The sequence below is a fragment of the Nelumbo nucifera genome, chromosome 6, assembly GCF_055504915.1.
Source record: "Nelumbo nucifera cultivar China Antique chromosome 6, China Antique-T2T, whole genome shotgun sequence".
In the NCBI taxonomy this organism is placed as follows: domain Eukaryota; kingdom Viridiplantae; phylum Streptophyta; class Magnoliopsida; order Proteales; family Nelumbonaceae; genus Nelumbo; species Nelumbo nucifera.
The window spans coordinates 61,526,746-61,598,834 of record NC_142654.1 but is presented as its reverse complement, the minus strand read 5'-3'; the positions used below and the strand labels follow the sequence as shown (position 1 = coordinate 61,598,834).

Sequence of the window (72,089 nt, the reverse complement as noted above, 5' to 3'; positions counted from 1 at the left end):
CTTAACCATCTGATCCACTTTAGTAATCCGAGTTTTGCCTGAAGATTTAATAATTGGCTCAGTTTTGGCCCCCTATTATAGAAGATTAGCCATTGCTAGACCTACTGTTTGACCATCAAACTGATTGGACCTTGTTGGTTCTGGAACCGTTTCAGATCCCAACTAGTAATATAATGGAGTTGAGATGCATTGATCTGACACCAACTAAAACCTACTATTTGACTATCAGAGAGACTGGACCTAGTTGATTGGATCTGGAACCATTTCAGATCCCAACCAGTAATATAATGGGTTCTGGATACATTGGGTCTAGCCTTGTTAGTAGGTGCCCTATTTTATCTATTTTGCATGGATAGTTCGAAATGGATGACTGTGTCCATGAGAGACACTTCTATTTTCAGAGTCAATTCCTACTCTGAACCTTGTCCAGTGTTCTTGTGGTGTTCATGTTGCATGGTTTTATATGCCTGTCTGCCAGAAATAAATGTTTTGAACACAATGGATACGTTTCTCTTTGTTGTGACAAGTGACAATCTATGAGCATATCAGTATTGTTGCAACTTGGGCGGGCTCAGGTTGGGATTTTGTTAAAATTTGAATAGGCCTGGCCCAGAAGCCCAGGCCTGATGTAATGTAAATTTTTCAAATCAGGTAATCTTATTTATTGGTAAAACTTCAAAAAATTTTCTGGTTTTATTCAACTCTTTTTTCTTTTTCTTTTGTCTTCAATGGTGTATATATATGACTGGAAAAGGTTGGTGGATATTAGTGATGGGGAAGAACACTTGCATGGATATTTACTCCTTCCTGTTTCCCTTTATTCACTTGCATAGATTTTAACACCTGGAGAAGGATCATTTTGGTTGGCAGTTGCATAAGAGGGACAAGGTTGCAGTGTTAGGAAGTTTGGATGTTTCAAGCAAGGTAATCATATGTATAGACTTAAGTGATCAGAAAATATAGCATTGAAAGAAGATTCGATGACATCATACCTCAGGTTCTCAGTAAAAAGACTGATTCTGGAGAGATGTATGATGGCTTTAGATAGTTATTTTTTGTTAATGAAAATTCTAAAAGAATAGAAAAAAGAGAAAGGTAAATTGAAGGAAAGCCTCAATATATTCATTGTATCCTTTGTTGGCTTTAGGATTAGACAGGTCCATGATGGTGTCCTACACCAGACAATGTTAATGGCTTTACATTTGTGCACTAATGAATTGTTTTTAATAGATAATTGGTGACTTTGCTCCATGCCTTTCTTTTCTAAGCCTCGGATCCACTGCTCACCCCACTGTTAAGTGCCCACATAACCAATTCCGAGTGAAGACACCACGACCCTTGAGTCACCTTCCATCATAATGCTCCAACCTCTAAATACATGAGCCAATTCATAGAGTTTACATTTGCGCCCCACAAAGCGTTCCTCACAATCGCCTCACATGCATATCTCAGTGTGCATTGGAAACATCTCCCCTAGTTGTCATTGGGAGATGTTCTCAATACACGGTTGGGATGTACTGTGAGGTGCCAATGTGATCTCCAATTCATGATCATGGAAAGCAGCTCCACGTAGGGGTGTCAATTGGACTGGATTTGATCCGATCCAGTCCAATGTAAGTCCATTATAAATGGATCAGGTCTAATCCAGTCCAATGAATGTTTTGGACCAACTTAGACTGGTCCAATTTAATGTCTGAACCGTTCAATCTGTTCAAATTTATTTTGATTTAGATTGGTTTCAATCCAAACCTGGTCACCAGATATTGGCTTAATCCAATCCAATATAAATTTATTATAGACAGACCAGGTCCAGTCCAATCTAATAAATATTTTGAACCGGATTGGTCGAATCCAAAATGATTTTGGATTGGACTCGGTTCATTGACATCCTTAACTACATGCTTCGGCTTTAGGGGGTGTTTGACGATATGGTTTCATTTTTAAAAATGAAAATAATTGTCATATAATAAAAACAAAATCATTTTGCTGATGTGGCACATAAACAAAATCAACCATGCCGCCTAAACAACCCATTATCGACTGTGGCGTACCCAATGTCCTCGGACAAAATGTTAAGCACTCTCCCGGTCTCCCTTGCTCATTTCTAGCAATACATTCAATTGTCTGCATCTACCAACATTGTTCATGGAAGCATCAGAATTCATTTTAACCTCAACGTCTCGGGGGCCTCCAGCTGACCTTAATCCATTGCTTACCACCACAGCGCATATTAACTTTTAAAGAATTCGATAAAAACCTCCCTTCCGTCATTAAATTAGACAGAAAACATTAGATTGATATATCAATTTTTTGCAAATACCCATTTTATCTTTTTATAAATTACTTTACATACAATTCAACTGAAATAACCCAATACAGATAAGCTTTCTCTTCCTTCTGAAGTAAAATGCTAACAGTGATTTCCACACTCAGGATTTCCTACCCACTCTCTACTCGCCATGAATTGAAGCCACACATCTCTATTATGAATTGAGTAGAAAATCTGGACTCTGATTTCCATGCAAAATCTACCACAAGTTGAATTGATAAATCATACTAAACACTCAATATCTAAAATTGGGTTTTCTGTTTGTTTTTTTTTTTTTTCATTTTCCCCCAAAAACAATCAAATAAAACAATTATATTCTAGATGATTCGGTGGTATCTCATTGATCTTCCATGCCCAATTGCCCATGCCCTACCATTTTTAAAGGGCATTGAATGGAACTATCCTTTGATGATTTGGGGATAATGATTTAATAAAACTCGAAGTGTTGATAAACTAACCATCTGATTCGCACAATTTGATGAAAGATCATTCTATTTACTTTTGTTGATTTCTCTCTTTTCCTGTCTTGTACGTCTGTAGTAGAATGGGGTTCTTTCCTTCTAGTTTCTCCGGCAACATGATTCTGAGCCCGGGAAGTGTTGTCGTACTGATGGGAAGAAATGGTGGTGCTCAAGAGTGCTTCCAACAGCCTTGCCATCACACAATACCAGATGAAGAGCTTGAATACTGGTGGTACAACTACTCACATCGACATGTGAGAAATAACACCTCTTAGATTTGGGTTTTGTTTCCCATCTACTTTGCTTTCCACCAGGGGCGGATATGCCTTCAAAATTCCCACAAAATCCATTTAAATTCCACTTATATTTTGACCCCCTTATCCATGTTTCTTAACTTTTAGTCCCCCTATCCATATTTTCTAGGTTTTGACCCTCCTCAAGAAAAAATTATAGTTCCGCACCTGCTTTCCACGGTAACTAATTAAATATAATGCAGTATTAGAGAATCTGAAGAGTTGTATACATTCCTTCTCTATTCTTTTGAGTTTTTTAAGTTTAGGTAGAGGGATTTGTGTTAATAGATGGAATTCCTTTATAGCCTTGTGATGAGGGGTGATTTGGCCCGACCTACTAATGAGCAAACACGTGGGTGTGACCTGCTGATTGGACATTGATTTGGCATTTCCTGCCACCTTAGCAGGTCAGGTCACCTTGGTTACCTCGGCCAGGACCGAGGTCCTAGTAGCTTGCGATGGCCCAACCTGCCAAAGTGATGTGTAGCCTACTTCTAGAAGCTAGCCAGTTGTCTCTGAGCTCTCTGGGATCATGCCACACGTCTATAGGTCTTATCCTCATCCCACCTGAATCGAACGGACTCGATAAGTCTTATTGGCTAGCATGAAGTGCACCCTCCAGTGCGGAACAGACTCCTAACAGCGCGGGCCGAAGATCTCAAAGGTGTTTCATGAGGACCACGACAACTCACCTATATAAAGGCACCTACCTTGATGACATAAGGTACACACGATTATTTGTTCACTAGCTTAATAGCATACAAACTTTCTGTTCACACTACAGATCACTAACTTAAGCATTGGAGTGCCCATGCCGGGTAAGCCACCTCGGGTCCTCTAAGCATCCCTTTCTTGCAGTTCGACTGGCCAGCAAAGTAGTCCGACATCCGAGCTGCCCTCTAGCTAGGAGCTTCCAAATAGCGCACCATCAATTGGCGCCATCTATGGGAACCACAACAAAAAACTAAGTTCTCACCATTTTTTTTTTGCAAAAAAAAATCACTAGTGGCCTCTTCAAGCATCAACAAGAGCGTCGCCATGCCCATTACTGGGAGGCAAGATCAGCCTACACTAAACCCTAAGACCCCCTCAGGTACCATTGGTCAGTTTACCATTCCCCTCACCATTCCAGGGGTATCAACGGTCCCAAGCCAGACATTTGCTACTCAGTCAATCAACGCACCTATGCCTCATGGGAGCGCCACTCTCCCAGCTGCCAAGCCCTCAATGGTTCTTGTTGGGGTAGAAGCACGGTAGCTCCATGAGCTGGTGCAAACATCCGGATCATGCAACTCTAGTTCTAGTAGTTCCAACAATTCCAACAATATCAATAGTACCAGTACCAATAGTAGCTCCCTCCACTTCACCAGAACCAGTAGAGCATGAACTAGCAACATGAGCGCCAGTCACCTCCTCGGGGACCGGTGCCGTCTCAGGTCCCAACTCCTCCTTGGAACTAGACTCCACCTCGGGACCCAGAACTAGGTCAGCGTTCATCACCACCCCAGCAAGTAGTCAACCAGAGGAACCAGTCGCAGCACAGCCATCAAAGCGATCAGTTGCAACGATCACGCAATGATCAACAACACCGATGTTAGCTTGAAAGAGAAGTAAGTAACCGACAACTAGAAAGGGTGACGATCCGGTCCGGGACCTGTCCAATCACCCCAGCCAGCAAGATTCAGCTCGCGTTCATGAGAACATCAGTAACAAAGATCAGCTCCCTCCTCGTGACAGTGTCCGGGATCGGAAGCATACTAGAGTTGAGGTTTCGGCCAGTACCGAGGTGAACAACACCAACCACGAAGCAGCAAAGAAGCAACGTTGTCGCCGAGCACGCCGCAACTCGGGTAAGAGCAGCGCTCCTTCTACAACAGCAAAGAAAAGGTGGGAAGAAGTGAGCTCGATAGCTGCACAGCCGGCTCCTATCTCACTGAGCTAGCCTTCCCCCTAAAACCCGAGATCCTTTTGGCCCCAAGACCGAAGGGCTTCAAGACACCCGCCCTGGAGACCTATGACAGAAACACAAATCCAAATGATCATGTAGATAGTTTCCAGTCTTTGATGCTACTCGCCGGGGCAGACAACGTCGGCCTCTGTATGGCCTTCTCGACGACCTTCAGAGAGACCGCCAAATCGTGGTATAGGATTTTACCTCCAGGATCGATCAGGACATGGAAAAAGTTCATCGACTTATTCACGACCCACTTCGTCACAAGTAAGAAGTGCCTGAAGTTCGTGACGAGCCTTCTGAACGTGGTCTAGCGGGAGAATGAGTCGCTAAGAGACTACACCAAGCGATTCAACTTGGAGAGGTTACAAGTACCAAACCTTGACCGCGTCGTGTAGCTCACTATGGCCCAAAAGGGAGTCTACCAGCCAAACTTCCATTGGCATCTCAAGTTGAACCCACCTAAAAAATGGAGGCACTCCTCGATGAGGCCGACAAGTTCATCAAAGCAGAAAAGGTTCATGGGTCTCGATTATAGCTGCACCAGGCCAGGAAAAGGAAGAGAGCAGAAAAAGAACCAAGTAGTAGCAAGCACCAGTGGCAAAAGAGCAAGTCCCCGCGCAACAAGCAAAGCAAGTCACAGAGAAAGAGCCGGTCACCACCTCGGGGTTCTAGGTCAGGTCGGTGATATAGGACCCCCCTCCCCCCAATCTAGAGATCTAGCTACACCGCCCTGAATGCCAAGCGGGGCGAAATCCTGATGGCCATCAAAGATACCGACTACGTCAAGTGGCCACCCAGGATAAGAGGAGACCCAGCAAACAGGAAACCCAACATGAATTTCCATTTCCATCGAGACATTGTCCATAATATTGAAAGTTGTCACAACCTAAAGAATGAAAATGAAGAGTTGTTCCATCGCGGTTGTCTAAGGAAGTTTATCAAGTATGAAGATAGAGAAGGGGAGCACCGACCTGCCGAGCAACGGAGAGACATGCCAAAACTGAGCAGGCAGAATGACCGTGATCAACAGCCACCTTGGCAACCGCCAGCAAAAGACAGACCGATCCGTGGGGTGATCAACATGATTATCGACGGGTCCATTATAGCGGGTCACAGCATAGCAACGGGGCAGCTATCAGTTCGGGAGCTCGAGCATGAAGACAAGAACCCGCCAAAGCGCCCTCGGGTAGAGGAGGTGATCTACTTCACCAAGGATGATGCTCGCGGGATCCAGTACCCGCACGATGATGACATCGTCGTCAAAATGATAATAAATGACTTCGAGGAGAAGCGGATACTAGTAGACTCAGGCAGTTCTGTGGACATAATATTCCTGGAAGCATTCGATAAGTTGAAGTTGAAGTGAAAGGACCTTCATCCGGAAGACACACCCTTGGCTAGGATTAGTGGAGACGTGGTGAAGCCCCTTGGCAGAATTACGGTAACAGTAGTAGCAGGAGCGAGGCCCAACATAGTCCGGTTCGAGCACACGTTCCTGGTGATCGCCACCCCGTCCCCCTACAACGTGATCCTAGGCCAGCCCATCCTGCATGCACTACGTGCGATAGTGTCAACCTACTACCTTATGATGAAATTCCCAACAAGCTACGGTGTGGGGGTAGTACGGCGCGACCAGCTAGAGTCGCAAAAGTGCTACATCACGGTGCTGAAGGGCAAGGTGAAGCTTGTCAATGACATCGAGCTGGAACCTCCCCCCAAGCACACTGATGAGTGAGCTGCACTGATGGAGGACATAATCTAGGTCCCGATTTCTGATATTGAGCCCACGAAGACTCTCCAGATCGGCGCTCACCTAAACGAACCACTCCGCTCACAACTGGTAAGTTTTTTATTAAGTAATTTAGATGTTTTTGCTTTGTCGGCAGTAGACATGGTCGACATTGAACCTAGTATTATAACTCACAAACTTAACGTGGATCCTTTAGTAGATGAGGACGTTGGGAAGCTCCTTATAGCAGACTTTGTTAAGGAGGTCCAGTACCTGATCTAGGAAGTCAATCATGTGCTCGTGAAGAAAGCCAATAGCAAGTGGCGCATGTGCGTCGACTACATCGACCTCAACAGAACCTGCCCAAAGGAGAGCTTTCCTTTCCAAGGATAGATCGCCTGGTAGACGCGGCCTTGGGGCACGAGTTGCTGAGCTTCATGAACGCCTACTCCGGCTATAACCAAATCAAAATGGACTTAGCCGACCAGGAAAAGACTGCCTTTGTAACCGATCTAGGCCTATACTGTTATAAACTAATGCCCTTCGGACTAAAAAACGTTGGAGCAACCTTCCATTGACTTGTAAATAAAGTTTTTGAGCCTTTGATAGGCAATAAAATAGAATGTTATGTTGATGACATGGTCATGAAGACCCAGTTTTCCCCTTCTTTGATTAATGATTTAGATTGTGTTTTTCAAATTTTAAGAAAATTTAACATGAACCTCAACCCGAACAAATGTGTCTTCGGGGTCACATTGAGTAATTTCCTCGGGTATATAGTGAACTAGTGTGGCATCGAAGCCAACTCAGAAAAAATAAAGGTCATTTTAGATATAAGACCACCCCATAACATAAAAGAAGTACAAAGGCTAACTGGCCAAATAGTTGCCCTGAACCGGTTTATGTCTAAATCGGGTGGCCGATGTCTACCTTTCTTTCAGGCTATTAAAAAGAACGAGGACTTCGAATGGTCCGAGGAGTGCCAGCTTACGTTCGATGAGCTCAAAAAATACCTTAGTACCCCACCAGTTTTAACCCAACCTGAACCTAGAGACGAGCTTAGACTATACCACTCCACGAATGACGAGGTGGTCAGCTTGGTACTAATCAGAGAAGTAGAACGAGTCTAGAGGCTCATCTACTACATAAGTAAAGTTTTATAGGCAGTTGACACAAGGTACCCCAACATCGAAAAGTTGGCCTACGCCCTATTTATTGCTGCTCGGAAGCTATGCCCATACCATCGTCATCATCAGCGAAAAACCACTAATGCACGTTCTTCAAAAGCCTAAGATCTCAGTCAGATTGATAAAGTGGGCCATTGAGCTGAGCGAGTATGACATCCAGTTCGAGTCCAACTATTAAAACTCAAGTCCTGACAGATTTTGTCACATAATGTACGTTCAGCACGCCCACCCCTGAGGTGGCTAAACTGACTAGCACTTCGGAGGCATCAACCAACACGACACCGGTTTTGGTCAGGGATGCCCCAACCTGGGACGAGGAGCCCTAGATCCTCCATGTCGACGGTTCATCTAATCAGCGAGGAAGTGGAGCTAGACTCATAATGTACGGCCAAGCGGAGTGAAGTTGGAGTATGCTCTCCGATTCGGATTTGAAGCGGCGAACAATGAAGCGAAGTACAAGGCTCTGATAGTCAGGCTGACATTTCCGAAAGAGGTCGGAGTGAAGCACGTCGTGGTATGCAACAACTCTCAGTTGGCGTGAACCAGGTGCATGGCGAGTATGAGGCTCGAGAACCTGTCATGATGGCCTACTTGGCCAAAGTGAGGGAACTCCTACCTAGCTTCCACTCTTGGTTCATCCGGAAAGTACTGAGGTCCGAGAGTGTTGAGGCCGACACATTCTCAAAGTTGGCTAGAGCTAGCAACAACACAATGAAGACAGTATACATCGAAGACCTGCCTTAACCTAGCATTGTCAGGGTGGCAGAATAGGTCACTCCCGTGTTACAAGCAGAACCGAGATGGGTCAACCCGCTTGTTGACTATCTGCTCCACGAGACCCTACCAGCAGAGCATAATGCATCTCACGAGGTAGAGCGTCAGTCAGCTCGGTATGTTCTTATTGATGGGCGACTATATAGGAGATCCTTTGCGCTCCCTTACCTGCGCTGCTTATGACCTTTAAAATCCAATCGGGTGCAACACCTGGGGGGCAGGGCACTTGCCCAAAAAGTGATAAGGCAAGGATATTACTGGCCTACCATGAAAGCGAATGCAATCGAGCTTGTTCGGAAGTGTGACAACTGCTAGAGGCATGCTAACATCCTTCATCAACCTGCCGCCGACCTGAAGTATCTGACTAGCATGTGGCCTTTGGCCCAATGGGGAATAAACATCCTTGATCCGTTCCTACCTACAACTGGGTAGAGAAGATTCTTGGTCGTGGCAGTTGACTATTTTATGAAGTGGGTGGAAGCCAAGCCCTTGGTAACAATCACATCCAGGAATGTGTAGAATTTCTTCTGGAGGAACATAGTATGTCGATTCGGACTACCTAAGGTGCTGATCTCTGACAATGGGAAGCATTTCGAAAACATCAAGTTCCAGAACCGGTGCATCGAGATGGGGATCCAGCCGGTGGTGCATCCCCAAGCGAATGGACAGGCTGAGGTGATGAGCAGGATGATTCTCCACGGAGTGAAAGCTCTCCTAGCGTGAGCTAAGAGTTTGTGGGTCAACAAGCTGCCCAACATCCTATGAACCTACATGGCCACCATCAAGACCGTGACCGGCGAGACACCGTTTAACCTGACCTACGGTACGGTAGTCGTCATCCCAATTGAGATCAAAGTACCAACTTTGCAGCTAGCGGCGTACAACGAGGCCAGCGACGATGAGCTACGAACAAACCTCGACTTGATTGAAGAGGTACACAACCTGGCCTACCAATAGTGAGTAGCTCGATACTACAATGCTCGAATCAAGCGATGCTAATTCCGCATTGGCGACCTCATACTCCAGAAAGTGATGGTACTTGAGCCCGGTGTGGGTAAGCTTGGACCGAACTGGGAGGACCCGTACAGAGTAAGATGAATATTTGGTGAAGGAATGTATGAACTCGAGACGTTGGAAGGGAGGCAGATGCCCCATGCCTAGAACGTCGACAACCTAAGAAGATACTACCTGTGAGCTTGGGAACCAAGCATTTGCCAAAATCTTTTAAGTCTAGATGACCACCCGCTTAGGCGAATTGGTCAGGTCATACATCGGCTAAATGATACAACAAAGAGTGGACCACTAGTTGCTCCCAAATCCTAAGGGCCACAGTACCGAGCCAATAGTGACCTTAGCGCTAAAGATGAATAAGACCTAGTCGCTTTCTAAGCACATGGGCAGCACGGGCGATCCTCACTTATGCCTCATTGGTGTACAGGCAATTCAGGTCACATACCCTATAATGCTTGTTCACTTCAGTTTATAGTTACTTTGGGTTACTCCTTGTTGTGCCTAGTTGTGCTAAAAGCTTGGCACCTACGGGCAACCTACACTTAGAAAATTTTTCAAGTACAAAACATTGTATGTAGGGTGACAAAAAGAGCATTTCATTTCTTCCAAAAAAGGATGATTTGTACATTCAGCAAAAAAAGGGGGGAAAATTACTAAACCGAGCACGGAGGCTCGACAAAGATTGTGTTTATAAGGGGTCCAAAGAAAAGAGGCAAAAAGTTCAGTCTTCACGGGGCTCAACTTCTATGACCATCTTAGTGGTGACTTGGACCATGGTGATAGCTTCGAGGTCGAGCTCGAGGAACTTGCGCTTGGTCAACCAACGGCAAAGTTTGAAGCCCTTCCGAAAGGCATCTAAACCGACCTCCTCCCTCATCTGATTGTACTCCGGTGAGGCTTTGTCGGCAGCAACAGCGGCGACCCCGATGTCCTTAATACATTGGATAAGAGTGGCCTCACACTCGGCAGAAGCAACTTTCAACTCCTCGGCTTCCTTCATCAGTTTCTCGTTCTGTTCCTTCTTCACTAGCCCCTCAGCCTCCAGTTTCTAGATTGCATCAACAACCTTCAACATTCGACTCTAGCACTCTGCGAGTGCTCCCTTGGCGTGTTCAATTTTCACCTCGGCGTCCAGTGCCCTTTTTAGGTGCTGCTCAGTCTACTGCATAAGGGAGTGGATCATGGAGTTCACCTGCAAAAGTAAACGAATTTACTTTGTATGAAAGATAGAGCAAGCAGAAGCAAGGTACCGAGATCGGAGACATACCACCATAACATGACTTATAGCATTAGTGTCGAGTTGAGCGCCAGGCAACCTGACAAACTTAGAGACCTCCTTGGGAAAAACCACATCCTTACTCTTCAAGAGGCTAGTCTGGGTATTCAAGACGCTTCAGACCATCTCGGGGCCGTCACTAGAAGAACTGGCCTCGAAATTAACGGTCTGAGGTTCAGATGCTGGAACTGCCTTAGGTTGGGGAGGCGGAGACTCCTTCTCTTGGTCCTCCTCGACCAAGTTGATGACTGGAGGGTCCTCATTTGGAACAGGGGTGGCGGGCTCGACTGTAGGCTCCTGGGAACTTTCACCTCAGGATGTCTTTCTCTTCTTCCTCTTCTTCATACCTACGAAGAGGTTGGTTATCAAGACACCCGTCATAACGCCAATGGAAAGCAAGCACCCTATTAGCCGAAGTGATAAAAAAGATAACACAAAAAAAGAAAAGTGTGTGCGTGCCGAGGTGGCGAACTACCCGAAGAACTCAACCTAATTTAACAAGCTTGTCCTCAGCCAAATAGTCTCCCAATTCCAGACCAAACTCAACTAAGGACCGCATCTTCTTTTTCATCTTCCTACTCAAGCAGTCTCCGGGGTTACTAATGGTGGTTCTCCATTGAGTTGTTAAGGGCCACCCCCTTAAATGATCACTATAAAATACCTAGTCTTCCATGCCGACACCTTAGAAGGGTACCCATGGAGCAGCTTAAACCCAGGTCGGTAAGCAATGTAGTAACTAAACTTGTCTACCCCCTTCAGGCCAATAGGGTTCTTTTTGATTGAGCATAGCGAGGTGAAGGTATCAATATCTAGGGGAAGGCCACGGTCATAAAACAAGGAGATGGTGCTAACCACGGTTGACCATGGTACGAACCAAGTTCGAATGAAGCTGGTCGATGGTGACACCGAAGAAGTTTAACACTTCAATAATAAAAGGGTGAAGAGGGAACCAAAGCTCAACAATCAACTACTCCTCGAAGACGATGATTTCATCGTCATCATGTTCCTAGGGAAAACTCTTCAAAGGAAGGTTATAGCCTTAGTGATTGGGGAACTTATAATGGACAGCCAGAGCACTAATCCGCTTGGGCATCAAAATAGAAGGACCGAAGCAATCTGGCCCCCGAGGAGGACGGACGCGATGAGAAGATGATGTCTTGGACCAAGGTGCCCTCTTCGGCCTGATCCAAATCACTACTCATATTAAACAGGCTACCAGTACTACCACTTGACATATTGGAAGCAAGAAAACTAAGGCATGGGAAGGTGACTTACCTAAGACAATAGAAGGGAGAACGACCTCGGAGACATGACAAAGACCACCGACCGAGAAGCTAGCGCACGACCTCTAGAGCGTGAGAAACCGAAATGAGACAAGACGAATGGGACCCCCAAGGCCCCTATTTATAGCCGTTGTAGCCGGTCATAGATGGCTCAGATCGTCTTGATCCAATGACTCCTATAAAACCAGTCGCACGACTTCTGATGGTGAAATCAGTTGAGCGTGCATTTTGACATTCGCGGAGTTTGTAATCCGAGTGACGTCCGCACGTCTCTGATACAGGACCTGGTTTATGGTTCAGCCTATTGGATCATTAAGTCTAACCTCTATATCGGACCTCGGTTAGGGAAAAGACCGGGCCAAATCCGCCTAAGCTCGTCATGAACTCCCCGCACCGGATCAGGACCCCTAGCACGAGGAGTGAGGACAATTGATGAGGGGTGATTTAGCCCGATCTACTAATGAGCAGACACATGGACATGACCTGCTAATTGGACATTGACTCGGCATTTCCTACCACCTCAGTAGGTTAGGTCACCTTGGGCACCTCGGGCACCTCGGCCAGGACCGAGGTCCAAGTAACTTGCGATGGCCCAACTTGCTGAAGTGACATGTAGCCTATTTCTAGAAGCTAGACAGGTGTCTCCAAGCTCTCTGGGATCATGCCACATGTATGTAGGTCTTATCCTCATCCTGCCCGAATCAGATGGACTCGATAAGCCTTATCAGCTAGCACGAAGTCCACCCTTTGGTGCAGAATGGACTCTTAACAACACGGGCAGAAGATCTCGGACGTATTTCGTGAGGACCACGACAGCTCACCTATATAAAGGCACCTATCTCAACAACATAAGGTACACGCGATTATTTGCTCACTAGCTTAATAGCATACAAACTTTTAGTTCGCACTACAGAACACTAACTAAAGCATCGGAGCGCCCACACCGAGTAAGCCACCCCGGGTCCTCTGAGCATCCCTTTCTTGCAGTTCAACCGGCTAGCAAAGCAAACCAACATCCAAACTACCCTCCAGATAGGAGCTTCCAAATCGTGCACCATCACCTTGGATTTCAAAAGGTTCTACTTTTGGATTCAATGCGTATGGTTACATGTAGAAAAAATATCCTATCCACAGTCATCTTTTTCCTTCTTTCATTTTTTTTTTCTTTGTTCCTTTGCTCTCTATAGAAGGACTCTATTGAACAAAGAGAAGTTTGATGATCAAGCCCAAGATTCCCAAGGCATATCTATGCTCTCTCCCTCGATGAACCTAAAAGCTAAGGATTTCTCCGTTCGCAAAACACCAAATCCCATTTAAGGATTCCTTTCATATGGAGTTGAACTTGTCTACTCTAATTCCCTTCTCAACCCTTCACACCGAAGCTCTTACATGAATTGCATAAACTTTAGTTCATCTCCTGAACTCAATTAGAACAAGTGAACAACAACAACCACAATATCCCCTTCGCCATTTTATTGATGATTGGCCCAAGAACCGCTCTGATTGCCCTGGCATTGCCTTGCCTGAGGTGGAAGAAATCCAATAACATCAGACAGCTCTCTATTTTAATCCTTGTGGCTTCCTAAGAGTTCTCATCATCCTCATCTTCACTCTCTTGCATGGGAAATCAATGTTCACGTTTTAGTTCAGAAGGAAGAGAAAGCTTAGTGTATGACGGAAGGAAGGTTTTTGTCGAATTCTTTAAAAGATTTGGTGAGGTTTTGTTAAACTAAAACTAAAGGGGAGCCTTTTATGATTGTCAGAAACTTTAGGAAAAATTTTTGTATTATACCTTTTTTATATATTTTTTAGGACTAAAAATGATTGAGATATTCATAACCTGAATTACACTTACGCCTTTTTATCTACATTTACCATAACGCAGGATTGCTATCTTGATGTCTACCTAACTGCCAGTTCTGGTAGAACTACTTGTTTTCAAACATTATGTTGCAAAATCGAGTTGTGCTACCGTTTAAATTTCAAGTACCAGCTCGGGTTTTGTTCAGGCACTTTGGTCTGAGTGGAGTTGAGTAGGAATGAACATGAAGGGAGTTTTTCACAAGCTATTTAAGCTTAGGCTCATAAAAAGGTTGATTCGGTTCAGTCTAAACTGAGTTCTAACTTTTGAGTCAAGTTCGAACCCAACATATAGACTCGTTTATTAATCAAGCCAAGTTCCAAACCAATGAAATTCACAAGCCTAATCAAGTTTATATTTATATACTATTTCTAATTTTTTATAATATAATAATAAATAATTATTTATATGTGTAACTTCTTATATTTAGTCGCTGTTGAACTTGACCCAAGCCGAATTATAGGATTTCATTTTTGAGGGGCAGGGAATGGCCATTCCCTCAAATGGGAGAATGCCATTTCAGTAAAAATGGGAATGGGATTCCAATTCCATCCAACCAAACGGTTGGAATCGGAATAGCCCATTCCGATTCCGATTCCAGACCCCTATCCCACAAATCAAATGGGGCCTTAATTATTTTATTTTCTAAGGGTCCGTTTGGTTCGTAGTCAGAATTGGAATCGAAATCGAAATCCCCCGAAATCAGAATGGGAATGAAATTCCAATTCCACACAACCAAACAGTTAGAATCGGCATAATCCATTCCATTCCGATTCCAGACCCCTATTCCTGCAAATCAAACGGACCTAAAGGCTATGTTTGGTTTGAAGGAAAAGATATGGAAAAAAAGGGAAATGTAGGGAAACCTATACAAGATTTGTAAAGGTTTCCCTATATTTCCCTTCCTTTCCCTATTCTTTCCTTCAAACCAAACACAGCCTAAGTGTTTTGCCTATTTGAATCATGCAATGCGCCATGTTTTTTATTTTTTATTTTTTGTTGTATTAAACATATAGATATTTTGAAATTCAGATCTCCTACCCACATGGCTTACAGCTATGCATCGAAAACATTTCCCTATAAATGACAACATGGGAGATGTTCTGAATGTACAACTCTACTGAGGATGGGTGGGAGATCCAAACTCAATATTTAGTCATTGACCAAAGGTAATTTTAAGAAATGTGATGCATGAATATGCGAGCACATCTTCACATCATTCTCACAGCCACTTGCAGCCCAATCGACTAAAATATGCATATCGCTGGTACAAATTAATATATTAAATAATCCAAAATTAAATAATATTATATACATTTGAATGACAGTTATTTTAAATTCATATTATCTCCATATCTATACAATTTATACAGAGGAACAAAGATCCACAAATATCCACAAGTCAACTTTTTATAATTCTTGCACTTCTTCACATGCAACAATATATCATTTTTATTATATTTATTAAAATTTAAAAATTAAGCTTGATATAAAATTGTGTATAGGCTTGCCTCAATCTCTGCTGGCCTATATCAATCTATATTAGTCTTTATCGCTTTGAATTGGTCCAATAAGAAACTGGTAACTGTTTATTGCGCTTTTCTGCATATGGATATTTATCCAATAAAATATTATCAGATTCCTGTTGCATTTTCAATAAAAATAGGACACAGGTAACTAGTAACGCACCAGACTTCGATCTGCAACATAAACTGCAACTCAGGAAATGTGTGTTGGGAGGGGGATGAATATCTCATCTCTGCATAGTATTATGTAGGGGGAGATGTTCCCAATTCACGGGGTGTTGTATTGTGGGTAGGCGTGGGCAGGGTTCTCATGGGAAGGAGATCCGGAGTTCTATTAAGATTCTATTTGAGATCACTTTTTTCGGCTTTTGTTTATAACTGACTTTGGATCTCCTATCCACGCCTACCTATAATGCACTACCCCCCGTGAATTAAGAAAATCTCCCCCACATAATATTATTCAGAGGATGAAATATTCTCCATGTGTGATTACGATTAACGTGGATAAAATTCTTGTGGGCAGGAGATCCAAACTCTATAGCCATATCTCATTTTATCGTAAATCAACTAGACAGTGAAGAATTCATATCACCTCCCAACAAAATACGTTCCAACACCTTACCACTAACATTTGACACCACACATCTTATACATAACAATGGCCCCAATGATATGGTGAGATGTACAATGTCAGATTAAATTGGTAGGGTTCTAGAACTTGTTTCAGAGGTCACATCAAGCCCCACATGCACATCTCAGCATGCATTGGGAACATTTCTTATAATTGTTATTGGGAGATGTTCCCAATGCACAGTTGGGATGTGCTGTGGGTTGCCCCTGTTGAGTGCCAACGTGAACTCTGTAATTCGTGGGTGAATAGAAATTTGGTTAGATTTGGCTTGGCAAATTTAGGTTTTGATGTCAATTTGGGTTCAGGCTAAATTTTATGTTTAGTGTTGGTCTCTGTTAGCTCATAATCTAACCCAATTCATGTAATTTCTACCCTTATGTTATTGGAGAGGATCAAAAGGGATTCAAAGAAATTTAAGAGAAAATGAGGGGTTTTAAGGGTGAGGGAAGATGTGCAAGAAATGAGAGGAAGAGAATTCAGTGTGAGCATTAAATTGAAAGCAATGTTTCTAAAACCGATCCAGAGGCTGAACTGTTTTTGCCTGTGTGTGTGTTTAAATATACATTTTTGCATTAATGTAGAAATGTGTTTTAGATATGTTATATGTATTATTTTATATTTAATTTATGTTTTTAATTCAGTTTTTAATTTTTTTATTTATAAAAACATTAAAAATTGCAATTACAAGCTGATGGTGCACGATCTGGATGCTCCTAATTGGAGGATGACCTAGAACTTGGCTGCATGGCAAACTGGTTCGATCTACAAAACAATGAAACTCAGAAAACCCGGGGTGGCTAACCCGGCGGGGTCGTTCCGATACTTAACTTAGTATTGCAAGCTGAAAGTTGAATGATAAATATATTAGTGAGCAAATAATCGTGCATACCTGAGCCCTGGAGGAATTGTTACCTTTTATATAACTAAGTTGTTATGTGTCTCACAAAACAATTCGAAGACTTTGGGGCAGTTCTATCTGCGATGTAGACTAGGAGTTAGGACCCGCCACTGGCACTGAATCGCATCATATTAACTTATTTTTTATTTCAAACACTGCTGTGTCCGTTTTCCATTGGAATCGCATCCCATCACAGTTGCAGCAGATGTACTCTGATCAACTGCTGCCTGTGTTGGGTCATTGTTAATATAAACTCAAATGGTCCATATGCAAGGACTCTTGGTCTTATAATTATTGCACACCGCATATCTAGTCAGTTAAAAGTGAATATTGACGGAGGTTTAAAAGAAGTTAGTTTTGCATCTTTTGGAACACTACTCATACTAGGTTGGATTTGGGATTTTATTGAATTCAAATTAGCTAAAGCTATATCTCTGTAGAGCCAGGCTTGTCGGTGAGAGAATGAGTGATTGTGGACAACTCATCTTGTGATAGAAGTTTTTGTGACTGCCTCGCAATTAATCCCTTTCAAAGTTTGAAAGGGACAACTCATTTTGCCTATCAAGTGGGAGTGCAATCAACGTAGTTGAGCACGAAAATTCTTATCCTCTTTTATTTTGAAATCTAGTTTCAAAGACTTTATGTTTATATTGAGTAAGATTTAGTTGATCGTTTTAGTTGTTCAATGGCCGAATCAATGATAAGATTTGATGTCAGTATTAAATACATGAGGTCTATGAATTTATCATTAATGTGAAACTTTATCATTAGTTCCACACCCACTGAATAGCTAAAGCGTTCATTTAATCCAAATTCGTTTATTTTGCATTACATTAGCCAAAAGCCTGCAATACAATCATCCCTGAACTCTGATCACCATAATTTGATCCCAAGTCTCCACTACAACAAATCGAACAACTTACCAACTGAACCCATCAATTTGTCTGTTGTAGTGGTTGTTAGTTTAGTTTGGTCTTGTATTGTGCTTTTTGTTCTTATCGTTGTAGTGGTTGACTGGTTGTTTCCTTGCGAAAAAAAAAATAGATTTTCATTAATTCCTAAAATAGTTATTATTTGTAAGGGTATTTTTGTACTTTGAGTATTTTAAAATAAATATTTCTAAATAATACCCATTATTTTGCTTAGCATTATATGAAATACCTCTGTAAAAAGGGTTCTTTAAACGTATCTATACTATATGCCAAAATGCAGTTCTCCATGTCAGACTTGACATTGTTTTTCAAATCCTTTAAAACTTTGTATTTTTTTTAATTTTAAAAATTAATAATTAAATACGGGGCTCTTTAAACTCACCAACAACCAGTTCAGTTAAGACATTGACTGTAATACGGGTAGATTTTTAATACCCATGCATTGCACGGGTCTCTTCAAGTCTAAAACTAAAATCAAAAGTCATAAACATATCATTGTGAGAGTTCCTCATAAATTAATCGAAAAAGTACGAATAGGCCTAATGCAGATTTCTGATTTTCACTGCAAAGTTATAAATATTCAGAAGGTCACACTCTTTGCATCCATATCAGCCCGTGAATTGACATCAATTTGTATCTGGCACCTACCCCAAATGTACTTTGAGCCTTCAAATTCTGACCTTGGAATTATCGGTCATTCTCCCTAAATTAATAAATTACTCGTCGATATTCATCAAAATTCACGAAGGTGTAGGAGTGGATGGTTTGATTGATCAAGCTCCCATAGGCTAGATGAGCTGCGTTTGATGGCTGTATTAGGGCCGTTTTAACCAATAAGTGCGCCTTTCATGTAGCAGCTTATGACGTTTCATGAGCTGAGAAACCTAGAATGGCATGAAGTTGTATTTGTTAAAAATCTGGAAAGCTGCAATTAGAAGCCATAAAATCATATATATATATATATATATATATATAATAAAAAATTACAAAAATGTAATATAAACATATTCATAAATAAATATATTTATACATATATTAATTTAAACATATCCTTTTATATATATCAGACCGGATCTTTTCTATCTTCTAATTCTACAATCCAAGAAGGTTATCTGACTCCGACAAAAATAACATCAGATTTGACCCGATCCATTTGCACCCTGATATAAGTACGGTCTAAATGGTTGTGGGCCATAAATATCTCTGGCTGGGGGCATTGTCCCTTATTAATCTACGGCCCATAATACAGAGGTCAACCTCGATTGTAAGCAAGGAAAACGAGGGAACGTTATATATAAAGTTCAACGGAAAATCCGATATCTCTGCCCACGAGAAATCCGCTCCCGGTGAACCTCCCACGAGCTTCCTGTCTAGGCTGCTGCAATAACTATCGGACTATTATAAGATCGTGCTCTTCTCCACTTCCACTGAGACAAGAGAGAAGAAGAAGAAGAAGATGAAGAGCGACACCGTGAACGGCGACGAACTGAATGAGCGGCTTTTGGAACGAGAAGCAGACATCGAGGAGATAGGGAGTTGTGTGCATTTCGTCAAGGAAGCGATAAACGAGAACAAGAAGCTCTGGTATTTGGCTGCTCCCGCCATTTTCACTTCCATCGCTCAGTATTCTCTTGGAGCCATCACTCAAGTGTTCGCTGGCCATCTCACCACTCTCGAGCTCGATGCCGTCTCCACTGAGAACATGGTCATCGCTGGCCTCGCTTTCGGCATCATGGTAATCTGCTCTCCTCGTCTTCTCCCCTTAATTTCTCTCACATATCTGTATGTAGAGCTAGAAGAATTAATAAATCTTACATCCGAGGACGGACTTTAGTTTAGGTTTTGACAATCGAAAATTTCGAATGGAATGCTTCGATTTTACATTTTCTATTTTTCTTTTCTTTTGGACTTTCTTTAAGTTCTTGTTGGTAGTGGTCGTCACGGCATCAAGAGATCACATTTAACCAGTAGTCTTACAAGTATCATGATCCACCATTTAATTGGTCCTACTGAAGAGATCGAGTCGTGCCAAATATCAGCATGATTAAATTGAAGAATTCATTTGATCTTCACATACAAACATAGAAAATTTTTATGTTTAGTGAGAATCGAATCCTCATTATGAGCCATTTGGAAGGGCTTAGGGCTTATGCTTTGATTAAGAGCCCTTTTGGTAGGGATTCTGCGTCAGAGGTGAGTTTGGATGGTGGTTGAGCATCTGTGTTTCCATGCAGCTATTTCATATTGGGTGGGGCCTACCTCATTTAATGTTGGGTCAAGATCGACTATTTCATTTTCATATATGATATTCGTGCGAGTGCGACTGTTCATCTAAGAAACCCTCGTTGAATAGAAAAAAAAAATCTTTGAGTGAAGTACTTGACGAAGCTGTAAGATGACGTTTATCATATTATAGCCTTCCCCTCTTTTCAAATTATGTCCTATTTGTCATTATTGCCACTCATATTCTTTGTATTTATCCCCAATACTTCAATATGAACCCCTATTCTTAGTTTGACCAAATTATCACAATATTAATGTGATTTTCCAAAGAAATCTTTTGGCCGCCCAATTCATCCAATTTCTTCCTTCATTGATTTTTGTTGTCATTCCAATTCAGATTCGATCCTTACAAAACCGTCTTCACAGCCCCTTTAATAAAAAATTATGGGATATTCCCATGCAAAAAGTTGTGAGTATCATGGTTTTGAAAATAGGATCGGACCAATTAACCCAGAAATTGGCATGATTTCGAGTCTGATTTTAGACCATAAAACCATCAGATGGTCAAAACTGTTTCATTTTCGGTCAAGTTTTCAAAACCCAAATCCGAGTTTGTCTGATTCAATCTGTCAACCCTTTCTTCAGCCACTTTTAATTTTTCTCACCGACTATAGTGAACCCAAGACAAAAGCCAGAAAGTGGATTTTGTTCCGGTTGGTTATTAGTGTGCAACAATTTTTCAATTCTATGTTGTTGTAAATTTTGACAGCAACAATTAGCAAGCATATACCTTTCTGTATTCATCCTTCTTGTAATTTCAACAGTTGGGAATGGGGAGTGCACTGGAGACACTGTGCGGGCAAGCATTCGGAGCAAAGAAGCTACACATGCTGGGTGTCTACATGCAGCGTTCCTGGGTCATACTCAACGTAACGTGCGTCTGTCTACTCCCCATTTATATCTTTGCCACACCGATCCTGAAGCTCTTCGGCCAGAACGACCAGATCGCTGAGCTTGCTGGAAAGTTCTCGCTCTACATGATCCCACAGTTGTTCGCCTACGGCTTCAATTTCCCCATACAGAAGTTCTTACAGGCACAAAGCAAAGTAATGACGATGGCATGGGTATCTGGGGTAGCCCTTTTGTTCCATATATTGTTGAGCTGGTTATTCATAGTTCAGTTCAAGCTCGGCTTGGCCGGTGCAGCGGCCGCGCTCAATATATCATGGTGGGTGGTGGTGTTGGGCCAGTTTGCTTACATAGCCATGGGCTATTGCCCTGGTGCCTGGACCGGCTTCAGTTGGAGCGCCTTCCGTGACTTGGGAGCTTTCGCCCGCCTCTCAGTTGCTTCGGCCATCATGATGTGGTAAGAGCCAATTAATTTGGCCAAACCCCATTTTGGGACCCTTCTCTCATTGGCTCACTCTGTTCAATTCAATGTAGGAAACCGCTGCTGAATAATGGGTCCCATTCCCAGCAACATTTGGTGGTGCTTGTACTTAGGGCCCACATTTGAACAATTTAGGGTCCGTTTGGTTCACAGTCAGAATTGGAATCAGAAACAAAATTTTTCGAAATCTGAAAGGTCCATTCTCTGTTTGGTTCAAACAGGAATGGAATTGAGAATTGGAATCAGCAGGAATGAAATTCCATTCCCAAGTGAAGGGCAGGGAATGGCTATTCCCTCAAATGGGGGAATGCCATTCCATTGTAATGATAATGGGATTTCGATTCTTCCAACCAAACAGTTGGTATCAGAATACCCCATTCCAATTCCAATTCTGGACCCCTATTCCTACAAACCAAACAGGGCCTTATTTGGGTTGGCAGGAATAGGGGTCTGGAATCAGCCATTCCAATTCCAACTATTTGATCAAATGGAGTTGAAATCCCATTTTCATTCTTGGTAGAATGAAATTTCCTCATTAATCTCCCTTCCTTGCCAATGAAATCTCATTCCAGCTTATTCCAATTTCCCTATGAACCAAACAGATGGAATAGACCATTCGGATTCCCGGTGCAAACCGAACTGACCCTGAGTTGTTTTGCAGTTCTATATATTATTATTAGCTAGCACTCTCATATTTGTGATTAACGGCTCCTCTCTCATGATCATGTAGCCTTGAATTCTGGTACTACATGGTACTGATCGTGCTGGCCGGCCGCTTGCAGAATGCCGAAATAGCAGTAGCTGCCATATCAATATGGTAAGGCTCTAGTCTGCTAGCTATACATATAAATTAAACGGCAGACCAATTTTCAGTGACTAAAGCTTCAATATTGACATTATTGTTCTGTTTTATCTATGCAGTAACAACTTGAATGGGTGGGAGATCATGATATTCTTCGGCTTCAATGCAGCTATCAGGTAAGCATGTATTTGTACCTGTCATTCACTGTACTAGGGACAAAATGCCCCACATATGTTGGCTATGATCTGTAGATTCAGATGCTTGGCTAAAATGTGAGGACACTTTCGACCATAAATTGAGTATATTTGAAAGGGTTGATAGATCACCCATTACAGATTTACTGTTAAGAACTGTACTGTCAGTAACTTGTTTCCATGTGCTGCTGCAGTGTGAGGATCTCAAATGAACTAGGAGCTGGTCGGCCAAATGCAGCCAAATTCTCAATACTAGTGGTGGTGCTTTCTTCAGCACTGATGGGGATGGTATTCTTCGTCCTCGTGCTAGCTCTGAGAAATGTGTATGCTCTCCCCTTCACAAACAGCTCCGAGGTTGCTGATGTTGTCTCTCATCTCGCCGTCATCTTTGCCTTCACATTGTTACTTAACAGTGTTCAGCCTGTTCTAACAGGTAAGTAAGAAAAATATAAAACAGGCTGCTGCATCTTCTCATTGCCACCATGGCTACAACAAGTGCCCCCCTCTTTCCAACATGACCCAGAAGTATCATTCAAATCTGGAAAGTCTTAAATCTTAAAGCTGCACATCTTCTGATTGCAGGAGTGGCCGTAGGAGCAGGATGGCAGTGGTTAGTGGCTTATGTCAATGTGGGATGTTATTACATTGTTGGCATTCCTCTTGGGTTCTGCCTCGGCTCTCTATTGAACATGGGAGTAAAGGTACACTAAATCAAACTCGTCCCCTGGGCCATCTATTGATCAGTAATCCTTGAAAATTTATAGGACCATTCTACTGGTCCTGTGATCCTAGTCCATTAACTGGATTTTGATGTATTACCTGGCATAACACTTGTCTTTGAATCATTTATTGCAAGTTCTGATCAATTTGAATGTTTTCGACATCTAATTGACAGGGAATATGGACTGGAATGATCACTGGAGTGGGCTTGCAAACCTTGATCCTTACAGGAATTACTCTTGCCACAAATTGGAACAAAGAGGTCTCTCTCTCTCTCTCTCTCTCTCTCTCTCTCTCTCTCTCTCTCTCTCTCTCGTTTAAAAGTCTCTCTTGCTCTTCGTTGCAGGCTATGCAAGCAGAATCTAGGATAAAGAAATGGGGTGGCTCTATAGACTCTCCAGTGAAAAACATAAAGGTAGTAAATCTACTTTGAAGACTGGGAGTACATACTCTTATCCTACTCGGGGAAATAAGATCAGCATTTCTCATCTATCTCTATCCTAAAGCTGTTCTTGTTTGTGGTTGGCAGGATTCCGAGAGCAAAAAGGTTTACAATGTTTAGTTTGATAAAACTACAAGTCACCAAACGAGGGGATCTAGCCAATCTCGCATGCCTATGAGCTTTCCTACTTCTCAAAATCGCCTGATGATTCACGGTTCACCGGTTCATAGTGATATTGATATATCTTTTTTTACCCGGTTACAATTAAGTGACCAATCGTACCATTTGCTTTGAAAAACAGAGACATTTTCACGGGCAAAAGAAAGCAGAGTGTAAAAGCTGTACTGTACTGTTTACTTCCTTAGAGGTAAACATTTTCCAAAGATAAACAAATGTCATCATTCGGTACTTTCAGTTCTGAAGATTTTGAGCTAGAGAAGAGAGAGAGAGAGAGGGGGTTCCGATTCCTCTGAACCATGACTACCTGGTTTCACGTAAACCCAGCCTTAATCCTATCTACTTGTGGTTGTGGTGGGCTACACGAATCCTGTTTTCCCAATCTGTTTTATCAAAAATAGGAAACAGCACAAAAATTCAATTGTAGGATCAAAAAAGTTATCATGTCGGTTACCAACCTAACACACAATAAAAGAATAAAAACAAAAACAACATGACGATACCGGAATTGTAGGACTAAATATCTGATTTCATATTAAAACTTTAAGGGTTAATTGTTGAAACCTTTCCTAAAGTTTATGACCGCCTTTGAAGTTTAGTAATTGCAATTACCTCCTTAGGCTTTCTAATAAGATTGGACGGATTTGGGCAGTGATTCATATGAATAAAAAATTTGAAAAACAAACATTTTTGTTAAAACTAATTGTATGGGTATTTTAAATATTTTAATGCCTTTTTAGAAAATTCTACTAGAGGGGTCTACTTGCAAATATATCAAAACATTCAGGGTGGTAATTGCAATTACCAAATTTCATGGAAAGTTTCAGTAGCAACCAGAAATTCAGGGTTGATTTCAGCAATTTACCCAAACTTTAAAAAACATACGCATATTTGGTGAATTATGTACACATAGATATTTAGTCAAATTTGATTACATCTCAATGGCACTAGTAGGGATATCAATTGGATTGGATTTGGTTCGATCCGATCCAATCCAATGTGAATCCATTACAAATGGATTAGGTCCAATCCAAGCCAATGAATAATTTGTACCATTTTGGACCAGTCCAATTCAATGTCTGGACCGTCCAATTTGTTCAAATTTGTTTTAATTTGGATTTGTATCAACTCAAACCCGGTCCATTGACACTTATATTCATATCTTATATCAATGGACCGGATATTGGCTTAATCCAACCGAATCCAATATAAATTTATTATGGACGGACCAGGTCTAGTCCAATCTAATATATATTTTGGACCAAATTGGTCCAATCTGATATGTCTTGTTGATCCGTCCAATCCATTCAAATTGATTTTGGACTGGACCCCATCCAGTCGAAGACCGGTCCATTGTCACCCTTAAGCACTAGCCCTTATTTATTTGCACTAATTATAAATAAGTTCAATACTAATGAAGAATTAAATGCACTTAAGCTTATGAAGTATGAACAAATGCCTTAGAAATAAAGGGTTTTAAGAGTGTAAATCAAAATGCACTTAGACTTCACTTAGAAATACTGCAAACAAATTATGTTAAATGCAAATACAAATGCACGGTTTCATGACAAATGATGGGATTTGTATTGCATTGTACATATTTATATTTACACACTCAAGGTTCAAAATTTTGATATGAATCATCTCGTATCAGAGCCTTCCCGATATGCCCCTTCAAGGGGTGTTTTGGGTCAATGAGTGGTTCAGGGGGTAGACCGGCCTTAAACCAGCCTCTCTGAACCAAATTCGAAAAAAATAAAAAAAAAAATAGTACCCATACAGGCTGATACGCCCTACCAGTGTATCGCCCTGTATCGATATTTTGAACCTTGTTTACGCTCCTCCCAAACAGAGAATTTAGGATTGGGGACCAAGAGACAACTCAATGTGAACTTACTTGGTTCAATAATTTATAACAAATGAGAGATTGAGGTAGGGGTGCAAATGACCGATCCTATTTTGTCGGATTCGAATATCCCTATTTCGGATCTTTGGATCGGATTATGATCACCCCCTATCCAATCCGATATAATATATATGTTATATCTATATATAATATGTCATATATATTTTATTTATAAATATGTTATTTATATTGCATATTTGTACATTTTTATATTATTTATTTTTTATGAAAAACATGTATATATATGATAAAAATGGTTGAAAAAAACTTGTATTTTTTTCTTTATTTTAGCTGTTATATTTTCTCTTCCTTTTAATAATTTATTAATTTTTTAAAAAATGAAATCGGATCGGATTGGATTAGATTCAAATATTCAACATTCTGATTGGATTCAAATTCGAATCAGTATGAGATCCAATCGGATCAGATCTATAGTGTATCAGATCACATTCAAATCCGATCCAATCAGATCTTCGAATCAGACCAGATCTATAGTGTATCAAATTGAATTCGAATATACCCTAATTTGAATACGATCTGATCTGTTTGCATCCCTAGATTGACAATGATGTTGCTCATAGAATTAGATTAGGATGGGTAAAATATACAAGTGCATTCGCAAGTTTTGTGGTAGGCATAAACAAGTTAGATTAGAAGGAATATATATACCTTTATATATTTTCATAATATATGTTATAAATATAAAAAACTGAAAAACCAAAAGAACCAAACCAATCACCCAATTGGTTTTGGTTTGGTTTCAATTCACGATTTTTCGAAACCAGTGATACTGGTCTTGTTTCAAAAAATAGCTCATGGTTTAGCTAAATATACTGTGAGAACCCCTACCTAACTCTAATAGATGATAAAATGAGATAATGTATACTAACCTATAAAAGGTGATTTGCTGCAAGTTGAAGAGGCTAAAAATGCTAGAGGTAGACAAAAGAGGGCATGAGTAAAAATAGCAAAAAATGATTTAAGCGCTAATAATTTATCTACAGATATGACATTAAAAATATGAAGTGGCAAAATAGGATTCATGTAGCAGAAACCATATAGTTGGAAAAAGGTTTGGTTGATGATGATGATTATCTTCGTGGACTCATAAGGCTTAAAACGATTTCAAGCTTCCAAACGTAATTCTATGTTTTGTATAATTTGCTAAATCATGTAAAGTAAAGATATAAAGAAAAGAAGCGTATTGTACATTTATTAGCATCCTTGCATTCATGGAATGAACCAAAATTTAAGTAAAGTAAATTTCTTAAACTACTCTTATGATTTAACTAATTAACTAAGTGTACCCTTACCGTTTGAAAATTGACATATGAATGGAATGGTTGAAATGTCCATTTTACCCTTTAATTCAAACTTTTTTGTCCCTCGTTTTAACACGTTTGTCCAGGTTTACTCAGTTGAACAGAACACCCGAAAGCAGAGACGGAGCACCATCGCCATCGCCTGCGACAGCGGTCGCTGCAACTTCCAAACGGCAGAACTTTGGTGAGAAATAGTATTTTTGGGATTTTTCTCGGCAGGTTGAGTTACTGTTCATCTTCTTTCTCCACTCGACAGAGAGGACGCAAAGCGGCAACACCCCCTTCCAATTTCTTCTCTTTTCCCTCTCTCTTCTTCCCGCTCTTCTTCTTCCCCCCATCAATCTCACTTCCCCTGTAAGTCTGAGACTGTGAGACCAGCTCATCTCCGCTACTACTTCTAGCAGCAACAATGGTCTGTCTCTCTTCTTTCCGCTATCCTTCTTCTCTTTCCTGCCGGAACCAGAGAGACCTATGCTTTTGTCGAACTAAAGGATGTCCAGACTGGCACTTGAGACTAGAGGATGTAGTCGGTTGATTGTTTGAGAGAGAGAGAGAGTTCTGCTTGAACTAACGGTCATAATCCCTGAGCAAATAAGGACGCAGGGAACGAATGATTTTTGGAGATTGGGAAGATGGAGGATTTAGGGAGAGATCTGTTCCATTCCCCTTTAAATTTTTGGGTTTCGTATCAATCGATCATTTCGGTTTTCCAAGAAAAGAGAACTAACGGAAGGCTACATACCAAGAACACACACTGGGGAAAACGTTCTCTCATTTTGTTCCTTCTCGTGCTGATACATTGATGTAGATGCAGATGCCGATGCCGGAGATAACCAACTTCGAGCCCCTCTCTCCCTCTAGAGCTGATACCAGAATCATCTCTCCCAAACTAAAAAGGGTATTTTCAAACATAAAAGGGTAAATTGTGTATTTTCAAAAATATAACAATCACATAATGGCACATGTGAGAACATTATCGGTAAAGAAAGTATTAGTCAATTGTCATAAAAGGGTACACTTAGTTAATTAGCTAAAACCATAAGGTAGTTTAAGAAACGAGTGGCTACAGGCCCGTTGCCAGTTCAAGTTCCTCTCACAATACATTTCTCACTACAAAATATCTTATCCGATCTGCTACTGTGTTACAAAATCAAACTCAAATGACCAGTTGAATGACTTTTTAGAGAGAGGGAGAGACCAGTTAGCTATCAAAGTCCAGATGTGTTTCCCAACTCATGCTCACTGTTTGGTGTGTTCATGGCTTACAAGACCAGATCAAATGAGCACATAAAACGAAAAGAGAATCAAAACCATTTATCTTACAGAAATCTCTTGCAACCTCAATAACAATTAACTTTGACAAACTCATCGCCTGCGCATGCCTCGGCCGCGGCCACGGAAAGCAGCTCCACGTCCTCGACCACCCATAACACTTGCAGCAGCCTCTCCTTGTGCACTCTCCGACTGCATTGGCAAGTTAAATGGAAGCCATAATGGTTAACAATTCAAATCTTAAAAATCCACATGGTGTATATGGTACATTAACAACTACGAAATAACACAATGAAGACTACAAGGGAACCCGCTAACTGGGAAAGGGGCAATGACAAAGATAAAAAGTATTTGACTTTTTAGTAGCAAAAATGATGCTCAGAACTGAAGAAATGCCTTTTTATTGATAATGAAAGAAAAATTAAAACAAACTAAAATTCTTTAAAACTAAGTGGCTTTTCCTCTTAAAACGAAGTTAGCATTACCTTAGGGTTTTTCACAGTTTCATCAACACTTAAAATAAGGCAAGCTGCCTCGGTAGCAGCATTTATAGCATTTATCTGAAATAGAAGATTCATGTGGTCAACAGAAAAGATATGATGACAAGAACAAGAAAGGAAAATGTGACCACAAATAAATCAACAATAAGCAAGATAAAAACGAGCAGTCATACACTTATACCTTCACAACTGCAGGCTCCCAAACAAAGTTAGCAAATGAATCCGCAATTCCACCAGTATTAATATCTACCCCATAAGGTGCACCCTCACCTGAGATAAGAATTGTAAGCATCTGGCTATGTTAGTAAAAAGGGTGGTCCTACATCTAGCCAATTAAAGCAATTTTGAGGATGGCATTAACCATCCTGGTAATTGCATCTATTTAGTTTACACATTGGGTGGCTATGGTCATTTAATCAAGCTGACTTTTGCACTTCTAGTTGGCCCCATTCAGCATATTCCTGAAAAAAGAACTAACCAGATGGAAGAGCGTGTTTCTGCCTGAGTTTGTTCAGCACATCAGTTGCATCAAAGCCAGCATTATCACACAGTTGCCGTGGAATAACCTGAAACAAGATGATGACATGAGCAACGAGAATAAGTTTATCATAAGCAACTAAGCCAGGAAAGCTGAAAAACCATGATTATATATGTTAAGCCCTATTAATGAAATTATTTAATTTAAACGTATTTTCAAGTATAAATTGCAGAGGTTCACATAATGGCCCCATAATTTGGTAGGGACCCACCATCCAAATTGAAAGATAAAGTAGACCACTATGGTTGACAAAGTACCAACCAAAGGAACACTTGGCAAAAGGTGAGCATCTTGTTGCCACAACTAGACAAGACACTCACCTAGGCATTGTCTAGGCAATGATTTTTTATATAAAAAATCCGGTTAGTTTTACTTTGTTTGCTAAGGTTTTTTTTATGAATTTGCCTAGGTCTTTTTATTATTTTTTTAGAGTTAGCTCATTGACATTAAAAGTGATCTAACACAAAGAAAATAAATCTCAAGAGTAGAATAGAAGCAACATCAGCCTGTGAGAAAAAAGAACCAAGGGTAGAGAGGGCTTATTCTTTGATGCAAAGAGCACATTACATGGAATACACAGAATATCCATGTGCTTGTGGGCATGCTAAATCAAAGAATGCATTTATGTGCATATATGAGAGAGTTAGATGTGGACGGAAAAAATAAATAAATAAAGGGGTGGAGACCCTATCCTTGTCTGCACGCAGTTAGAAAGGCAAAAAGGAACAACTTACAAAAAGTGATTTCCGAAGGGAAAAAAGAACGAATAAAGAGGTAGAGCCCCTGGTCTGACATAGAGAGAGGGGATGATGCCCTATATTGCTTATAGAACTGAGAGATATGTAGAAGAAGCCAACTTTGATGAATATCATGATTAAGGATACTAGATAAAGCCCTACTAAAGTGAACATATTACTTTCCCATCACTGTTGTGATATGGGAAGTGGTTAATATTGGCAGCAAATCCCTCAAGCACACCATGAGGACTCTCTCCAAGAGCACTTTTACACTCTCCCCTGCTTCATACCTCATACTAACTTGAGCGTCGAAGCCTCTGCCTCGGGTATCCACCCCAAGGTCTCTGACACTCCTTGTCTTGCAGTATCTCAGATAACCAAGGACTTCGCCTCGACACGCAGACCTCGGCTACCATAGTCCTCGAAAGGAGTACTTCACCTCGGTTTGCTGTCCTCGCCTTTGGTCAACCTCTTCCGAGGCCCCGAGGTCCTCGGCTACCGCTCGAAACTCGGCAAGTGAATTTACCTTGTTGCCCTCAGCTAACTCGTGCGGCAACAATTGGTGTCATCTATGGGAACGTGGCTTCTAAGACGACCCCCATTCCAAGATAAACAATAATAACACTCTAGATCCAAAACCCCTTTAAGCTCAGAAGTCATGGTGAGGAGAGCTACCTACGAACTGTTTCAGGCCATCCTCAATCGCTTGGACCGCCTCACCCAACGAATGGAAGAAGTTTGCCCCCGAGCAGGAGGTCCCTCTCAAGGCGACCGCCCCGCTGGGGTGTCAGAGGATCAAGGCCGACGTGAGAACATCGAGGTACCGGCCCTCGGCCACAGTAATCCGCTGGCCGAACCGTCAGAATCGGACAATAATTGCCTCCCCGACTCACCTCGAAGGAATATTTGTCCTCCTAGCCGAAGGGAGAGTGCCCGCTCAATCCGAAGACCGTCATCAATCTTCGGAGTAGCACCACCATCGTCGTAGGGAGGTCCCCCAGGACGATGGCAGGCAATTCGACCGCCCTGGAGTTCGCTCCCGAGGCGAGAGTTGATGCCATCCCACTCCACCTCCCGTCTTAGACCTTAGGGACGTTCTGAATGACCGTCGCACCCGCAGAAGAGCGCGCGACCCTGTCTCGGAGTATTCGGGAGTCCGAGCCGATGCCTAAACCGGTCACGGCGACTCCGCCGATCGCATGGACGCATTCACCCAAGAAATCATCTCTGAGCCTCTCCCCCCACACTTCAAGGCTCCCACACTGGAGACGTATGACAGAAGCACTGACCCCGATGACCACCTGGAGGGTTTCAGGGCGCTCATGATACTATACGGCTATTCCGACGCCTTGACGTGCCACGCCTTCCAGGCTACCTTCAAGGGGGGCCGCTCGCCGCTGGTTCTCCAACCTTCCTCCTCGGTCAATCAGCTCGTGGAAGCAATTTACAACTCTGTTCCTCGCCCGCTTCATCAACAACAAACGATGCCAGAAGAGCATAGTCTCTCTGATGTCACTCAAACAAGAGTCGGGTGAAAGCCTACGGTCTTACATCGACCACTTCAAGAAAAAAGAGCTCGAAGTGCGAGACCTCGACCCTATGGTCTCCATGCACGCGGCCATCAACGGACTCAGCCCCAGATCAGCTCTCAAGTGCTCGGTTGCCAAGACCCCGCCGAAGACTAAACTCGAATTCCTCAAAAAGGCCCAAAAATACATTGCGGTCGAAGAGGCCCGGAGAAGAAGAGGAAAGGTGGAGACCAATGCCACCCTAGCAACAATGGCGGCAAAGACAACAAGAAGCTCGCCACCCTGGCCTACAAGGACTACATGCCACTTAACTCCACCTACACCCAGATACTGATGCAAATAGGGGAAGAGAAGTTCGTAAAGTAGCCAACGAAACTGAAGCGGAACCCCAATAGGGGGAACCCTACGAAGTACTACAAGTACCACCGCGGCACCGGGCACGACACCGAGGACTATTACGATCTAAAGAATGAAATAGTGTCCCTCATTTGCCGAGGACACCTCAAGGAGTTTGTCGGAGGAGAGGCCAGCGCCTCGTCATCCCAGCAACAGTAGCACCAACACCAGCAAGTGGCAGGCATCGTCGGCGGGGACATGGCCTTAGGTGGAGCCTCGGCCTCGACTTGAAAAAGCAGAAGTACCCGGACTCTTCACAAAGGCCAAGTTGTCTACATGCCCTCGTCTTCACGGACAAGGACTTAGAGGGGGTTACTGTCCCCCACGACGATGCCCTCGTGGTCGCAGCCATCATCTCCAATTTTATGGTGAAGAAGATCTTAGTGGATAGCGGATCATCAGTCGATATCATTTTTTAAAACACCTATAAGAGAATGAAGCATGCGCCAAAGCGATTCCAGCTAGCTGACGCTCTCGTCAGCTTCTCCGGCAGCGTCACCAGACCGGAAGGAAAGATTACCCTACCCATCACGATAGGGACAGGGACAGCGCCACACTAGGTGACTTGAATGCATGAGCTCCTAGTGGCGAAGGTTGCCTCTCCCTACAACGCGACAATGGGAAGACCAACCCTTCATGCACTAAGGGCAGCCATGTCCTCTTATCATTTGGCACTTAAGTTTCCCACGAGTACGACGTCGGAGTCGTTCGTGGGAACCAACAGATCGCCCGCAAATGCTACGTGGCGGCACTAAAAGGAAAGAATTAAGGAGGCCTTATCACTAGAGGGCCTCGACCCCCAGGAAGAACCAGCGAGACGAGGCCAACCAGCTGACGACCTTGTCTCGGTTCTCCTAGATGAGTCAGCCCCAAAAAGGACAGTCTGCATCGGGTCCAACCTCCCCCTTGAACGCCTATCTGAACTGGCAAGTTTCCTCAAAACTAACGCCGATGTCTTTGCTTGGTCCGCCACTGACATGCCCGGAATTGACCCTTCAGTCATTACTCACAGGCTGAGCGTGGACCCGAGCTCTAAGCCAGTTCGGCAAAAGAAGAGGAACTTTGCACCAGAATGATGGAAGGCCATAGGAGAGGAAGTTGATAAGCTACTCGACGTCGGCTTCACCCGTGAGGTACATTACCCTAACTTACTGTCTTATGTGCTTTTGGTAAGGAAAGCTAATGGGAAATGGCGGATCTGTATTGACTTCATTGACCTTAACCGAGCCTGCCCAAAGGACAATTTTCCTTTGTCGAGGATAGACCAGCTCGTTGACACCATTGTAGGGTATGAACTACTCAGCTTCATGGATGCCTTCTCCGGGTACAACCAGATCCAGATGCACCCCGACGACGAGGAGAAGACATCTTTCATCACTGAGCACGACACGTATTGCTACAAGGTAATGCCGTTCAGCCTTAAGAATGCAGGGGCCACTTACCAGTGCCTTGTCAACAAGATTTTCAAGAATCAGATGGGGAGGAACGTCAAAGTCTATGTGGACAACATTGTGGTGAAGAGCCTGAAGACCGAAGCGCACACCTCGGACTTGGCTAGAACCTTTGATACTCTGCGTAAATTCAACATGAAGCTCAACCTGAGCAAGTGTGCCTTCGAGGTTACCTCGAGGAAATTCTTAGGCTTTGTCATCACTCAAAGGGGCATTGAAGCCAACCCAAGCAAGGTACAGGCCATACTAGACATGGCACGCCCCCGGTCAGTAAAGGAGACTCAAAGACTTACCAGCAGGATAGCCGCCCTCAGCCGTTTCATGTCAAAGTTGGCAGACTGCTACCTTCCCTTCTTCCACACCATCAAGAAGCTGAAAGATTTCCAGTGGACAGAAGAGTGCCAGCATGCCTTCGACGAGCTCAAGCCATATCTTGCCTCACTCCCGCTCCTCGCTTGTCCAGTATTAGGGGAAACCCTGTATTTGTACCTATTAGTCGGAGACGAGGCCGTCAGCTCGGTCCCGGTGAAAGATGACAGAGTTTAGAGGCATGTATACTATGTCAACAAGGTCCTCAATGACGCTGAGACCCAGTACCCCAAAGTGGAAAAGCTAGCTTGCGCCCTCGTCACCTCGGCCAGAAAGCTCGGGTCGTATTTCCAAGCTCACTCCATAATGATCCTGACAAATCAGCCCCTAAGGGTCGTCCTTGCCAAGCCAAAGACTTCGGGACGCCTAATTAAGTGGGCAATAGAACTGTCGGAGTTTGACATACAATACCAGTCGAGGCCCATGATCAAAGCGTAAGCCTTAGCTGACTTCGTAGCAAAAAGCACTTTCAACAGGCCCCTCGGCCGGGTTCGTGAAGATGAGCTAGAAGAAGCACAACCGGCCGAGGAGGTCCCCCCGGCATGGAGACTTTTTGTCAACAGTTCATCCAACGCCAAGGGGAGTGGAGCGGGCCTCATTCTCCTTACCCCCAACGATGTCGTCGTAGAGTATGCGTTGAGGTTCAAGTTCCCTGCATCATACAACGAAGCCGAGTACGAAGCCCTCTTGGCGGGGTTGCAGCTCGCCTGAGACCTCGGCTCCAAGCACGTCGAAGTCCTCAGCGACTTGCAACTAGTGGTGAATCAAGTCAACGGCGAGTATGAGGCCAGATAACAAAGCATTGCTAAATATCTCACCAAAGTTCAAGAGTTAGCCCGCCACTTCCAACGCTTCTCTCTGCAACAAGTCCCGCGAGCCGAGAACTCAAAAGCCAACACCCTCTCCAAATTGGCAAGCACCTTGGATGCGGCCCTTGGCCGCACTGTGTGCGTGGAAAGATTAGCCCGACCCTCCATAAAGGACATCCAAATCCTACCCATAGAGGCCGAACCATCTTGGATGGATCCTGTCATCGACTTCCAAATGATAGGAAGGCTACCCGATGACAGGAACAAAGCCCGAAAACTTCGACGACAGGCAGCGCACTACACTTTGCTAGAAGCAAAATCGTATAGGAGGTCCTTCACCTTGCCTTACCTCCGATGCCTCTGCAGGGAGGAGGGTGAGTACGTGCTCTAGGAAATTCACGAAGGCATCTACGGCAATCACCTCGACAGCCAGACCCTAGCCCAGAAAACATTAAGGCAAGGGTATTTCTGGCCGACACTGAAGGATGCGGCAGAGCTGGTGCGGAAATGTGATCAGAATCAGAGACATGCCAACCTCTACCATCAACCAGCCACCACCCTCTCGGCCCTCAGCAGCCCCTGGCCCTTCGCCAAGTGGGGGATGGACATCCTGGCCCCTTCTCTCAGGCAACGGGAGGCAGAAAGTACCTCGTCGTTGCCGTGGATTACTTCACTAAATGGGTGGAGGCTAAACCCCTAGCCACTATCACTACACAGGCAATTCAGAACTTCTTTTGGAATAACATTATTTGTCGCATCAGCCTCCCCCATATGCTGGTCACAGACAATAAAAAACAGTTCGATGACGCTAAATTCCGAGAATGGTGCTCCTCCCTTGGCATCAGGCAATAGTACACCTCGGTGGGCTACCCCCAAACAAATGGCCTGGCCGAGGTCACAAACAGAACCATCCTGGACGAACTAAAGACCAGGCTGGATAGAGCTAAAGTACTGTGGGCCGACAAACTACACCGCCCTCTGGGCGTACCGAGGCACACCTCGGACAGCAACGGGAGAAACCCCTTTCGGCCTGACCTACAGCACGGAAGCAGTGATCCCAACGGAGATTGGCCAACCAACGCTTCGGATCCAAGGGAGGAGATAACATGCACAAAACACAGAGACAACATGCACGAAATACAGTATACACAAAAAATGGCTTCATTCACTATTCAATGTTGGTCTTGTACAGCCTTTACAAAATTTTATATTGCCTTCAAAAAATCACAAAAACAACATAACAGATGGCAAGTATTACAGCAATAGAACAAAAAAGAAGGGGGGAAGTCTACGCATGTGCCTCGTCATTGGCAGGAACGGTGCCTTCGGTTGGTTGGGCCTCGGCAGGAGCGTCAGGGATCACTTCCAGTCCCTCGACATCAAAGTCTGGCAGCACCAGCAGGAGTGCCGTCGAGGTAGGACGATGAAGCATACTCCGCTAGCACATCCAGGTAGTCGGAAGACTTCTTGTACACCTCCACTGCCTCGGCCGCTGCCTTCTTTGACTCCTCTGCCGAAGCCCTAGCTTCGGCAGCTTTCGCCTCTACCTCGGGAGCTCTCTTTTCAGCCTCGGTGGCTCGTCTCTTCGCCTCAGTGATGATGCTCTCTAGCTACACCCGCTCCCTTTGCTCTTTGGAGAGCCCTTGCTGAGCCTCAAGGCGATCCCAAAGCGATTATCGTCCAAAAGCGCCTTTCAAAATTTCTGGTGCTTCTCGATGGTGACAGCTAACTTCTGGAGCTTCTCCCATTCCCTTTGGAACTTCTCCGCGGCCTTCTTCTCCTTCTCGGCTTTGTCGGCGCGACCCTGTTTGGTCCCCCAAACTGTCGAAGTGCTGCTGCCACAAAACCAGTCAGCGAAAATAAAAAATAAAAACATATACATGATGAAATATTAAAGAACGTCTTACCTCAGCCAAGTGGTACAGGCCCTCGTCATAAATAGACTTGGGGTCGCTTTGCAGAAGGCAGTAGCAATCCCTCGGCAGGATGGATCCACTAACTAGCTCCTGGCTGACCCCCTTGTCACGGATAGAGTCCCCCTCTTAGAGCTGCCATTGGGGGCGAAAAGTCTTACCAGCCCCTTCGGTCCTCTCGGAGGCGTCTTGTACCGATGGAGGGGCTGACGAAGGCCCGGATGGGCACTCCCCAGGCGCGGACCTCCACACCACCTCCTCGGCTTGCCTATCCGTGTAGGCAAGCTTCTGTGGGGGCTCCTCCCTCGGTGTAGTGGCAGACCTCTTTTTTCCCGCCTCGAGCCCCTCCATGGGCCTCTTCGACGCCTCTTCCCGGGTAGTGGGCTTCTTCAGCACCTCTCCCCCAGTGGTGGGCTTCTTCGACACCTCCACCGTCTTCTTTGATGCCACCATCAACTGCTTCCCTGTGGCAGGTACTTGCGAATCTCCCCCCTTCACCGGGGCAGGGGGCAGCTTCGTCGTCGGGCCTCTTTGGCATCTATCCTCCGGCCTTCTTCCCGATCTGCTTCGCCCGAGTCTTCACCAACAAGCATTCCTTGACGTCCATTGGCACTTCTGTGAAACAGCAAAGGAAAGCAATTAGCACATCAGTAAAAAGAAAAAAAAAAAAGAACGTGGAAGACGCGCTAACCACAGAACCTCTCCTATTGAGGGAGGCTAGGCTAATCCCGATGAAGACTAGAGGGACCTCCTCCTCCACCAACGGCTTCACTTGGAATGTCCCGGTCACAAGTAGATGAGCTACTGCAGCAGCCTCTTTGTCTCAGAGCGGTGGGGGACATCTTTCAACGATGACGCGGGCCTCGCCCCAGTCGGACCTGAAGCGGCAGCCCACAGAGTAGGAGACGTAGAACTTGTCCTTCCACCCATGAACGGACGAGGGGTTGTGCACTGGCTTCCCTCTCCTCGGGTGGAAGTAGTACATGTTGAACACGGAAGCATGCTTCCTCAGCACGAACATGGCGTGAAACAGTCTCAACGTCAGCTCCACACCCTTGAGCTGAGCCCATATCATCATCGCCACGATGGTCCGGAGGGCATTGGGCACGAGCTGGCTGATAGTGATGGCGTACCACTCTAGCAGCTCCGAGATCAAGGTTGGGAGGGGAAACCTAAGGCCAGACTCTAAAAAATGCTGGTAAATACAGATTTCCCCCTCCTCGGGGTTCCACGGCCTATCGCCCACATCGGGGACCCTCGGGCTGTAAGACCAGGGTATATGGAACCTCTTCGCCAGGGGTTTGACCTGGCACACATCCAAGGAGCTATCTCATCTCCGAACATGGGACACCCGCATCAGCCACCCTTCGGGCAGCACTCCCTCCTACTAGTCCGGCGACAAGTTCCACAGCATCACCCTCGGAGAGAGGAGACCCCTCAAGCTCCCTCGGTGACGTCAAGGCGACGCTTTCATGGGGAGAGTCATTTCCCCGGTGACTGCCCTCGGCACCCCCCGAGGCTAACCTCTCCCTCAAAACGGCCACCTCCCGTCAATGGGGGACTACAACTAAAGAACCTAGAGAAGACAAGGGAGAGGGAGTTGTAGGAGAGCTCCCTCCCGAGATGTTCAGAAGTTCATGGCACTCGGGACCAGAGTCTGAAAACGACATGTTAAGATTACCTAAAATAGGGTGGAATGTCCCGAAGAAGGGAAGAAGTAAAAAAGTCACTATCAGGGCCCCTATTTAAAGGAAAATGAACGGCCTAGATTTCTCTAAATCCGACGGCTGAAACTAATCTGCTGCTACCATCCAACTATGATGCGCCACCTAGCGCAGGCCCTCGGAAGACGAAACGACGCCCGAAGCAACAGTTCAGATCGGTGCAAATCCAACGGATGCAAGAGCACCCCGCTCCTACGAACCAGCCTCACCACACCTCCTAGCACATGCCCTCGAAAGGCGAAACGACGCCAGGTGGACCGCGAAGATCACCCGCGGAAACCCACCGAACGAACCGAAAGGCTCGCTCATCACGAACCGCCAGGCAGACCGTTCAACCCGGCAAATACAGGACTCCTAAGACGATCATCCCCCGCACGGAAGCCCCGCTAGCGTGACCTGCTCGTGCGGGATACGGGACACCCCCACCAAGCCGAGGCATCCACACCGCTCGCACTTCCGAACCAAAGAGTGGCGGCACGAACGGCGAAGACAACACCATTGCATGACACCCCTTTGCCAATGAATCCGAAGGCATAATGACCACTACTCCCAATGACCGAAGCTGAAGCCTCACTTCGATTATTACCCTCATTACGAACAAAAGCCGAGGCCTCACCTCGGTCTCAGGAGTGGGGGGCAAGTAATGTGGGTTAGCTTGGCCTAGCCCACATAGGGCTGGGAGGCCCAACCCACTAAGGTCTGCTAACGTCAGCGACAGTAGGAAGAAACCCTGCTGCCTTCGTACGGAGCCAATCACATAACTATCTGGCGTACCACTAGGGCCTGTAGCCTGACCTCGTACGGCTCTCATCCGAGGCGTTCATTTTCACCTACCACCAGCATGCTCAAGTATAAATAAGAGGTATTGCCCCTTAAAAGGGGCTAGAACAGAGCAACTCCAACATCACTAAATCATTTACTTCTTGTACCTACGTTGTCTACCTAGCATTAATTAAGGGAAATTTGGTGCATCCGAAGACTCTCTCTAGGAGCACTTTTACACTCCCCCCTGCTTCATACCTCGTACTAACTTGAGCGTCGGAGCCTTTGCCTCGGGTATCCACCCCGAGGTCTCTGACACTCCCTGTCTTGCAGTATCTTAGATCACCAAGGACTTCACCTCGACCCGCAAACCTCGGCTACCATAGTCCTCTCGGTTTGCTGTCCTCGCCTTCGGTCAACCTCTTCCGACGCCCCAAGGTCCTCGGCTACCGCTCGAAACTCGACGAGTGAATTTATCTTGTTGCCCTCGGCTAACCCGCGCAGCAACAATATGCATCATATTCATGAAAAGGAGAAAAATGAAGCATCTAGGACAATAAGGCATGATGGTAACCATATTCCAAAATCCAAATATTTAGGTAGGTCAAAAAAAGAGATATTTATCAGCTGCCCATTACTTTTCAAGTATTCAAAGCTCAGCCTTAGAGCATGTATCCAACAAGATGGAAGCATTTACAGCTTGAGAAGTGTGTCATACTTTCTCTTTCTTTCTCTCTTTAGTTTATTTGTTTATTTTTAATAATCAACAAAATGAATTTGTCAATTACTAATTAAAAAATGTGCAGTCATTTTTTTGAGACAAGGTTAACCAAAATTTGCAGTCATTTTAAAGGAAGCCTTGCCATCCAAAGTTGGATAGCAGGTGCAAAACAAATATGGAAGCAAGCTGACCAGGCTTTCTCAAGTGTAGTCAGTAAAAAGCTTTTACAATGTGATCCCAAGTCCCAGACAACCCCAGTCTAAAGATTGCCTTGATGTTCCTGATTTGTCTAGGTCATCAGCCATCTCATAAGCACTCCTCAGAGTCCATCCAAACAAGCAAACTTCTTCCCAAGGGTTGAGCCTCCCTAACTGAGAATCTGAATTTCCATAGTACCTCCTTTCCCGTGCAAAGCCAAGAGGTTACCACTTTTCAGTCTCCTTCTACAATTAAATTCTTCCAGTTAACCACTGGCAAGCTTTAACCCTTGTATTCCACCACCAATTCTGCCCCTAGGGGGTTACCAAGCCCTACTGGACAAGAGAAGTTAAGCCTTAAATGGCCTTATTCATCCCTAATCACCCCACTGATACCTGAAACACCATGAGATTACCAATGATACATCTATCATAATTTAATTTTAGTCCACCAACTTATGGAGGAATCCAATTTTCACTTTTTTTTTTGTCTTCTTGACACTTCTGCTGTAATCGGGCCATCTTCTCATTAAATCATTCGTTTTGACCCCTTTAAAGCTCATCAATAACCAGGGCCAAATGTGCTATTTTCAATTTTACCCTTTCTGGAACTACTCTCACATTCAAATAGACTTAGTAATCCTCTTTGAAAGCCATTACACATAATTCATACCAGCACTATAAGTGAAAACTATGAAACTGAAATGGTTATAACTTGGCAAAGTCTCTTACACTTCACCAAGCTAGATGCTCTAATTAAAAGAACAGAAAAGTGAACAATGAGAGTTGAAGTAATGTAGTGGTTGACATAATGGGTATTAAAATCTCTCCTCACAGGTGGGAGTAAGGACAATACCAGATTCACAAGGAGTCGCATTAAAGCACCATAGCACCTACCTCAAGTGCTTTCGCATAGGAATTTATAAAAAGCTGAGCCTTTCCGGCTATTGTCCGTGCATGCTGCCTCAAGTACCGACTTAACTCCATCTGCCAAAAGAATAAAAGATTCAATCTGCAAGTCCTCAATCATCCACATAACTACCAAACTAAGTGCCTAAAAAGTAATGGAATGTTATATACATCTATGGCGCCGCCACCAGGAACAACAGTAGAGTTCTTTATAGCCCTTCTTACTATCATAATGGCATCATGTAGACTCCGCTCAGCTTCCTCAATGAACTGGAAAATGATGAAAATCAGATATCTCAATCAACATCAACAAGGTGGAGACTGCAGGCACTATAAGGTGTTGTTTCAAAAATATTAACAGACCTGATCAGCTCCACCACGAAGAACAATAGTCGCTGTCTGACCAGATGGGCATCCACTGAATATATTAAATCGCTCATTTCCAACTTGCCTTTCCTCAAAGAGCTCACAGGACCCCAGAACCTTTACAATCAATTCTCACATTTCAGTTGGAATGAAATGAAAGAAAAATAAGATGCTTAGAAAACCTAGTAGAAAGAAAATGTTCAATTTGAAGCTCAAAAGTGATACATTTTACTTTCATATATTCATGCCGTTACTGAAAACATAGCTTGGGGATTAAAATAATAATATCAAGGTCAAGGAAAGACAAGACAGAAACCTCATCAATGATGTTGTTAACAGAAGTCTGTACAGTTCCACCAGTTGCTGCAGCAACACGTTGCAGATCCTCCTCAGTTACACGACCGGCACAGAAAATATCTCGGTCTGCAAAATACTGCAAAGAAAACCAACATGATATTTTCACCTGACATAACACCTATCCTTTGCACGTTTTTAGGATGCTTACAAATCAACCTCTGTTAACTTGGAAAATTAGCTAAATATTTCAATCCTGATTCAGTTTACCGCAATATTTATCAGCAATCAAAAAATGAAAAGTAAATAAATAAATTAGGGAAGAAATCAAATGAAAGCATAAACTGAAAATAAAACATGTCCATTGTTAAAATTAGTTTCAAGGATTCCTGACAACTATTTAAGATTGTTACAAATAAGTTGCAAAATATTGATATACTTACCTTTTTGCAAATAATAATAATAATAACAACAACATTTCTATTGTTTTTTTAATCTCAAAAACAAATATTGGAATTCAACTGCACATGAGATACTTCGCAGAGTCAGGAAAAGTTACCTGTGTTGCCAAATCACCAATTGCCAGCCTTGAGAGTACAATTTTAGCCCCACTCTGCACACACTTATCCAACTTGTCATAGATTATATTCCATTCAGCATCAACAATTGATTGATACTGTAAAGGGTCTGAGAGTCTGCAAGATGCAAAAACAATCCAGAACAATTAGATAGAAACAATTCCTTGGATCAAATGCAACCGGAGAGGAACCACAAAACCCCACCTTATCTCTGCATTTTCCTTCTCGGACTTTAGCTCCAATTCAACATTCAACAACAGTATCTTTGGATTTAGAAACTTCTTTGGTTGCTGCTCAAAACCAGCATAAGAAAACGTCTTTTTGAAGGCGACACCTTTTACAAGAAAAGAGTCTCGCATGTTACCCCCTGGAACCTACAGTAGAAAACAAAATTAGTAAATGTTTTGACTCCAAATCAACTTTTTCAAGTCAGTAAAGACACTTCCAGAATCTCATCAATTACAAGAGAACATATAAACATTAAAAAGTCACCCTCAGAAACAAAAAAAAAGGAACCACCTGTCAGCCAACTAGGTCAGATGGATGAAAACTTAAAAACCTAAATAACCAACCCCCCACAATTGAACCAATAAACTATGCAAACCAAGTGCTCCAATAAATTTTATTATATATGTTATTATATACACATGTGTTTCTTTCAAGAGCTGCAACCCCCCCGCCTGATTTTTTATCAGTAATGGTTAGTTTATTGCTTAATGAAAAAAGAATGATATTTGTACAAGAATGTGCCTAACACCCTTAAAATACATTTTGCTGCTACTCATCATCAATTTCATTTTGTTTCAAATAGTCACAAACTTCCCCCTTGGGAACCATCAGTTCATCTATGTTTCCATATGAAAGATGTTCCCAGCTCCAACAAAAACCTCTTAACTTCTCTTGTATCATGCCTGTAAAGCCATTGACCTGTAATGGCTTATTTGAACCATCCCACTACCACTTTAGAGTCATTTCCCACCACCAGATTGCTTAACTATAAGAGCTTCTCCAACCTCAGTCTTTGCAGACCCACCAAATTCTGCCCAAAGGGAATCCCCAATTCCATTAGGGATAGATAATAACACTAGGATACTACCCTCCATGTCTTTAAACACACCACTGTTTCCAACTCATGGCTGAGGGACCAAGATCTGATTATAGAAATTGGCAATTGTTGTCAAATTTGGATACAATACACTATATTTTGACAGTTCCATAAGATATTGTCAGTAGAAAAATGCTGAAATACCTCCAAGGTCTTCACTCAATGAGCTACCTTCACAGATATGCTTTTCTATTAGTGCTTCCTTTGACTGAATGTTGTCATTAAAGTTTTTATTAGTTGTTTCTTCCCATATCATCTAAAGTAAGGCAGCTATTGTACATCCCCACAAGGTGAATGTCAAAAAAAAATGATCAGTAATGGCTAGATTATTGCTTAATGAAAAAAAAGAATGACAATTGTACAAGGATGTGCCTAACACCCCTTAAAATGGGTTATTCCTGCTACTCATCATCATTTTCATTTTGTTTCAAATAATCACAAACTTCCCCCTTGGGAAATCCCCACCCCCCGATAAATTTGTTTTCTATTAGCTTGTCTTGTCAGCATGTCCGCCAAACCTATTGGCTGATTTATTGATAGGAATCGATCAGCACCCTTGAAGACTTGTTCTAGAAAGAAGGCCTTACAACAGGTCCTGATATGGCATAAAGATGGTCTTTGGATTTGGACTGAATTGGACATCAAGGGTATTTTTGTTTACAATTTTTCTGTAGGGTACAATAGTAGGGTTTGGTTGTCTTTAAGATTCCATTAATTGTTTCTTCCCATATCATCTAAAGTAAGGCATCTCTTGTACATCCCCACAAGGTGTGTCAAAAAAGTGATTCTTTAAGTAACCCCCCCCCCCTTTGAAATACAAGGAGTTACTGCTGCATTATTGTTTTTGCACAAAACAGACATTAGTAATAGTTGTCAAAGTCATATAAGTGGGTGGCTAGTCGACAAGGAACTCTTGTTGGGTTGCCTTGGATGGACTCCTGGACATATATAATATCAACTTGAGGATTCGAAGGGAAAACACATAAAAGACGAAGGATTGTTAATCACTGAAGGTTTAATAAGGAAACAGATATCAAGAAATTTAGCTTCTCTAGCCTATGTGCCTCTAGCCTCTCCCTCCCCCTTCCCCCCCCCACCCCAACTCCTCTCTCATCTGCCTATGTAAACAGAAACAGGTTCCCCCATTGCAAACGAAAACAGGGGCTCTGCCCCCTTCATATCTGTCTATGAGGTTCATATATTTTGATTCTTTGAGATATTCTGCGGCTTCTGTCATTTGTAATGATTTCACTGATACTTCTCTTTGTAGCCAATTATATTAAAGAAATTATTGTCACAGTCTCTATGGAAAACTGAAAAGCATTTCTTGCAGGTGATTGATGATGAAGTGTGCTTGATATGAAAATTACTGTTGTTTGGTTATTGGTGAAACCATTGATAATTTTTTAATCTTGATTCTTGCTTGTTGCTGTTTAAACTAGGGACATAACACGAAAAATCTTCGCCTTTTTATCAAAATTGTTCTATACACGGACCTAAGCACCTATGCACAATACTTTCATAGATTGATCTGTAAAGGGATAAAAAAAGAAAGAAACCATGTACACAACAATCTGTGCACTGGGACTGTATAGTCATTAACTATTAGCCTATAAAAAGATTCTGTACATTGTGACTGTACAATCAGTAAAAATAGTGATTTTAGAGAGGGAAGAAGCCTACACTTCAAGGATGTATCAGGCAGTGCAGAGAGAGAGAGAGAGAGATGTACCTTCTTTATTCCAATTAAATTTAGTCTATCGTCACTTCCAATAGCAATGACAGCATCAACAACCATGGATGCAAAAAACTCCTTTTCACCACCAATGAGCTTTGAGGAGAGTGTAGTAGCTGCACATTTGGCCAATAAGCTTTTCTTTTCTTCCAGGCTTTTTCCCTCTATACTTGCAGCAAGTTCTTTGACCTTGTTCATTGCCTGTTACAAATATTGCAAAGCTCAATACAAAGTCAGCAGTTTAGCTTGAAAATGCACTTGGTCAAGGAAGAGCAAACACTGGTATACCAGAGAGGATGCAGTCCTGTAACTCCTTATGAGATTCTGAGGGTGAACTCCATCCTCAATAAACGGTTTGGCCTCTTTTAGAAACTCCCCTGCAAGAAGGACCACTGTAGTGGTTCCATCACCTACCTGCATACAAACCAAAGGTTGAACGCTTCAACCCCATACTTTCTCTTTACCAAAACAAATCCCATAGGTTCGTGCATTGTCATTCATAACATTGACAAGTGAGAACCGCCCTTAGAGGCGTTGGCACAACGTGATGAACCCCATGGAGCTAGGTTGCACCAGTAGAACGTGCTTCAAGTAAGCCAACAGTTTGTCATAGACCTTACGACGGACCAGGTTAGCATTAAAGTCGTATCTCTCCGTAGAGGAAAGAGCAATCATATGTAACCCAAGCTCAGAAAAACTTGCAGTAGCCTAATATGAGATACCCAACTTGAACAACGAATAATCATGATGGTAGTAATAAACAACTGGAAGAAATCCATCTCAACAAATGAGCCTATAATAGCCAATCGACCTAAGAACAATAGTAACTGTAAACACTCCAGGTGTTTGAAAATGAACAATTAGGGGTTTTCTTAGTGATTATACCTCTGAGTCTTGAGATCTGGCGATATCGACGAGAATCTTCGCGGCTGGATGAACGATGTCAAGCAGTTTCATGATGGTTGCTCCATCATTAGAAATGGTAGTGTTACCTTTGTCATCGTGGATCAGTTTATCCATCCCTCTCGGACCCAGCGTAGTTCGCACCACGTCCGCCACCACCATGCACGCATTGATGTTGCTCACCAGTTGTGGCTTCCCTTGCGACGTATCCGTCCCTTCCTTCAACAGTATGATCTGGGGTTGCTGTTTATTCCGAAACAACACAAACACCAACATACATAAGCACAGAGAAATACAAACATAAAAATCAGAGACGAATATTTAGAATCTGAAGTTGAAATCCACGCAGAACATATTCTTCTCCCTCATTTTAGAGAAAAATGCGAGATATGTAGAAGGTGGAGATTACCAGCATCGCCGCCATTGAAACTGGAGCTTGGGATCGAATACCAGAGAGCAAGTTGTAGGGTTAGGGGTTTCCAGTTGCAGAGCCTCAGCCGTAAGTGTGGAAATGTGAATTCAGAGGTTTTATTGGGGTTTCTTTGAGCTTTTGGGAAGCGCTATTGCCACTACCTCGCTTTTTGCTCAGACCACTCCCCTTCCCCTCCCACTTCTACGAAGATCATTGGACTAAACTACCCTCCAGCTCATATCTCACTCTCAGGTCGCAAACTTCCAATTAATTCCAAATTAATCTTTTTAATTAGATCATTAACTAAAACACCCCTGTAGTTTCACAATTTATTAAAATCTACCATATAGTTTGTATTTACTAAAACATCCCCTTAATTTGAAATCAATTTACTTGATCGACCTTCTACTATATGAAAGTGGAAAATGACAGTTTTAACCTTAACATCTTTCAAATAGATTTAATCAAAAGAAAATAAAAACAAAAATACCACTTTTGCCCCTAATAAACACAAACAAGCACTCTATTTTTCTCTATTTGGTCATTTTTTTCTATAGAAAAAAGTGTTAGAGGTACTTTTGGAATAAACAACTATGGATCCTGATGGGGTGGATATGGCCCTACAAGATTCGAACACGTGGTGGCCATCAAGGCTTACCTCGGAGAGCTAACGTCACCTCATAGCCACGAGGTCTACCTCAGGCGGCAAGAACCACATTACCTCAGTTTGTTGGTGACAAGTTGGGGACTTGACAAGCTACTTTAGTAAGACCAACGAGACACTAGGTAATGGCCCAATGTTTGACTCGAAAGATTGGCATGCAACCTAAGCTCTTAGCACGAGGAAGCACGACCTCTCCAACCGAGCTACTCCAATGGATGCATGGCCAAGCTCCACCACGTGTACATCATAAGGCCACCTAGTGGCCCATCAAGCAGGACTACCATCGTTGTCTGCCACATCTAGCAACTCCACCTGGTAGGGCCATTATCGTCATCAGGCCATCAATCAATGTCTAGTAAGAGCCCTCAACACGCATGCCTGGCATGTCAATCAGTGAGCTCTTGAGGCCTCACCATGCAAAAGTAGTGTGGCATCATAGAAATAGCTTGTGTCTTGACCAAGCTCTAGGTGTTTTACTTCGAGCAGCACGTGTCCTTTAGAGAGCTCCAGGTGTCCCATGCCACTCCGACACGTCTCATTTGGCACAAGCGTCCTTTAACTATATAAAGGTTAGTTGAACATTCATTAAGGACTTTTTGGCCTCATTTATTGCTCAGTCCTCAGACAATTTAACTTTTCTAACTTTATCGTTAGAGATCTAAGCCTGGGATCTCACCTCGGGCCCTCTAACCTCCTTTTCCCTTGCAGGTGTCTTCTAAGTTGCCCCTATGACCTCAGCGGCTTTGATCTTTATCAATTGGCATCATCTGTGGGAACTAAAATGAAAGGTCATCCCATCCACAAACCATCCTTCTACCAACATGTTTCAATCCCACCTTGCTTCTCATCATTCGCTAGGGGAGACTTCAAGGAGCCTTCCTTGGCGTTCTTTGTCCCAGAGGAGTCTCAAGGGAGTGTCCCGATGAGAATTTGAAGACCTGGCCCAGATAGTCCGCGATATGAACCTCCGAGTGCACGTGCATGATGAGTTGATAAAAGCCATGAGGGAAGTGGCACGAGACGCCATGTTGGAGACCACGGTGTGGCAACCCCTAGCACAGAGGAATCTCTTTCCATGGTAAGAGCTTCTCACCCAGCATGTCTAGCAAACACAACAACAGAATTAGTCTATCCCATCAGCCCAGTAAGTGCTACCAGTCGTACCACAAGATCAGTAACAAGTCCCTCCTACGTCTTTTCATAAGGTGGAGTTCCCTAAAGACCGAGTCCCTTTCTCATCACGACCCGCATTGGAGCAAACATCACGACCGCCAACTTAAGGAGAGAAGTCAACACGAGACGGCGCACCAACGACTTGCGGTATCCGCCTAAGGTTCGTATGTCACGAGGGAGGTGAGCAGATCAAACTTATCCCCTAGAACGGATCACTTTGGGGCATCAAAAGCTCGTAGAAGACGATGACACTGGTCACGTGTTGAAGACTGGGCAGAACAGCGAAAACGCCATAGTGAGAGACATAACTCTGTTGCCCAAGAAGTTGTAAGTAGACATACCTCGGGTGTGCCCAATCTAGCCTGGGCATCACCTCTCTTTCAAGACATTTTGTTAGAACCTTAGGCACTAGTGTTTAAGACCCCGACATTTGAGATCTATGATGGGACCACAAATCCGATGGATCATGTGGAAAGCTTCCAAGCATTAATGTTGTTCCACAGTACCTTGGAAACTAGCATACATTTAGCCTTTCCAACTGCTTTCCGGAAAGCAGTCTTACTCTTGTATTTTGGGCTCCCACCTAACTCCATGGTGAACTAGGCCTAGTTCATTGATTTTTTACGACTCATTTCACTACTAACCACAGGTGCTAGAAGACTCATTTCGCTAAAGCCTAGCAAGAGCCTCAGAGATTATGTGCAGAGGTTCAAATCTAAGGCTCTCAAAGTCAAGGACCTCGATCCTGTAGTGGAGGTGGCAGCAACGATCTACGATGTCAAGGATAGACACTTTAGGTTCTCCTTAGTGAAGACACCCCCTTGCAACATGAAAGAATTCCTCTGAAGGGCTAAAAAGTATATGAACATCGAGGAAGAGTTTCAAATGTGGTAGAACTGAGGTGACAAGAAGAAGATGAAGCGAGATGGTGAAGATTGAGAAGACCACAAAAAGACAAGAGGTGGGGAGTCGTCATCACGATCCCGAACTCCACCCAGGAAGTTTGAGTCATACACTCCATTGAACGTCACATGAGGTGAGATCTTGATGTAGGTGAAAAGCAAGGACTACTTCAAGTGGCCACCCCACTTAAAAGGGAACCCTACCAAGAGAGACTAGAAGAAGTATTGTAAGCTCCACATGATAGTCGGTCATGACATAGAAACTATTGCACCCTGAAGAACTAGATAGAAGAGTTGATCCAATGAGGTCACCTGAAGTAGTATGTAAAAGACTGACTTGCAAAGCACTAGAGGTAGGACGATGACATGAAAGAGGTGCCAAAAGGGCTAGCAGGCATCACCAATGTGATTGTGGATGGTTCAGTAATTGTGGGGTGCAGTCACACTACTAAGAGAACTTTGGTTACGGAGTTGTGGACTAACTTAGGAGGCCGACCCACAAAGAAGACAAAGGTCGAAGAACCCATAGTGTTCACTAATGACAACTTGAGGGACATTAGATTGCTCCATGATGACAATAGCTAACTACATGGTAAAGCATATCCTTATAGACTCTAAAAGTTCAACTAGCATCCTATTTGTTGCAACCTTTGAGCAGATGAAGTTGGATAAGAAGAAGCTCATCCTAACTAACATACCACTTGTTTGGTTCTCAGGGGATGTCGTGAGACCCATTGGGGAAGATATGCTTGTAAATTAAAAGATCGGGTTCATTAAAAAATTGGCAAAATCCCAACCCGAAATGGCCCATGAATAGGTCTAAGTGTTCCATTGAATTAACAACCATGCAAATGTGCTTAATCTCATGCCCACTGAACTTTAAAAGAATAGCCTTGCAGTCATCCACGAGCAAACGGATATGCCACACTACAAAAAAAAATGACTTTTAATAGTAGTCAAAATTGATGCTAAAAGTAAAAAAAAAAATGTCATTAAAACCTTTACCAATAATTGGCAAACTACTACTAAAGCATATAGCAGTCGTTGTAGCAACTATCGATAAAGAGTAGAAAACTACCGCTAGAAATAAAAATTTAGAGACAATTAATATCTTTTAGCAGTAGTGGCAATTGTTGCTAAAGGGGTAGACCAATTGCCTTTATAGGTGTATAGTGACAACCACAATTTTTTTTTTAGCGATAGTTGTAACTAATACTAAATCTCTATTTTTTTTTACACCTGCCAAAATAATTTGGGATTTGTTAAAAATAACCTATAGTTTAATTATAATTGGTTACAAATATCAATTATTAAATAAACTTGTAATTTTGTTCATCCAAATTAAAATTAAATACAAAATGACTTGTTTATGTTGTTGACAACCTTTGGACCTTTACTCTTATAGGGAGAAAGAATGAAAATATATTTTAATTAATGCACATGCACAATATACTACAATCTTCAAACTCTCATCCTCTTCTCATCTTGTGCCTCAATAACATTAAAACATACATATTATAACCTTGGTGCATGGTAAACCTTTGAGCGGATGTATGTAGAGGTAGTTACAGAACTATGGTCACTACATTAGAATGCCATGCATAAAGGAATGCTTCATATGCATGCGTGTCAATTCAAACAACAAGCATTAACTCACCATTTGTTCATAGGAACTTCAAACTCAGATGCTAAACATGAATTTATAATTAGTTGATCATGTGTAAAGGTTTTTAGGCTACTTTAGGTTCTTTTGCTGGAAGCAAAGGAATCATGTTCTCATTTTCTTCTTCTTTCACTTGTTTTTAAAGCTTCTCTACGATTGAATTCAAAATTATGCAAATCTTCTTGGATTACTTGATTATGTGTCAAAACATGGTTTCTAGTCTGTTGATATTAAAATGAGAAAAAAATCAAAAACTTCTAGCTTAGAAATTCTATTAACACTAGAAACTTGTGAATCATGATAGAAGTTAAATGTTTCCATATAGATCAAATCATGGAGGAAATATATGATTAAACTTATTAGAGGAACATGAATCATTTTTGTCACTTGTAGAAAGTACATGGCAATATTTTTCAAGGTAAGTTGTCTAGAAGAAAACAATAGATCAACTAAAATAGGTAAAAAACAATAGTTTCATCTTCATTATGTGACAAAGTCCAACTAATTCTAAAATATAACAAAGAAGAAAAAGAAAAACTAACAAGAATAACCACTTACATCTTCACAAGGGTATCCTATTTGTGGCTAATCCAATACAACATGAGTAGTAAATAATAAACCCATTGTGCTTTCAAATATATTAAGAAGAGGAATTGTTTCCCCATAACCATATCAAGATCAAGCATTCAACAATGAATCATGTTATAATTAAAATAGTTGATTATCTTAAATAATTATGATCACAAAAATCCTACATGTGAAAATCCAAACATGCTTTTCTCCCTTCATATATTTGATTAATTTATAATGATAAAACATGTGAAACCAAATCTAAATAAGACATATACAAAAATCTAAGACATAGAAAATATACAATTCTATACCATTGAATCAATTGTGTGAGTTGATGTTACAATTCCTTATCTCGTAACTTATGTATTGTACTTGAAATAACATCCATAGTTTTGATAGCAACATCAATTTTTGTGAGCAACTTCCTAATCAAAGCTTGAGTTGCATCAATCTTATCGGACCCTGCACCATTTTCATCCAAAAATTGTATCATCTTGCACTTCTCCTGATAGACATCTCAAAGTCTTTCTTCATCCTAAAATTAGTTCAACCACCTAAACAAATTAAATGAAAGAAAAACTTGAGGACAAGCAAAATGAAAATCAAAGTACTACATGAACTTGAGCATTAAGACATTCAATTTGACACTATACATTCTAAAAGCATGAGTTCCAAACAAGACTTTTAAAGTACCAAAGTCTTAGAGGACAAGATCATAATAATACAAGTTTGGAAGACCAAGATACAAAGGTTTCCCTAATTCAACTAACAAAACATTAATTGTCAAAGCACAACATTAATTCTTATTAAGACGGAGGATATAGGTCATAAAGACAAGTGAATTGTTTATTTGTGGGCAATACTCTGAAACTTCTAATTTGTGTATATTGAGAGAGAAAAGCATAAATGAGATCTGACCATTGATGCAACGAAATGGTAAGACTAGGGCTATCAATGGGTCAGAATCAAGTAAAACCGGTATCGGAACCGACAAGAGAACCCATGGACCCGGAATTGACCCATACCTTATAGGGTCCATAATTTTACACCCAGAACCAAACCGATCGGTTCTTGGGACAATTGGGTCCTCCCCGATGGACCTGATTATGAAAACTCTACAATGAAAACCCTATTAAAAGTAAATAAAAAAAACTACTAAAAAACATCCCAGATACAACCTGTTATGATAAAGCAATTAAAACCCTGTTACAAAGGCAACAAAACTTGCTAAAATATAACCACAATAAACCATTAAACCTGTTATAATAATAACAAGCATGATAATAACAAATCTATTATAATAATAACAAACTTGTTATTAAGTGAAACCTGTTAAATGTTAATAACAATAAAAATATGCTAAAATCTAATAATAACCATAAAAAGTGATAAAAAAACAATAATAATCTTGTTAAAAGAGTTCTCAAACCATTAACAAGTCTTCAAAATGTCTTAAATGTCTTAAACCATTTAACAAGTCTTCAAAACCATTCATGAAATCCTAATAAATTTATAAATTACAACTCAGTCAACTATAAAATCCAATAAGAAGTCTAATCCAACTTTGAATTCTCTAATTCTTCATTAGTACAAGAACCATCACAAGTGACAAGCAATCTTCAAATACAATCTCCCAAGCTAATATTCTCATGCAATATCCACTGAATCTTGTTTTCGTTGGTGAAAGCATTTTTTGATATATACATTGTAAAAAAATTAGCATGTTGAATAAAAAATAAAGTAAGAAATAACAATATTTTACTTACTCGTATCTAAATCTAGCAACCAATCTTGTCCACATATTAAAGCTTCAACAATATCAGGAAGAAGGAAACAGTGTCTTGAATCAATTACTCTACCACTTATAGAAAATGCTCATTTTGATGCAACTATGGAAATTGGAATCGTAAATATACTGTGTGCCATCTTAGAAAGTATTGAAAGTTTTAGACTATTCACTTTCCACCAATCTAAGATATTGAAATCTTGATTTTTAGGAAAAAGTGAATCATCCCAATACTAATCCAAATATGAATTTTAGTGTTGCTTATCATCACTAAGACATTCATTATCACACCAACTATTAAAAAATCTGAATGCTTAGTCATTTTCCCCACTTCCATTTTCATCTCCAGATGAGTTAGTATTGGAACAACTCTCTTTAACATTTGAAAGACCATTACAACCCACAAATGAACTTATGTTATCAGTTTCATATTCAGAAAAAAAAAAGATCAACCAATGCATGTTGAACCTTATTAATGTAATAAGAAGCAATATCACCGTAAATTTGAGTGTAATAAAATTTCATCTTATTTTAAATCGTGGGTCAACAATCAAGGCAATAGAATATCAAGCTGCACTCATGCCAATATTTATCAAAATTTGCCTTTATTTCAATTGTCATCATCCTTACTTCAACATGATCACTCTTGACCCACTCAAGCAACCTCAAATGGATTTTATCTATAAAATAAAGGTTTAGTGTTGGATATTTAGAACCCTAGAATTTATTAGTGGCATTATAAAACCCTACAACTTTACTTGATTAATTGCACTTTAAAACTTTTGATCCCTTGAATGATACGCATTTACATACTTGGCAAAATCCCTAATTTTTTGGAGGACATGTCTAATGTTGATCAACTTAATCTACACTTCATCATCTTATCTATTAGTACCCTACCCATTCCCAAACCGGCCTATGTATCCATAATTCCAAATCCGTCCCAAACCCATTTAACTTTTTCTCTCAATTTCCTAGACCCATCCCATTCCAAACTATTAAACCTGTCCCGACCTGTCCTACCCATTAAACCCCTTGACCAAATGTTTTCTACTTAAAAAAAGTTTCTTAATGCTTATAATGTGACTTGAACCTAGATCAATTAATGATAGCGTCAAATCTCTTAACACTACTTTAAGCCACTAAGTCATTTCGCCTTTTGTGTTATTTAATGAAATAAAATAGATTTTATTAACTTTTGTGTTCATTAAAACAACCAATACATGTATATAAGTAACAATTCCAATTAAAAATTAAAAGAAATAATATTTAAATTTTGCATTTTATAGCTAAATGAAATAAACAATCTATCAAATCCAAATTTACATCAAACGATGATTTTAATTCCAAGAAATTTATACAAATAAAATATCAATAATTGAATAATTATCTTAGTACTTAAAATTTATAAATTTGTGTATGATATATAATATAATAGATTAAAAGGTTCATACTTATGCATCCCAGATATCAAGTACCCTAAAGTCAAAACCCAAGCCCTATAGGGTTTTGATAATGGGTCTTATTAGGGTCGAGACGAGTCGGATACCCGAAAATTCCCACGAAATTGTCATCCCTAAGATCAATTCTAAAAAAAGGGCATCGAAAAATTCTAAAAGTTTTTCTTTCTCCTTTTGGTATACTGCAATAATGTTGGCCCTAATTGTATTACGAGAAACCAATCTAAACAATGGTTGAAGATTGTTGCAAAACTTATGAAAATATGCATGCTTAACCATATTGAAAGGGTATGCATGCTTCACGGTCATTTATGCAAAATTTTTACGACTTAAATCTTAATCAAATTTAAAACTTTCCAATCTTGTTTTTTCATTTGTACCCTTAGTCACTTTTAAAGTTTGTTGTGAACCTTTACACTTCTTCCAAACACAATGATTAAAGTGTTTCCTCAAGTGGCTAATACCATTGCTACTAGAATCATTAAGTTTTTTTTTATTACAATGATTATAAGTAGAAACTACTTCACTAGATGGATTCTTGCTAATTGAAAAGTCATTCCATACATCCGATGTTCTCTTCCTACTACTTGTACTTATGGCTTCATTATCATTTGATTGAGAGATTTGTATTGATGGATAATCTTCAATAGAAGGTTTATTTGATCCAAGTTCAGCATTGCTAATGCAACTTGCAATTAAATAAATAGACTTATATATGCCAAGCAATGAAACCAGATATTATATTTTTATTTAACCAATATTAATTATTGTAAAAAACAAAACTAATAAATAAGAGAAAGAGCTAGTACATAGTTCATTCTCTCTTAAAAAACTTGAGTACATTAGGGAGTGAACAAGAAGTAGGGCACAAGAGTATAATCGGAAGTTCAAAACTTGATTCATATTTTTTTTTTCAAAAGAAAGATATTTGGAGAATCATATTTAATAAACTAGACTAGATATTAGATATTAGAAGAATTGTAGTAAAGATTTGAGTGGGTAAATAATTATGATACTGTATTAATCACTTATAATAAAGATTTGCAATAAGACAGTGCATACTTTATTATTTAATAAAATTTTCCACTAAAAAGAAAAGTGATAAGATATTCTGTTCAGCCACTTGTGAGCGTCAGAAAAACCGGCTCACTTGCCACTTGGGTTGGAAATAGAGTCGCCACCCAACAAATAAGGAAATGGAGGTGATGGGACTTCCGAGAATGACTTAAACTACTTTGTTTTAATAGTGACTCCAAAACCCAAGGCAACGGTTCAAACCAGTTCGGGTAAGACTCGGAAGGGAGAGGGAAGGGGTTAGGCATCCCTCTCCCAGGTCCAATAGGTGGGGCCCACATGGTATACCAACAAGTAAATGGTCAAATACAAATAACCAAATCTATATAAGAAACTAACTAAAAACAAACAAAGAAATAAAAAAACATAAAAGAAATTCCTCCTTATTTTTACTTATCTATTTTTTTTCTATTAGTTAATCTTTATTGTTTTTTTTTTACATTTTTATTGATGTATTTATTTATTAACTGCTCACCAAAGCCTATTTTCTTTGTTCCATCCCTTCCTAACTTGCTGGTATCCCTTATTTACCAAGCTATTCAATTCAACCCATTGTCACAGTTTTTCTTCTTATTATTTTTTTAATTTTAATTTTTCTTAACATGATACGGTCCTCTATAACCTAGCTTCCTCTTCATTCTCCCAATTTGCAAGAGATTGCATTATCTTGGTTCAGTTGTCTTCCCTGACCATCATCCTTTACCTTCCTTGTCTATCCCCTAAGTTCCATTGGGTTCATTATGGGAATTCCCTATCTCTGTCTCACCCAATTTCCATTGTGCCACCTATTCCTATCATTTATTTTTATTTTTATTTGTATTTTCGTTTTAATTTTTTTATTGTTCTTCTGAGTTAAAAGTATTTCAACCTATCCGCGCTTTCTCAAAGACACTTGCATCGCTGGAACATTTTCTACTTCCTTAAGAGTATAAATCAATGGGGAAGAGACAAAATACCATGCTATTTAGTGCTTAATGACCTGAACTGACAATCGATTCATTTAGTAGCAACAAATAAAAGAGCTAATAATATCGAATAGACATAGCAACAAATAAGAGGTATTAATACCTAGGACAAGCTAAGCAGTATATTTAAAGAATAGGAAAAGATTTACATAATACGATTCAGAGCCCAACAATTCATTGTCACCATATTTGCTTTCAGCACCAAAAAAAGGAAGACAAATAAGTAAATACTCAAAACAAGATCTAAAGGTTGAGCAGAGACTACGTTAGTGGCTGTAATAAAATGCAATGCTAATAGTTTGTAGAAATGAATAGATATCTGAATAAATGAAGCAATGACTAAGCTAAATACAACGAAGAGGTAGAGCGGCTGCATAAGAGATGACAACAAAAACAACCCTACGCTTAACCAACCAACAAAGACAAGGTCATTTAAATCTAAAAAAAAAAGAACAACCAAGTGGGAGAGGTAACGGGAAAGAATAATGATATCCCTTTTAACCACCATTCAAGCGAGAAAAAATAGAAAATAAGGGAATCCGGTGGTGACCCCATCGTCAACTTATACCAAAAAACTCTGATCATATACTACTTCACATCCAAAGTAACAGAAAATGTAAAGAAAAAAATACTAAAGAAGAAATCGAACCATTGATTACCAATGGAGGAAAATAAAAGGAAAAAAAAAACAGTGAACTAAAAAACACCATACAATAAAAAATAGCACAGATAATGTAAATGGCAGGAAAACAACACTCCCATCTTGCTCTTGGTAGAGACGGCTCAACACAGTTCATTGCCATCCCTTACGTCTGTGATTAAGTAACACATTTGAGCAAGGGAAGGTATCAGTTGAGAATTGAAGCAAAGAGAGGAGAAAGGGATTACTAGATGAATTTGCTTCAATATGAATGTGTATTTTGGCCTGAATTCGGCTGATGCTGTTGGCAACGATTGGTATTGGTAAGAATGTATAGGACACATAGTTGTCAAGGCGACTGGGCGAGGCTAGGAGACCATGGGGCGCCCAGGCGTGGCGCCTAGGCGATGGAATCTATAAATATATTAATTTATTGATTTTTGTATTTCCTAAAGGACCTAAACTATTTTATAAGTTATATTTGCTTACTAACTACATATTACACTAAGCATAATCAATAAAATCTTTCATATAAGTATAGTTTTCATGTGAAAACATAAAAATTAAACATTTGAATTAAAAGAAATAAAAAATCAAACAAGTGTACTGATAAAAAAATATGCAATTGAGCAAGTAAACTAGTAAAGTAAGAGAAAAAGTCTACTAACATGGCAAGTTCCATGTTGGCAATAGTAAAAAAGTAAAACAAAAAACATAATAATTTAAAATTTTAGTTTCATATAAAATAAAATCATAGTACCATACCTTTTGGATGATTAGGTGTTGATCTTGAGTATTCTTTTTTCTCCAACTTTGCCTTCAATAAGAAAACAAATTAAAAGAATTAATGAATCAATAAGAAATCAACCTTATCATTAACAAATGGAAGAAGAAGCATTACAACAAAAAAAAAATATTCATAAGAATTCAATACATACCTTGGTTGATGCTTGGTACTTTAAGAAATAATAAGATGAAACTATGAAAGTCATGAAATCATTAAAAAATAAAAATCATAATAGCATATAATGAATAAGTATAAAACTAAACTATAAATCACCATTCATCTCCACAAGTCCACAAAAAATAAATATGAATTTTAAAACTTTAAATGTATCATAGACAACACAATCCTTAAAGAAAATTCTCTATTTCTAATTAATTGAAGTGTCTAAGAAGTAAGAACCACCAAAACCTCCATTGAATGCACCAACATCAATAGCACCATAATCAACATCTTCATCCTCATCATCATCTTGATCATCTTCAACATCAATATCTTCTTCTTCATCTTCATTATCTTCCGTATCATTATCCCACATCGAGTCTTCTTATTTTTGAACAACACTTTTGTCTTTATCTAATCTTCCAAATTCACCTCTCTCACGACTACCTCTACCTCTACTTGGACCCCCACTTGCATTTCCACGTCCATATCCACTTCTCCTTGGCCTATTTGACCCTTCAAAGATTTTAGATGCCCTTAATGCTTCATCAACTTGAGTCCAAATAAGATCACACCCTTCATGGACTAAGTCATTTGAGGGGTTTTTTTCCAGTTAACCACTCACTGGTTTCATCTACATCATCAAAGCAAATATGGTCAAATTGTTTTGAATTTGCATGCCTTGAAGGCATTGGTTGTATTGAACAAATACAAGATCATTGAACCTCTTTTGGTCAAGCCTATTCCTTTTTCTTGTATGAATCTACATTCGCAACAAAATAAGAAAAATTATAAAAATAATTATTTTAACTTTCATAAATAATTTTATCACAAAAAACTAAACATTAGGTCCATTACTTAGAACTTACATGCTCAAAAGTGCTCCAGTTGCACTCACAAGTAGAAAAAGTTCTTGTAAGACCTAATATGTGTAATGCAATACGCCTAAGGTCTAGGGTGCAATGTCCATAGCTATGCCACTAATTAGCTACAAAATAGAAAAATGAATTAAAACAATATAAATTTAAAATAACAGGAATAACATATAAATATAAATTTCAAGAAAAGAGAGCTTATATTACTTGGTTGCTTCATTTCATGTTGCTTAATTGTCAATTCTTTAGAGAAAGCACCACGTGTTTGCTTATACTCTTCCAACTGATGAGAAATCTTGTCTTGAATTTCAGTATCGTTAATCATTATCTCAGTGCAATCTAGAAAGTCCATTTCAAATTTTCCAACCAATGCTTCATCTTGTGTTTTTGCTTTATAATAAAGGGTTGGATTAAGAAAAAAACTAGCAAGGTGCAATGGATGTTGCATCATATTAGTTCAACACCTATAAAAATGTCTAAAATGAGATTATACTCCCTTTATTTCCTACTAAAATTTTCTTTTAATTTTTTATTGCTCGCTCCATTGCATAGTAAAAATAACCCATTACGGGTTTCTCATCACCATCAACCAATTGTAAAACTTCCACAATTGATTGAACAGCCAAAAGAGCAACTCTGACATTTTTCCAAAACCCAACAGAAAGCACAGTGCTTGATGCTCTTAGTTCATCTGATTTGTTAGCCCATTAACTGTTGTTCCACACATCACCAACTTATAAAGCACACAAGGGCTCTTTGAAAATATACAAACTTTGTAAAGTTAGAAAACAGGTAGCAAACCTTGTAACTGCACATCGTACAAAATCTCTTCCATTTGTTTTTTCCCTCATGCGTGCAAGAAGAAGATGATGCGTATAAATAAAAGCAGTTACTTGTCTTGCCTTGGAAATACAACTTTTTGTAGACCTCAATTCTCCAATGTCTTCCAACATAAAGTCTACACAATGAGCAGCACAAGGAGTCAAATAAATTCTTCCTCTTCAATCTTAAAAGATCACCAGAAGTAACACAAGCAGAGTGGTTATCAGTAACCACTTGCACCCCATGCTCCTCCCTTATCTCCTCAACAACTTTATTAATAAACTCAAATAGAAAACTTGCATTATGAACTTCATTTGATGCATCAACTGATTTAAAAAAAAAAGTTCCTTCAAGAGAATTCACCAAAAAATTAATCAAAGATCTTTGCATTTTACTAGTCCATCCATCAGACATGATGGTACAACCATAAGTCTTCCAAGAAGCCTCATACTCCTTGTACATTAGTTTTCTCAACCTCCCCTTTCAAAAGTGGCTCTCGTAACTCATGGTAACTTGGAGGCTTGTATCCAGACCCGAATTGTGCAATTGCTTCTTCCATAACTTCAAAACTTTTCAACTTCACCATATTGAAAGCAATCACAACTTCATAAAACCACTTTTCTACATATTCATGTACTTTTTTTTCTTCCTTCTTCAAACGACTTTCAATGCCTGTTTGAACCAATTTTCCTTTATGCTTTGCTTCAACAACTTCTTCTACACTTGGTCTGACAAAACTATCCATAGGTCCTCTGACATTTTCCTTATTTTTCGGTGGAAGGGGGGAATTTAAAATTGGAGTGCTCCTACCATTTGAAATGAAGACACTTTCTATGGGTTGATTTCTTTGATTTGTTAGAACCCCTTTTAGATACAATATGCTCCCATGCCCCACGATTATCTTCAATTGTAAAATCATCCAATGGTTTCTTCCTCTTATTCTCCTGCATATATTCTTGCATCTCCTTGGCAATGCTTGCAGTAGTTTTGGGACATTTAGTCACATCCCCATATCCCCCAATCAAATGTTGTTTTATCCTTTTTATTCATCCTTTAACAACTTTACCACATAATGAGCATGAAATTGCATTTTTATTGCAAAACATTGTCACTTTCCTCTTCAGATGTCATCCTCTATTTCTATTGAAAGAAGACCTAATCAGCAAATAAAATAAACAAAAATGTTATTATGTTAAACAAGAAAATAGTTAACAAAGCAAAGCAAGCAATGAAGTTTCAAACAATATTGCAAATTTGCAAGATTCATAATTTCATATATTTCCTAAATCCTAAGTAAACAAGCAACCATAATGCAGCCATATAATTAAAACAAAACTGATAAAAAAACACCATAAAGCATATAATTAGCCAAAATAAAAAAATAAAAAACAAATTTAACAAAGCTGATAAAAAATCAGCCAAAATAAAAAATAAAAAAACAAAACAAATAAAAAATCAGCCATAATGCCACATACATATAATCAGCCATATAATCAACCAAAATAAAAAAACAAAAGCAAAAGTTACAAAACTGATAAAAAATCAGCCAAAATAAAAAAAAAATAAAATACAAAACTAATAAAAGAATTACTAAATCAGCCATTTTAAATTTTCAAAATAAAGCTTTTCAAATTCAAACGTATCTCATATTTTCAACTCAGCAATCAACATACAATCAAATTCAAAATAAAACATTTCAAAAAAGAAAAAAAAAACAAAAGAATGGACTCAAGGACTCAAAGGGGCGGATGATTGTTGGAACACTTGGACAGTTGGACTCATGACCTCATCAGTCAAAGAAGAAGAAGAAGAACAACAACAACAAGAAGAAGAACAAGAACAAGAACAAGAAGAAGAAGAGTGGAAAGAGGACTGAGTTGACTAGCTACTGAGAGGACAAAGGGGTATATGGTTTTTGACTTAAAAAAAATGAAAATGAGGTTTGGCAGAAGAAGAAGAAGAAGAAGAAGAAGAAGAAGAAGAATGAGAAGAAAACTGAAGAAAGAAACTTACCTGTCGCTACCATTGCCAGAGCTGAGGTGTGATAGAGGTGCGCTGGGGCTCTGCCTGGTCTTTAGTTCTCCTCCCTCTCTAATCGAAAAACCCTTTTGACAAAGAAAAAAAATGAATATTAACTTGTTTCTTGTCTTAATACTTAAGAGTTAAGATGATACCATGTAGCAGATATATTTTAAAACAATACAACCACCAATAAAATTTTAAAACGATAAATTAAATAAAAAAATAATTTTATTATATGTAAATAGGCGCTCGCCTAAGTCTCTGGGCGGACGCCTAGTATGTAAAACTTGGGGCGTATGGGCGGGGTGACCATGAAAAACCGCCTAGTTGCCTAGGTGTCGCCTTGGCATCTATGATAGGACGTGGTTCACGGAAAGGGCAAGGATGCTTCAAAATATGTCAGGTAACCTTAACTGTTCACTGCAACGGATTACACTTCCTTTGTTGTCACTATGGAGTAAGGAGGGGGGGGGGGGGGTAACAACATTCTTTCCCTCTCTAGACTCTCTTCTTAGCTCTCATTTTTATCTTACTCTCTCTCTCTCAAAGCTTTCCTCTCCCCTCTTTTCATTCTCTCCCCGGAGCTCTTCCCTGCTCTTCCTTCTCGTCTCTCTCCCTCCCTTACTTTCTCTCGGCTCTTCTTCTTGCCACTGAAAATGAAGCGCTCAGCCCATCATTTTAAAGAGTATCTAGGTGCAGCTTTGTAAATTTTCGAAAAATAAGGGGAAACTGGTGGCTTTGGATACGCATGTCAAAAAGGGGTTAATGGGTCAAAACGAGGTTTGGTGCTATACTGGGTGACTCTGGTTTAAAGAAAAATGGGGGATTGAGATTGGTTCAACCATAAAGAGGGTTTTTTGTGCTAGTGAGATTGGCGAAAATGGAATCTTTTCAGATGAATGGGCGAATGGGGGAATTTTTGACTGAAATTTGATAGGGTGAGGGTTTTAGAGATTTTGAGTTGTTTGGTGGGGTTGGATTGGGCCAAAAGGGCCCAGATCGGGCAGATTTGGGAAAAGGTTTGATTCGGCTAATCTAGAGCCTCGGAATGGAATCTAGGTGCGATCAAAGGGCAAATAGGGTTTGTTTTGGATGAAGCTTCTCAAGGTAGGGTTTTTGGGTAATCCAAGGTGATTTTTAAGGCCAGATCGGGTCAGATGGGCTCAAATAGTCTGAATTTAGAATCTGGTCAATATGAAACCTTGAAATGAAATCTTGGTGCGATTGAAGGGTAAATTGAGGTATCTTGGGATGAGATTTCACAAATGGGTATTTGGGGGCATTCGGGATCTGATGATGAGGTTTGATCAGTCTTTAGAGGGTCAAGGTTGTAGGAGTTTAGGTCAACGGGATGTTCCGAAGCGGAATCTTGGTTTGACAGAAGGGCATATGGGGGAATTTGGGTTGAAACTTTATGGTTAGATGTTTTGATGTGTTCGAAGTCTAAAGGTGTGGTTTGATCGGTTTGGATGTGTCAAGATCAAGGTAATTTGAGTCTGAGTGTTTAGGCTAATGAGAGGTGTCAGAATGAAATCTTCATTTGATGAGTGGGTAAACGGGGAAATCTTGAGTTGATATTTTATGGGTGGGTGTTTTGGGTGGTTCTGGATCTGATGGTTGTGTCTGATATAAGGGTTGAGGTCTATGCGAGGGTTGATCGGGGCCATCAAATAGGTACTAGGTAGGTTTAACAATGGATTTGGGGGCTTTGGGGATGAAAGTTGGGATTTTTGGGTTTTTCGGTGTTTTAGATGGATAGAAAGGGTTTGATCGGGTATTTGGGGTGAATTGGAGGTTTAGGCGACAGATCGAGCAAAAATCGGGTGTTAACACCACTTCAACCATTATCAATGACTCCCTTAATGTGTAGGATTATTATTTTTATTATTATTTTATTTTGACTTAGAAGCTAAATTAGTGGACCTATTACCCACATGATAAGTCTTTAATTGCTACATTTTTTAGACCATTGTTTGCCTTTTTGGCTAAAATTTGCATAGAAATAGAACTTAAATCATGAAAAGTGCGTTGAGAAATTGAGAGTATGGCACTCAAGATTCCCCATGTTAAGATGTACAATGTAACGTAATTAAATCATGAAAAGGAACAAGAACAAAAACTACAGAAAATTTTCAAATATTATTTGTAAAATATCACCTCTCTCTTTCTCTCTAAAACCATGCATTCCATGAAAAAGGACAAACAAACAAAAAAAAGTATAAAAGTGTGTCCCACTCCCATACAATTAGATATCTGACCTATATGCTTAAATAAGGGTCCGATATTTTCAGAATGGAGTACATCTTTTAGTGATTTCATTTATCTATTTTTTTTCCTTTTCTTTTTAGGTGTGAAAGGTCTGCTGAAAAGACATAATGAGATTGGAGATATAACTATTCTTGATATCCTATTGATAGGCAAATTAAAATCTTTTTCCATTTGAATCTTAGTATCCTTCTATTTGCATGATCTAGGCACTCCTATCTGGCTGCAGACTGGCTCCTTGTTGGTGACGGACAACACCTAAGAAGATGGAAAGGAAGGATTCCCGGGGATTTTACCCGGTGGGAGTACTCCGATGCTTAAGTTAGAATGTAGGAGAAAGAGAAAGGAAGTATGCAGTAGCTAAGAGTGTAGGTCACGCTTTTTCACTATGCTTGAGAGGTTAGAAGTCTGAAGAAGTTTCTCTTCTGCCCTGAGGGCTTTTATAGGGGCGTTTTTGTCAGATCGGGCGTAACCACCACTGGGCCTCTGCCATAGCCGTTACCTACCAGTGTTGTGCAGGTGGCCATTGCAACGTACTCCTTGCCCGAGTGAGTGACACGTCTCCAAAGGGCAGGCGCGCCTCCGCCTACTGAGAGACGTGGGTGCAGACTGTCGAAAGGATAGGGACTGTGCCGTCAGTTAAGGGACGTGGCACAGTCTGATCGGTACGGCCTGTCAGATGGAAGCTTCCTGAGGAATGCTCGTGCTGCTCATTCACGAGCTACTTTGTAGCGACCTTGGAATGCTTCTGGGTTACCCTTAGTAGAATTGGTCCCTGGGATGACTTATCAGCTTGGTGGCTCGGGCGAGCTAGTTTCCCTACCACACGAGCTAAAGTTGCCTCGGAAAATCCCTTCCGGGGTAGCTCGGGGAACCCGGAGCTCGCGTTGTGGCGAGCTCCTTCTTTTGAGAGCTACGATGTAGCAAGCTGCTTTACGGGCTCGTTACTTGGTCGTACTAGGCCACGATGTTGAGTTGTTGCTCGTGTTGAGTCAGATCCACGTGTCACCATTTCGTAGGTCGGGCCAAATCATCCTCCATCAAATGCTCACCACTCCTCGAGCTGAGAGCGTTGCCTTAGCACGAGGAGTTCATGAAGTATGATGGATTGATTTGACCGAAATTCAAACTTGATTGACTACTCACATTAAATGCATTCGCGGGAATCAGGAGATCTTCTGACTTTTCGAATTCCGAAAATGTGCTGAAGTGGCTCTTAACTCCGAACATCGTGCAGTCGTCATTACCTTAATCATGGAAGACGTGCAGCCAATCGCTTTCAGTTTTCAGAAGGCATGCGGTCAGTACGCCTGCGAACCACTGGATCTGCATTAATCTAGGCCGTTGATTCGGAGACGTGGGGGCTATAAATAGGAGGGCCCTCTGGGTCTCATTTTCCCTCAAGTCATCTTGCTGTCTTCGGATTCTGAGGTCGCGCATCTGTCAAGTCTACTCGAGTTCCTCAACTCACTTCACCCCGTCCTTTCCGGTGAGTCTCAATTATTGTCAGTCATGTCGGGGTATCCGTACCATATTCGTCACCAGGGCAGTGACCAAGATGATGATGCTCCCTCGAGCTCGGGGGGCGCTTGGGAGCAGGTTCCGGGGGCCAAGGAGGCCTCTGGCGAAGGAGCCTCCACCTCCCGGGGAAGACGATGCTTTCTTGGGCATCAGTAGGCTTCCTCTGTTCGGACTACTTGACCGAGGAGAAGCTTGTGCAGGCTGGCCTGAGCCCGAGTAGGTTGCCTTTTTAGGTCGCGTAGTACTTGTCATAACGTTGTGTTTATATACATATACTTCGTTCTTACCGAACTAACACTTTGTGGTTTCTTCTTGGCAGCCATCATGTCTGGTATCGACTTGCGCCGCCTCCTTTCAAACAACCAGAGGTGCAAAGAGAAGAGATTGCGCTCCGATCGGACTCCCCCCTCGGGGGGCACCGAGTTTGGATCGGCCGAGCCGGTCTTATCCTCTCCGTTGCTTGAGGTTCTGCCACCTCCTCCCGAAGGAGCTAGTGGGGCTGGCTTCGAAGGGGGCAGGCTCCCACGACAGAGGGTGACTCTCGGTAATCCTCTCCAGCCATTCCTTTATCCGCGGTTCCCAGTGGGGAACTAGGAGGGGGTGAATGATTACATCGTGGCTCGATGGAAGATCCGGAGGGCGATCTGTAACGATGAGGTCGCCAAGTGGGGGGAAATGGAGCTCGGTGACCTCGTCGTGTTTGCCTCCTCTCACTGCATGGTGGTAAGTGATTCTTTCCTTTCTTCCCTCGTTTTGCTTCCTTTTGCTGTCTTCTGATCCTCCTTTTGTTGGCAAGTGAATACCGCCATCCATGCTATGGCCCTCCAGACGCGCATCCACCGTGGCGATGCCATCAACCAGCGGACTACCAATCAGAAGCTCAAGGGCGAGCTCGACCAGACTCGGGGCGAGCTCCATCACACTCACAAGGGGAGTGAATCTCAGGAGTTGCTCGTCCACGACCAAGAGGCACAGATTGCCCGGCTTTCTGAAGAGAGCGTGCGTTATAGGGAGGAGTCGTCGAGGGTAGTGGTGGAGAGGGAACTCCTCTGGCAGCAGGTGCGAGACTTGGAGTCTACTCTTCTGGAATGGACTCAGAATTTTGACCAGATGGTGAAGGCTGAGCGAAAGAAGGCGGTTTGGGATTTTAAAGACTCCCAGGAATATCATGACCTCCAGGTGGAATATGGCTCGAGTTCATACCGTTCTGGGTTTAAGCTCTGCCGGTGGTTGGTTCGGAAGAAATTCTCTAGGCGCAACCTTGACGGTATCACTATGAAGGGCCTGTCTCCTGAGACGGCGGACTAGGCAGAGGAAGAGGAGCCTGACTCTCCGGATGACGAAGATGGGGAGGCGGATCCCTGAGGCTTTGGCGGTGTCTTTTTGAACTTCTGGTGGTTCCCGGGTACCATAAACCCGGTCTTGCAAAGATCTTTGGTTGGGTGGTTGTGCCCTTTGATTGTCAAACTTTCCCGAGCTGTCTAGCTCGGTTATTGCCTTGTTATTTTTCTTTCTCTTTTCTTTTTTTTCTATGGTAATGAAATTTCTTCTTTTTCTTCCAAGTATGATGTGCTTTCTTTATTATTGCTAAGGCGATCTCAACACCCAAGCTATTAGAGCTACATACCCGAAGTAGGACTTCTCGATAGTCGTTATTTCGAACTGTCCCTTAATCATTTAAGGCATCTCTATGGTGCGTAGCGAAGTGATTACCACATGTGCCCGAACCATACACTTGTCGGTTGTTCTTTAGTTTAATCAACATACTGAAACGAACTATGTGTGGCGGACCTTAAACCCAAGTTGCTTACACTTTTCGTACTTTGCCTTCATCGTCAGAATGGCTAAGTCTTTCTTGATGTCGAGGTGTTAGTTAGTTCAGTGTTTTAGCCCGTAAGTCGGGGGGTGACTTATAGTTCGCCCTTGGAGTTTTCCCATGTTGTGGAGACGATTGAGTCTTGTTACGCCGAGATCACGTTAGCTCGGCATTTTGGCCCTTAGTTTCTGGGAGTGACTCATAGTCCACTCTTGGAGTTCGCCCATGACATGGAGGCAACCAGTCTTATTACGCCGAGGTCACGTTAGCTCGGAATTTTGGTCCTTAGGCTTTGGGAGTGACTCATAGTCTACTCAGTTATTACAGGTAATACTGTCTTAAGTTGACAATATTCCATGCCCGAGGTACTTATTTCCCTTTGAGGGTATCGAGCTCGTATGTTCCTTCCCTAAGCACTCGTTTCACTCGGTAAGGTCCTTTCTAGTTGGACCCAAGCTTCCCAGCGCCGGGCTCAGGTACCATAACTTTACGCAGGACCAGGTCGTTGACGCGGAGGTTCTGCTTCTTGACCCAGGCGTTATAGTACCGAGCTACTCTTTGCTGGTATGCTGCGGTCCTGATGTACGCGAGGTCCCTTACTTCGTCGAGGAGATCGAGGTTGGTACGTAGCTCATCTTCATTCGTCTTATCATTGTATGCTTTCGGTCGCAGCGTAGGTACTTCAATTTCTGTCTGGATAACTGCTTCGGTGCCGTAGGTGAGGTTAAAGGGAGTCTCTCCCGTGGTGGTTTTCTCCGTGGTTCGATAAGCCCATAGAACATTGGGTAGCTCATTTGCCCATAATCCTTTAGCTCGGTCCAGGCGTGACTTCAGTCCGCGGAGGATGGCTCTGTTTGTGACTTCTGCTTGACCGTTTTCTTGAGGGTGCGCGACTGAAGTGAAATTCTGTCGTATCCCCATATCTTGGCACCAGTTCTGGAATTTGATGTCCTCGAACTGCTTGCCATTGTCAGAAATTTGTACCCGAGGTAGCCCGAAGCGGCACACATTGTTCTTCCAAAAGAAGTTTTGGACGTTCCGGGTTGTGATCGTTACAAGAGGTTCAACTTCTAGCCACTTGGTGAAGTAATCCACTGCTACTACTGAGAACTTCCTCTAGCCTGCCACTGGCGGGAACGGTCCAGGTATGTCGATGCCCCATTGTGCGAAAGGCCTTGGGCTGGTGAGATACTTGAGGTCGGCCGCAGGCTGATGGTGAATATTGGCATGCTTCTGGCATTTGTCACATTTTCTGACGAGCTCGATGGCATCTGCCTTCATTGTTGGCCAATAATACCCCTGTCGCAGTGCCTTTTGGGCGAGGGTCCTGCCCCCCAAGTGTCCGCCACACAGACCCTCATGAGTGTCGTGAAGTACGAGCTCGGTTTCGGTAGGTTGCAAGCATCGTAGGTAGGGGAGCGTGTAGGATCTCCGGTACAACCGTTTGTCTATTATGGCATATTTGGATGCTTGACGCTCCACCCTTCTAGCCGCATTGCGATCTGCAGGGAGGGTCCCGTGTAGCAAGAAGCTCGCGAGTGGGTCAATCCAGCTCGACTTTGCTTGAACGATGGGAGCGACCTCCTCTGCCCCCCCCGAGAATGCTAGGCCGAGTCAGGTCCTCTATGTACACGGTTCTCATGGTGATATCGCTGGTGCTGACTAACCAGGACAGGGCGTCAGCCTCAGCGTTCTCCGACCTTGGGATTTTCCTGATGAAGTGTGACTGGAAGTTGAACAGAGCTTCTCTTACTATGGCTAAGTAAGCAACCATGGTTGGTTTGCGAGCTTCGTAATCTCCTGTGACTTGGTTGATTACGAGTTGGGAATCGCTGCAGATGATGATGTGCTTGGCTTTTACTTCTTTGGCTAAAGCTAGTCCAGCTATCAACGCTTCGTATTCCGCTTCATTGTTGGATGCTGGGAACTCGAAGCGTAGTGCGTACCCCAATTTCGTGCCACTTGGGCCGTGCAAAACTATTCCGGCTCCGCTGCCCTGTTGGTTCGAGGAGACATCCACGTGAAGGATCCAGGGCTCCTCGTTCCAGTTCGCGCTTGGCCTTACTAGGAGAGATGCCATACTGGCTGCTACCTCATGGGGCTCGAACTCAACTGGCCTAGGAGCTTCGGGCTCACTAGAACTGGGGGACTCGTGCTCAACCGGCCTGGGGACCTCGAAGCTGAAAGTTTACTCAATAATGAGATCTGCTAGGGCTTGCGCCTTAATAGCAGTTCGCGGCTTGTATTGGAGGTCATACTCGCTGGGCTCAACGACCCACTTCATCAATTGACCAGAGACCTCTGGCTTAAGTAAGACTTGCCTCAGAGGTTTGTTGGTGAAGACGATAACAGTATGAGCCTGGAAGTACGGACGGAGCTTCAGAGCTGCAATCACCAGCGCGTAGGCTAGCTTTTCTATCTCTAGATATCTCGTCTCTACTCCCTGTAACACTTTACTATATAATAGATGGGTCGTTGGACCCGATCTACTTCCTTTATTAGTACCGAGCTGACCACTTTGTCGTTCGCCGCGAGGTACAGCTTTAAAACATCACCCTCTTCGGGCTGGGTTAAGATTGGCACACTAGCGAGGTATTTCTTGAGCTCGTCAAACGCGATCTGGCAGTCTTGGGTCCATTCGAACCCTTTGCTCTTAATTGCCCTAAAGAAAGGCAGACAACGGTCTGCCGACTTGGACATGAAGCGGCTCATGGCGGCTACGCGACTATTCAACATCTGAACCTCCTTCAACTTCCAAGGTGGTCTCATATCTAAGATGGCCTTAATCATATCCGGGTTGGCCTCAATGCCGTGCCGGTTAACGATGTTTCCTAGGAATTTGCCTGAGGGGACACCGAAGACACACTTGTTTGGATTCAACTTCATGTTAAATTGTCGCAGAATTTGAAAGACAGAATGCAAGTCTTGTATTAATTCGTGTGAGAACTGAGTTTTGACGACCATGTCGTCTACATAACATTCTATTTTTCTGCCAATTAGTGACTCAAATAATTTATTTACAAGCCTTTGAAAGGTTGTCCTAGCATTTTTCAACCTGAAGGGCATAACCTTATAACAATATAGGCCGAACTCTGTGATGAATGCAGTCTTTTCTTCGTCGACCGGGTCCATCCAGATCTGGTTATAGCCTGAATAGGCATCTAAGAAACTCAACAACTTGTGCCCCGAGGTCACATCCACTAAGCGATTGATTCTAGGGAGGGGGAAGCATTCTTTTGGGCAGGCTCGGTTTAGGTTGGTGTAGTCGACGCTTAAGCGCCACTTTCCATTTGCCTTCTTTACCAGAACGGGGTTGGCTACCCAGCTTGGGTAATGGACTTCTCTTATGAAGTCGGCTGCGAGGAGCTATGCGACCTCCTCGTCGACTGCTCTCCATCGCTCCCGGGCTAGGTTGCATTTTTTCTGTCTAATGGGCCTTACTACAGGATCAGTATTGAGCTTGTGAGTCATAAGACTAGGGTCTATGCCGGGCATCTCTGCCGCGGACCATGAAAAAATATCTAAGTTTTGAAGTAGGAAACCTACTAGTTCGGATCGTAGGGGTTCCTGGACCGAAGAACCGATCTGAAGTGTCCGTGCTGTGTCTTCTGCTGAAGTTGGAATAACAACTGTCTCTTCTGTCGGTGCAGCTCGTTCTTCGCCTTGCTCTGTAGGTCGCTCCAGTTTGAGGCTGTCAGCCACCTTGGTCTTTCCCTTGAGGGTGGCAACATAGCACTTGCGAGACTCAAGCTGGTCGCCCCGCGCTACCCCTACTCCGAAGTTTGTAGGGAACTTCATAGCCAAGTTATAAGTGGAGACCACCGCCCGTAGGACATTGGTGATCGGCTGGCCTATTATGGCGTTGTACGGGGAGGGGGTCACGACCACCAAGAAGTCATGGTTGGGTCTGACTACGCAGGGCCATGTGCCAACTTCCATAGGTACTGTTGTTTTGCCGAGGGGCCTGACTTCTTCTCCGCTGAACCCCACCAAGGGAGTATTAGCGGGCCTCAAGTCACTTCCCTGCAACTGAAGCTGGTCGAACGTAGCTTTAAAGAGGATATCTGCCGAGCTTCTTGAGTCAACGAGGACGCGCCTGACCTCAAAATCATTGATCCTTACTTTTATGACGAGCGCGTCATCATGGGGATAGTGAACCCCGCACGCGTCATCCTCCGTGAAGAAGATCAGTTCCTCTGTCTTCGGCCGTTTCAGAGGATTTTGTTCTTCCCTGGCAGCTCCGCGAACTGACGTCCGAGCTGCCGCTGAAGTACAGCCTGCAACGATCGAGCCTCCAACTATCATGTGGATGGTGCCCCGAACTGGCCTCTCTTCTGAACGCTGCCTCTGTGACTGCTCTGCCGGCTTGCTACTGGACTCG

At 42.0% G+C, this 72,089-nt stretch overlaps 3 protein-coding genes across 3 annotated transcripts; 2 read left to right on the top strand and 1 right to left on the bottom strand.

Annotated features, from left to right (window-relative positions):
* Positions 1–5,794: 5,794 nt before the first annotated feature.
* Positions 5,795–6,403, top strand: LOC148791108 (uncharacterized). Its single transcript, XM_088890394.1, has one exon. It carries the CDS (start codon positions 5,795–5,797, stop codon positions 6,401–6,403), a length of 609 nt encoding a protein of 202 aa, XP_088746520.1.
* Positions 6,404–19,560: 13,157 nt separating this feature from the next.
* LOC104604290 (protein DETOXIFICATION 33-like) lies at positions 19,561–24,324 on the top strand. The gene is made up of 9 exons (XM_010268578.3): positions 19,561–19,880; positions 21,193–21,734; positions 22,489–22,575; positions 22,680–22,736; positions 22,949–23,187; positions 23,337–23,455; positions 23,650–23,736; positions 23,821–23,889; positions 24,004–24,324. Exons 1-9 carry the CDS (start codon positions 19,602–19,604, stop codon positions 24,034–24,036), a joined length of 1,512 nt encoding a protein of 503 aa, XP_010266880.1. The 5' UTR covers positions 19,561–19,601; the 3' UTR covers positions 24,037–24,324.
* A 3,996-nt stretch (positions 24,325–28,320) lies between these two features.
* LOC104604289 (T-complex protein 1 subunit eta) lies at positions 28,321–46,753 on the bottom strand. The gene is made up of 14 exons (XM_010268576.3): positions 46,539–46,753; positions 46,112–46,372; positions 45,515–45,640; positions 45,224–45,427; positions 42,591–42,760; positions 42,368–42,503; positions 41,831–41,947; positions 41,512–41,631; positions 41,320–41,418; positions 41,137–41,226; positions 29,572–29,659; positions 29,275–29,363; positions 29,079–29,153; positions 28,321–28,785 (listed from the first exon to the last, which is right to left on the bottom strand). Exons 1-14 carry the CDS (start codon positions 46,551–46,553, stop codon positions 28,687–28,689), a joined length of 1,689 nt encoding a protein of 562 aa, XP_010266878.1. The 5' UTR covers positions 46,554–46,753; the 3' UTR covers positions 28,321–28,686.
* Positions 46,754–72,089: the final 25,336 nt, after the last annotated feature.

What these genes read in the sequence shown, in the direction of transcription:
- LOC148791108 (XM_088890394.1), top strand. Translation starts at nt 5,795, where the DNA reads ATGGCCATCAAAGATACCGACTACGTCAAGTGGCCACCCAGGATAAGA.
- LOC104604290 (XM_010268578.3), top strand. Translation starts at nt 19,602, where the DNA reads ATGAAGAGCGACACCGTGAACGGCGACGAACTGAATGAGCGGCTTTTG. An exon ending in GCCTCGCTTTCGGCATCATG is followed by an intron (nt 19,881 to 21,192) that starts GTAATCTGCTCT and finishes TAATTTCAACAG; the next exon opens with TTGGGAATGGGGAGTGCACT. An exon ending in GGCTTCAATGCAGCTATCAG is followed by an intron (nt 22,737 to 22,948) that starts GTAAGCATGTAT and finishes GTGCTGCTGCAG; the next exon opens with TGTGAGGATCTCAAATGAAC.
- LOC104604289 (XM_010268576.3), bottom strand. An exon ending in ATTTAATTGGAATAAAGAAG is followed by an intron (nt 42,761 to 45,223) that starts GTACATCTCTCT and finishes TTTCTACTGTAG; the next exon opens with GTTCCAGGGGGTAACATGCG. An exon ending in AAGGAAAATGCAGAGATAAG is followed by an intron (nt 42,504 to 42,590) that starts GTGGGGTTTTGT and finishes TGCATCTTGCAG; the next exon opens with ACTCTCAGACCCTTTACAGT.